A 72,089-nucleotide genomic window follows, 5' to 3' on the forward strand; every position below is an offset into this window, starting at 1 on the left:
GTATTGTTGGCGGTTTTTGGATGAATCTTTAGAGTGATTTCGAGACAGACTGGATTACTACGATTGGCTGAATTGCCAGTCACCAAGAACAAGCCGATTTTTACAAATTAGAATGCAAAAAAAAAAAAAAAAAAAAACTTTTGTCTTCTTGTTGCTTATCATGATTGTGAATGATCAATTTTGGCACATCATTTTACCACTTGACTAGCTAGCAATACCTGTAGTTAACCAGGATGTCTACAATGAATCCCCCTTTGTTTGGTGTAAATAAAATATGAAGAATCTGTTTTCTTTGAAACTAGTGTAAAGGTGATTATATGGGTGATTTTTCATGTTTGTTTCAAGGTCTTTACCATTGTTTTCGGACTATAAGGTGCACTTAAAATCATTTTATTTTCTCAAAACTCGACAGTCAACTTATAACCCGGTGCGCCAAATGTACGGAATAATTTTGGTTGTGCTTACCGGCCTTGAAGATATTTTTTTTTGGTACAAGGTGAAATGATAATCAATCAATAAAAAACAGTAGATGGCAGTCACACATAAGATACGTGTAGACTGCAATATGATGGCAGTCACACATAAGAGATGTGCGGAGACTGCAATATGACTCAAGTAAACAACACTAAAATGTTATATGTTCCATTGAAAATGTGTAACATTACACACGGCGCTCAAAAATGTATCAAAATGTTTTAGTACGACTTTGGTAAGCTATGAAGCCGCATCGCTTGAAGGATTGTACTTTGCTTCAACATACAAGTATTATTATGGTGTGTGTATAAGGTAAGACATATTATCTGGCGTTTTGTGTCGCAATATTATGCAAAAGCAACTTTTCTTACCTTCTGGTACCTGCTGATCTGTATTTGGGATTTGCATAAGTCCTGAAAATGTGCGCGCTTCCGCCTTTGTAGTCCGTACCAACGTCGTAGTCGATAAGCTTCTTCTTTTTCTCTATCTTCTTGTTATGGGGCATTCATCCTCCGCTGTTACCATTTCTAATATAAAGTAGTGTAAAGTTCTTACTTAGTGGTTAGAGTGTCCGCCCTGAGATCGGTAGGTTGGAGTTCAAATCCCAGCCGAGTCATACCAAAGACTATAAAAATGGGACCCATAACCTCCCTGCTTGGCACTCAGCAACAAAGGGTTGGAGTTGGGGGTTAAATCACCAAAATGATTCCCGGGCGCGGCGCCGCTGCTGCCCACTGCTCCCCAAGGGGATGGGTCAAATGCAGAGGACAAATTTCACCACATCTAGTGTGTGTGTGACAATCATTGGTACTTTAATCTTTAATCTTAATATCTGTCAGTAAACTTGCCATGAAAGTGCTAAAACATACCGGTGTAGTGAGTTTACATTATTCACCCAAGGAACTTTAGACATATTTCCGGCGTTGTTATTGCACTAGTGAGCCACGGATGAGGAGATGCTGCTCCGTTATTGATTTAAGTAAAGTCTGAATGTCATTAAAACAGTTAGCTCCACCTTTTGACACTTCTTCCACTCCCGTCCTTGCACGCTACACCGCTACAACAAAAATGACGGAAAAAAGACGCTGCCGAAGGTGAGCCACGTAAATAAGACCGCCCACAAAACGTTTGCATCCTGAAGCAACTGTCAGAGAGCGTCTTGAAGATTATCTGTAAAACATAATCTATGCAACATTTTGACCAAAGAACTACCATTACATGTTATGTAGACCACAAGGAAGTGTTTTCGATTTAGAAAAAATTATAATAATATGACTGTAATCCGGTGCGCCATTTGTATGAAAATAGACCTGACTATAGACCCACTCATCGGCAGTGCGCCTTATAATCCGGTGCGCCCTACGGTCCGGAAACTACGGTAATTGTATTAAAAAAAACAAATTCAGAAGGCCATAAACAGTTTTGTTATAAACCAAGTATGAACATATTGGATTGATTAATAATCCTACTTTGCGGAAATTCATTTGACGCGGTCCTGTCCAGTACCAATTAATCGCGATAAACTACGTACAACTCTACGTAACTTTGCAGCAACAGGAGCACAAATGTCATTAACCAACATAACAATCATTGCCAAGGACCGCATATGACCATTAGGGTATCACTACGTCCATATCTCAAAAAATAGCAACGACTTAGGACTGGACAGAGTTGACTGGTAACTGGAATTTATCAACACAATAAAAAATAACTTTGGACAGATTTTCTAACGTTGTGTTTGTGTAGACTTAGACTTCCTTTTTATTGTCATTCAAATTTGAACTTTACAGTACAGATAAGAACGACATTTCGTTGCAGTAGCTTGTTGTAGTGCAGGATAAAAGAGCAATAAGGTGCAGATATAAATACATAGATTACTGTACAGATAAATATATTGCACTTTTGCATATGCATCCACGTTTATGGATGTATGTTATATTGTCTTTATATTCCAGCGAGTTAATCCATTTCTGGGGGGAATTGAGGGGATTATTATGATGCGTTCAAGAGTCTTATGGCCTGAGGGAAGAAGCTGTTACAGAACCTGCAGGTTCTGCTACGAAGGCTGCAGAACCGCTTTCTAGAGACCAGCAGTGAAAACAGTCCTTGGTGGGTGTGGTAGGAGTCTCTGCAGATTTTCTGAGCCCTGGTCAGGCAGCGGCTTTTTGCGATCTATTGATTTAGTTAACAACTTCATTGTGCTCACTATGCTCAGTTACTGATGTGATGTTTCCTCATGCTTATAATACATTGTCTTTTTGCATACAAAATATTCCTAAGCAAATTGGAAACAAAGAACCAGTTAAGTGTCCTATAAAGCAGCCTTTCTCAATCCAAATATGTTCTTGAATCCGTTTTTACAGCATCCTTGATTGTCAGACTAACAAACTGTAAGCTTTTTCACTGATCCTCAAACAGGCAAAGGGCAGTAGTTACATCAAAAGTAGACAACAGTCTGTCCGACTAAAAATGTCAGCACTTGCTGTCACACACACACACACACTCACACACACAAACACGCACACACGCTGCAAAGTATTCACACAAGCATTTTGATATTCAAAGTGAGTGTTTCAAGAGACTCTGTTGTTGTTGTTATCATGATGAGGAAAGAAAAATGAGAGGAAAAAATAACACAATTGCAAAAGACCAGCTCAGTAGGGGGTAGAGTGTGTGCGTGTGTTTGTGCGTGTGTGTGTGTGTTTGTGTTTCAGGAGGATACAGCAAGGGAGCAGTGCTACTTTGTAGTGGCTGAGAAAAAGGAAGATGAATAAAGGCCTCCAGCCAGCAAGAGTCCACCACAGAAGCGGCCCCAGGAACTGTGCACACACGTCCGAATAACATACGCTTACATATTTGATAACTCGGATATAAACCTTTACAGCAGGGGTGTCCAAACTTTTTCCACTGAGGGCCGCACACGGAAAAATTCAAGCATGCGGGGGCCATTTTCATATATATTTCATTTTCAAACCATAACAAAATATATACTGTTGATTTTTTTTTTTTTTTAACAATTAGGGCTCCTGGGGCCCGTAAAGTGTCTCAGTCATTAAAATGTTAAAAACAAGTCAAATTATTATTCCCTATTATTATATATGCCTTTTCTGTCAAAGACAACTTTGTTTTTTATAGTAAAACTGAAATATGCAGTATTTCCCCCACCGCCCAACACATTCAGAAAGCAATGTTTGATGTGAAGTAATTGGAGCCCTGAAAAGATCACTAATGCATGACACCATTGATTTTATTTTCATTATTATTTTTGATTAATCACAGTGAAAAGATAAATAAAATCCCACTTAATATCTTTGGGATCCAAAAGGTACCCCACTCATAAAGTGATACATTTTTATTATTATTTGTTTTACTTTCAACACTTAAGTTACGAGATCAACTTCAGATATATCTGTCGATTTCACGTTTGAACTATTATTTTGTTTGTTTTATGCTCTTTTGCCAAAGAAAACTTGGATGTTTTTATATGGCAACCACACAATATATGCATTATTTTTCCACATAAAACATTGTAATGTGAAATATTTGAAGTAATTGGAGCCTTGAAGATGTAAATAATTAATTATTATTGATTTTTTGTCTTTTTTTTTTTTTTGAGCAATGGCAAAAAAAGGAAAATAAAGATAGACAAAAAAAATTTTTAAAAGCCTGCATGGCAGCTTTGTGTCAACATTACAACGTTTTCTAGTTCGATTTCACCTCATTCCACTTATTAAATATTTTTTCGATTTTTGCAATGGCATTTCCAGAATGTGTGGCGGGCCGCTAAACAATTAGCTGCGGGCTGCAAATGGCCCCCGGCCCGCACTTTGGACACCCCTGCTTTACAGTGTCAACTTTAGTGCTGGTTCACTTCACACAATGGAAGTCACCCTCGCAAGACTTCCAAAAGAGCACACGGATGCATACATAACCAGAATTTGTAAAAAAAAAAAAAAAAAAAAAAATTTGATTAAATTTATTTAATCACAATTAATCATGTTTCTTTCATAGTTAACTCGAAATTAATCGTGATTAATTGCATTTTAAAAAATCATCATTAATAGGCGAATCTTAGACAGATGATTTTCAGGTTTTTAAACTAGGACTGAATAATGTGTTTGCTTTAATGACATGTTTATTAAACATTATGCTTTTTTTTTTAAATGGGCATAAACCCACTTTTGATGACTTTTTTTTTTTTAAATACCTGCAGTGCATTTGTGCATTCGCGACAGAATTTCAATTACTGCTGTAGAAGCACTTTCATTCAGAGGAGAAGAACTACACTTTCGTGTTAAGATACCAGTTTTGCGCATTAATAACACAAAATGTGGATTGTTATGTTCATGGTTTGATTGTCAAAAATGCTTTTGTACATTATATGTATACTTGCACTGTGTATATAAAACTTTGGAGGGTTTTGAAGTTGTCTTAAAGGGCTTTGAAGGCTACAACGGTGACTCCAATTAGCCGCATCTTTCAAGCATTATTTTTAATCATCTTTAAAATCCTGAAAAATATTGTATTTTCCAGACCGTAGGGCGCACCGGATTATAAAGCGCACTGGCGATGAGCGGGTCTATTCGGGTCTTTTTTCATACAAAAGGTGCACAGGATTATAAGGCGCAATAAATGGGTCATATTATTATTTAAAACACTTCCTTGTGGTCTACATAACATGTGATGGTGGTTCCTTGGTCAAAATGTTGCACAGATTATATTTTACAGACCATCTTCAAAACGCTTTTTGACATTCGGCGTTTTGTGGGCGGTCATATTTACGTGGCTCACCTTCGACAGCGTCTTCTCCCCGTCATCTTTGTTGTAGCGGTGTAGCGTGCAAGAAGAAGAAGTGTCAAAATATGGAGCTAACTGTTTTAATGACATTCAGACTTTACTTAAATCAACAACGGAGCAGCATCTTCTCATCCGTGGATCACTAGTGCAACAACAACGCTGGAAATGTGTCCTGTGAAAAACCGTCCGACCGTAACTCTCTAATAACTAAAGTTCCTTGGGTGAATTATGTAAACTCACTACACCGGTAGTTTTTAGCGCTTTCATAGCGAGATATAAATTACAACTTTACACTACTTTATATTAGAAATGGCAACAGCAGACGATGAATGCCCCATAACAAGAAGATAGAGAAAAAGAAGAAGCTTATCGATTACGGCATCGGCACGGACTACAGTGGCGGACGTGCAAAAACATTTCAGGACTTATGCAGATCTCAAATACACATCAGCAGGAAAAGTTGGTTTTGCATAATATTGTGGAACAAAACGCCAGATAATATGTCTGCTAATGGGTGCCATTTTGCGGTCCTAAAACACACACCATAGTAATACTTGTATCTCTGACTATGGTAGCCTTAATGGGCCGACAATCCATCAAGCGGTGCGGCTTCAAATTCATACTAAAACAATTTGACAGATTTTTGAGTGCCGTGTGTAATGTTCTTTATTTTCAATGGAACATTTAAAATTCTGGTGTTGTTTACTGGCATCATATTGCAGTCTACACGTATCTCTTATGTGTGACTACCATCTATCGGTCACACTTATCACTACACCATGTACCAAATAAAATTGCTTGGAGGTCGGCAAGCACAACCAGAATTATTCAGTACATTAGGCGCACCGGGTTATAAGGTGCACTGTTGATTTTTGAGAAAATTAAAGGGTTTTAAGTGCGCCTTATAGTCCAAAAAATACGGTACAAAAGAGAAGTGTTTTTATCTCTCATGATTGTGAACGATAGGCAAAGTTAAAAAAAAAAGTGCAGTTCCCCTTTAACGACAAACATAAAGACAATAAAGTGACTCTCAACTTCCTGCCTAGTGTCTTTCCTTTCTGCTGAGCTTTTGTCCCATCTTACTAAAGCAGTTACAGTAACAATCTACATTTAATGTTATCCAATGCACTAAACCAGGGGTCGGCAACCCGCGGCTCCGGAGCCGCATGCGGCTCCTTGACCACTCTGATGCGGCTCAGCTACATACATGCCGACCCCCCCGATTTTCCCAGGAGATTTATGGATCTCAGTGTCCCTCATAGATTACTCCCAGGGAAAAAATAATCCTATTTACACTCTAATTACTAAATAAAGGGCGTGCCCTAATTGCACTGCAGTAATTGTCCTCTATAGCATTTACATACAGCGTGCCAGTCCAGCCACATGTTGCATGTTGTTATTACTTGCACACACAGGAGACAGCAAAGCATACTTAGTCATCAGCCACACAGCTTACACTGACGGTAGCCGTATCAAACAACTTTAACATTGTTACGTTACAAATATGCGCCACACTGTGAACCTACACCAAAAAAGAATGAAAAACACATTTCTGGAGAACATCCCACCGTAACACAACATAAACACAACACAACCATTACCCAGAATCCCATGCAGCCCTAACTCTTCCGGTCTACATTATACACCCCCGCTACCACCAAATCCCCCCCCCCAAATCAAACCCCCCCCCCCCCTCTCCGTGCGTTGGTTGAGCGGAAGAGTTAGGGTACCGTCAGTGTAAGATGTGTGGCTGCTGAGTTAGTACGCCTTGCTGTCACTTACGTGAGCAAGCTGAAATTGCATTCTACGTGTGGTCGAGCAGGTACACTGTTAGGGCAGACTGTAGAGGGCGCCAAATGCAGTGTCATCACGCTCTGATATTCGGGAGTCTCCCGGGAAAAATGAGAGGGTTGGCAAGTATGACGCTATCAAGTGCCATTCATTCAAAACTCGCGGGCTGAACTAATATCAAATTTCCACATTAAAGTGCGTGCCGGTGCGTGTGTCGGAGACCCCTGGTTAACATAGCACAAAGCGTTTAAGCTTTGTATGCGGTGTTTTTCATTTTAAATTTAAAAAATTTTTTTGTGGCTCCCATTACTTTCTTTAATTTGTGAAACTTGCCAAAATGGCTCTTTGAGTGGTAAAGGTTGCCGACCCCTGCACTAAACTGTAATCCAAACACGGAAGTGAAGCTCCACCTCTCTGCAAGCGCTCCTGTCTTGTCGGTAAAACCACTTGCCATGGCTTTGGACTTGGGCTTTCCGTTATGTACCCTTGTCTTTGTCCATTAGTGCTCGCTATTTTTTCCCAGCTTGTGGCTCAACAGTAACTGAACAGATACATTTTCCACCACTACCAAAGAGACCGAGGGTCATCCATCCATCCATCCATCCATCCATCCATTTACTACCGCTTCTCCCTTTTGAGGGTCAGACAGCAAAACATTGCGCTGTTAAAGAAAATTATAATTAACACGTAATTATTGGGTTAACTTTGACAGCCCTACAAAAAATACATTCATATATGCAAGATTGTGAAAAAGAGAGACGCAAGCTATGGCGTCACATTAGTACCAAAAATCCAAGCGCGCTGTGCCTTTCTGCGCGCGCGCTGTCTCGGTCTGTGCACTGTCATGTTTCATTTTGGTACTTTGCGGGCGGGCATGCTTAGACCGCCCCTTCTTTCTGATTGGCTTTGAAAAAAAAAAATGAAAAAAGAAAAAAGAAAAATACAACTTCAAGTAGGTTGTAAAAAAAAGGCAGATGAAGTGAAACTATAGCAATGCTTTTCTTTCCACTCTCTCATGCACACCACACAGATACTCATGTTATGAGAAGTATATTGTTTCAAAAATATTAACATTAATTGTTGATATTTTAAACATCTTTCAGATTACATTGCTCGAATTCAAAAACCACTTTACTACACAAATATTAGGCCCAATGTGCAGGATTATTCTATTAGTATTAGTTATTTTGATGTTTTATCATATCTTAGCTTATTTTTATGTTTTATCATATCTTAGCCTATTTTTATATGGTCTTATTATATTTATATTTCAGTTTTTATTGTATTTTATTTTATTTTATAGTTGTTCATATTGTAGTTTATTTTTATGTTTGATTATATCTTATCTTATTTCATATTATTTTTGGACTTTTACCTGATGTGTATTTTAATTATTTTTAATCCATTTATTTGATCATCTAGTGTTTCCTCAAAGAGCCCTCTGGATCTCCACGTCCAGAGGGTTCCTGTGATTGGCTATTGTAATTGTGTTGTTATTATTATTGTTGTTGTTGTTGTTGTTTGTTTATTTTTATGTACATGTTTGACTGTCTTCATGGGGTGTGGGTGTTATTTCTCATTTTGTTTTTAACTATGTAAAGCACTTTGAGCTGCATTTTAAATGTATGAAAAGTGCTTTATAAATAAAAATGTATTATTATTTTTTTTAGTAATAGTACCCTTACAATCACTCCAAAGCAGTTCAATAACTTACCTCTTTTTCAGCCAACATTTTTTTATCCACTTCTTCCTCCGTAAATCTTGATACATATTGACGATGACCCGCCCTGCTATACTTCTGATTGCTCAAAGCCAATCAGAAAGAAGGATTTTTGGTACTAATGTGACGCCATAGCAAGCTGTCAAACACATGTTTACAGAAGAAAAACAGAGCCATTCAAGATGCTGAATGGCTTGTAACATGGGGTGGCAGTATACTGTGCAAAGAAAGCACACATAAATCAACAATTGGTCTTAGTGGGCTAAACCCACAGCAGATTAGTGACAGTCAATATCATGTCTGCTAGAGGCTGATTCAACACACAACAAGCATCTACAGTATGTTGTTTTAAAACTGAATTATGATGCAGTATGATGCCATACAGCCTGTTAGTGTTACTTATTTCATGAGCAAAATACAAACCCCAAAACCAGTGAAGTTGGCAGGTTGTGTAAATAAATCGTAAATAAAAACAGAATACAATGATTTGCAAAACCTTTTCAACCTATATTCAATTGAATAGACTGCAAAGACAAGATACTTAACCTTCGAACTGAGAACCTTTGTTATTTTTTGCAAATATTAGCTCATTTAGAATTTGATGCTAGATATAGCATCAAATCTAGGTCTAAATATAAAAATCATAATTCAGGATGTTTTATCAAGTAAAATTAATGAGCTGCATGGACAGATCATTTCAATAGTCTTTAGAATTGTTTTCCCTAAAATCTCGTCTTTTTATCCTATATTTGTCTTTTATCTTATACCATGTATATGCATTGTTCATTGTTGTCTGCATGTGCAACTATAATTATGCACTGCAAAAAAGAGCTGACAAAATAGTTTCAGTTCAGTTTCAGTTTATTTTGTACGCATGTTCAAAATAAACTCTTGTTTAGGACTCTACTATGACTTCTCTTTGGAATTCACTAGTGTTTCTCACCTTTTTTTTCCAAAGTGCTGGCACTCACATGTTTCTTTGGCTCCTTGGTGGGTTATTTTTCAATACTCAATAAATAAAGCCCATAAACTATTATTATTATTATCATTATTTATATATTTATTTTCATTTAGGATACTTTGTTATGCACAATGTTAACCCGTACGATAACCAAGACAGCATACCAAAACATTATATAATTCTTCATATATTTTGTTTATTTACTCAATTGCAAAGCTACCAGGTGTTTGTTACGGGTAAGTACAATATTGGAGGGTCGGTTCTTATTGAAGGGTAGTTTTTCCACTTTACAGATGCCATGTCGTGGCACACAAATTAAGTCACTGTAAAGACATAAAAAATACAGTTCCTATTTGAGGTGTACATTAAATCAAGTGGACAACACGATCTGCAATTAATTGGAGTACATTATCTAATTCAGACAACATGTTTTTTTCCGTTGTATTTTGTACACTAGGGTGGTCAATGTCAGGATTGTGCTGAAAGTGCATCTTGTTGTCGTATCACAGTTGTGTGTCAGTGTTACTCCAAGGCTCATCAAACCCAGACATCCTTTCTAGATCTCTTGTGTCTCCCTCTCTAGTCACACATGAAAACCTGCTTGACTTATGCCTGTCAGATGAAAATCCTTCAATATGTGGACAAGAGCAGGGTGGAAAGTGGGGTCTTGCACAAAAGCTTGGAAGCGATATACAAACATGCGCTTGAATCTGACAGGCTATAGGCACTATTTTTTACACTTTTTCTTTTAGGCCTTAGAGCCATCGGTGGGGGTAATAGTTAATAGACCCCCCTGACAATTGTGTACATTTTTACAAATACAAAACTCCAAATCAGTGCAGTTGGCACGTTGTGTAATTCGTAAATAAAAACAGAATACCATGATTTGCAAATCATTTTCAATTTGTGTTCAACTGAATAGACTGCAAAGACAAGATATTTAATGTTCGAACTAAGAAACTTATTTTCTTTTTGCAAATAATCATGAACTTAGAATTTAATGGCAGCAACACATTGCAAAAAAGTTGGCACAGGGGCATTTTTACCACTGTGTTACATGGCCTTTCCTTTTAATAACACCCAGTAAATGTTTGGGAACTGAGGAGACCAATTTTTTAAACTTTTCAGGTGGAATTCTTTCCCATTCTTGCTTGATGTACAGCTTAAATTGTTCAACAGTCCGGGGTCTCTGTTGTGATATTTTAGGCTTCATATTGCGCCACACATTTTCAATGGGAGACAGGTCTGGACTACAGGCAGGCCAGTCTAGTACCCGCACTCTTTTACTACAAAGCCACGCTGTTGTAACACGTGGCTTGGCATTATCTTGCTGAAATAAGCAGGGGCGTCCATGATAACGTTGCTTGGATGGCAACATATGTTGTTCCAAAACCTGTTTGTACCTTTCAGCATTAATGGTGCCTTCACAGATGTGTAAGTTACCCATGCCTTGGGCACTAATACACCCCCATACCATCACAGATGCTGGCTTTTCAACTTTGGGCCTATAACAATCCGGATAGTTCTTTTCCTTTTTGTTCCAGAGGACATGACGTCCACAGTTTCCAAAAACAATTTGAAATGTGGACTCGTCAGACTAGAGAACACTTTTCCACTTTGCATCAGTCCATCTTAGATGAGCTCAGGCCCAGCGAAGCCAGCAGCGTTTCTGGGTGTTGTTGATAAATGGCTTTCGCTTTGTATAGTAGAGTTTCAACTTGCACTTACAGATGTAGCGACCAACCGTAGTTACTGACAGTGGTGATACTCTTTACACACTGATGTCGCTTTTTGATGCCTGAGGGATCGAAGGTCTGTAATATCATTGCTTACGTGCAGTGATTTCTCCAGATTCTCTGAACCTTTTGATGATATTACGGACCGTAGATGGTGAAATCCCTAAATTCCTTGCAATAACTCGTTGAGAAATGTTCTTCTTAAACTGTTCGACAATTTGCTCATGCATTTGTTCACAAAGTGGTGACACTCGCCCCATCCTTGTTTGTGAATGACTGAGCATTTCATGGAAGCTGCTTTTATACCCAATCATGGCACCCACCTGTTCCCAATTAGCCTGTTCACCTGTGGGATGTTCCAAATAAGTGTTTGATGAGCATTCCTCAACTTTCTCAGTCTTTTTTGCCACTTGTGCCAACTTTTTTGAAACATGTTGCAGGCATCAAATTCCAAATGAGCTAATAATTGCAAAAAATAACTAAGTTTTCCTGATTGAAGGTTAAGTATCTTGTCTTAGCAGTCTATACAATTGAATATAGGTGTATTTTGTTTTTGTTTACGATTTACACAACGTGCCAACTTCACGGGTTTTGTGTTTTGTACATGACCAGTCGTTAGCATGTTGTTTAAAAGAATTTTAAGAAAAAAATCCTAAATATCCTTGTGGGGTAATCATGACTCCTAAACAGGTGTGGGATCAGCACATCATAGCTTTTTTTGTGATTGTTGTGACCTAAAATACAGGATTTCCAGATTGAAATTTCAAAGAGTTGCGGCAAAATTTGTAATGTTTTAATGCCTATTTTAATTAATATGACATCTACCTGTGATTTTATTAATTTTTAATCAGTTTATTAAGTGGTTTTCGTAACCCTAACCCCAAAAAGCACAGGATTTCTATACATTTTAATATAAATATTTTTGAACAGTCCAATCCCCCAGCCGGATCTCAAGTCTTTTTTTAGATGCCCCTGAATTTGCAGTAATTCTTCCCAAAAACTATTTTTTAAATGTTTGTTGCAATAAAATTGCAAGAGAAAGTTGAAGTTGCAATACATTTTTTAAGTAATCTTAAAAAGTGAATTTTGTCCAATAAAAGAAAGTAGGGAAAAACTGTAGTTGTCATTGTTAACACCACACACACACACACACACACACACACACACACACACACACACACGCACACAGTCTCGTTCTCATTCAGTCACTAGTACATAATAGTGCAGTATATAACGGTGAAACACTGGTTTTAGCAGTAGTGTAGAAAGGATACAAACACGCACTTGTTCTTGTTGTATTTAAAATAAGATGACGTGTCGATTATCATAATCATTGTGTATGTGTCTGTACTGCATGTCTAGTTGATAGATGACAATGTTTTGTTGCCATAGTAGTAACTATTGTACATCACAATCACAGCTTTGTCGTTGACAGATGTTGAGTGCGCCTTCTCCCTGCCGGGGCGGCGACAGGGCAGTAAGGAGGCGGCGACATCATAATTTTCCCGGTACTGTGGTGACTTCCTTTGCCGCACGGAAACAACAATGCCGGAGTTTTCAGACCTTCCCACTCTGGGGCCAGTTTTAAAAAATGTTGGTTTCAGACCACCTAAAATGCCAATTGCATGGGGGTAAAAGACTAAAAGGTACATATTAGAGATGAGATAAATGCGTTAAAATGTTATATCGGAAATTATCGGTATCGTTTTTTTTATTATCGGTTTTTTGTTTTTTGTTTTTTTTATTAAATCAACATAAAAAACACAAGATACACTTACAATTAGTGCACCAACTCAAAAAACCTTCCTCCCCCATTTACACTCATTCACACTCATTCACACAAAAGGGTTGTTTCTTTCTGTCATTAATATTCTGGTTCCTACATTATATATCAATATATATCAATACAGTCTGCAAGGGATACAGTCCGTAAGCACACATGATTGTGCGTGCTGCTGGTCCACTAATAGTACTAACCTTTAACAGTTCATTTTACTAATTTTCATTAATTACTAGTTTCTATGTAACTGTTTTTATATTGTTTTACTTTCTTTTTTATTCAAGAAAACGTTTTTAATTTATTTATCTTATTTTATTTTATTAATTTTTTTTAAAAGTACCTTATCTTCACCATACCTGATTGTCCAAATTAGGCATAATAATGTGTTAATTCCACGACTGTATATATCGGTTTATATCGGTATCGGTTGATATCGGTATCGGTAATTAAAGAGTTGGACAATATCGGAATATCGGATATCGGCAAAAAGCCATTATCGGACATCCCTATTACATATCTTCATCGTTTTCACCTAAAAACGGTTATGTGGGGACAGGCCTTTATACACAAAAGCAGCTTACCAACATGGCAAAGAAAAATGGAAAAGTGGAAAATATTTTATTCGGCCACAACAAATTAAGAACATGTGTATTACTGAAAGAAAAAGACTAAAAATAAGTTTTTACATGGAAAAAAAAACTTTCACAGTTAAAAATCGTTTTTTTGCTAAAGACGAGTAAACAATACAAAATAATCTTAAAGGACACTTTGTGTACTAACTGTAAACTGCTGCTCTAATGTGTATTCATTTCTAGTATTCTCCCTTAAAAATGTGTACTGTAGTAAAAATGGCTGAAGGGTATACTCACTTTTGTGAGATACTCTCTTAAAGTTATTCTCATATTCCTATATGTAGGCAAAGTTTTTTGATTGATTGATTGAAACTTTTATTAGTAGATTGCACAGTACAGTACATATTCCGTACAATTGACCACTAAATGGTAACACCCGAATACGTTTTTCAACTTGTTTAAGTCGGGGTCCGCGTAAATCAATTCATGGTAAGTGTATTTAGTACATATATTAACCAACAGTGTGCTCTACCTGCTGGCTGTTTATTGTTTATACATGTGACCAATTCACAGTCAAACACATGTGTGCATATTTTGTAAAACAAACACCAACAAAGGATGTTATATTATCATTATTATTATTATGTGTATAATTGTTTGTCTAACATGTACGGGGAACATTTTGCAAAGTCGCGCACAATTTGCCGGAACTGGTTGAATTTGCGTGATTTGGCACCATGGCAACATTGTGAAATCCTGGAGGGACTGATAAATGATATCAAAAGTTCTGAAACTAAAGTCATCAAGGAAAACAATAAAAGCACACTTCACTGTAATGGATTGAGATCCTGCAGTGTCTGTAAGATTCAGATTCAGAATCAGAAGTACTTTGTTAATCCCCGAGGAGAAATTGAGATTTTCAGCACAATCCCATTTGAGATCAGACAAACATTACAGGTGACAGAAAAAGGATCGCTGACGGGTCTGCCAACTTCCGGCGCCCCTTACAAAAAAATGGTGAGAAACAGGTAAATGTTGGGGTCAAAGTCTGGAATCCAGGGAGAGGGTCCAGACTGAGTCCAAGGAAAAAAACCTCATAGCTATTGCACACATAAACAAGTTACATATAATCAACAAAACTTGCAACGGAGGGAGGGATTGTTGTATTTTATTTATTTTATTGTGTTTATTTAATTAGCATAAATGCAAAATGGCTCTTTCATGTGTTTGCCAACTCTATGCTAGAAACTCACTCCTGTCGAATAAGTCATCTTTGGTTTAAGGTCTTAGTCAAAAATGAAATACAGAGCCAAAGATGGGCCAATACACATTTTGAGTAGTTCAACACGTGTATTATCAGATTTGGAGTTAAAAAGTAAGTGTGGTTCATTTCAAGAGCGTTAGAACAAGCAATTTTGTAGAATAGGAATTATTTTCATTTTGAATTAGAGTGTCCATTTCTGCATTGCTAACAACATTATACAATTTGTGTCAAATTATATACTTTATCCCCGCCCCCGCAGTTTAACATTTCACTTTGTGTGCTTTTACACACAATTTTAGAACGCAGCATGAGGTGAATTACATGTTGTGAAATATATAAAATGGTAATATATAAGGCTACCATGCTCAATAATGTTAAACCTACAGAGGAGCTGTGTTATGCCTTTTTAGGCTAGTGCTAATTGTCAGATTATTTAGCAATGACTGTGAAGAGTATATCCTGGTATTTGTAATAGACTCCAAAGTGGTAAATGTCCATAGCAGTGAGAGGTAGAGCCCCCCAATGTATTGTTTTTAGTTTAAAACAATGAAAGACCCTCACCTAACCCATCAACCTTCCATAACATAACCCACATACAATATTTATTTCCGAGGTGCAGCTTTGATAAAAGGCTGCTTTGGAAGGTAGCTGTAATAAATCAAATACATGATATACACCCATGTAGACGCAGAAACATTTCAGTCTAAGGTAGGCTGACCATACGTCCTCTTTTCCCCGGACATGTCCTCTTTTGCGGGGGTGTGCGGGCTGTCCGGGCGGGGTTTCTTAAATGCCTCAAATGTCCGGCATTTTGAATTAGGGTTGCGGGTATTTTCAATGTACGTCCAGGGTTAAGTTAAGAAGGGGTTAAAAAAAAAAAAACGAAGGTGTGCGCACTAGCAACATTCGTGAGGGAGGGGCAGAGACACAGAGCGAGAGAGCTAGTGAGTGGAGAGAGACATGAGAACAAGAAATGCCGTAACGTAAATGCAACTTCACGGATGATTTGCGGGAAAAGTATTTGTGTTTTCGTCCTGGCCGTGACACATGGGAAGCAGAATGCACTGTGTGCAAAGCAGGAATGTATATATCTGTGGCAAATAAAGGGGCCAAATATCTACAAGCCCATATCGACACTACAAAGCACAAAACAGCTGTGCAGGGCGAGAGCTCGTCTGCTGTTTTTTGTTTAAATTTAATTAACTTGTTTTGAGGCATTATTTATGTTTAGATTATATACAAGAGGTTATTTTGAATATTTCTACCTCTGCACTTTTTTTTCCAAAACTGTGAACGTTGCAGAATATAAGTGTGACTTATTTTGTTATACTGTCAACCAGTGTTGGCGTTAACGCACTTTTTGTGTTTTAAAAAAATTTTTTTTACCATTTGTGTCCCACAGCTAATGTTTTAAAGGCTCACAGCACATTCTAAAAATACTATTAAAATTTAAAAAAAACATAACAAATGTGAAATAAAAAAGCTTAAAGGTGAAATGTAATTTAGAAAAAGTTGCAATGTTGACTAATAAAACAAAGCTGTTTTTTTTTTCTTTCAAACGGTCATTGCTCAAAACATAATATTGAATCAAAATCAATGTTATTATGAATTATTGACCTATCAAAGGTTCCGATTACTTCACATCAAATATTCCACTTTGAAAAATATTTTTGGTGGAAGATTTTGCATATTTTGTGTGTTTGCCATAAAAAACATAGTTTTGTTTGACAAAAAAGGGCGGAAAACAAACAAACAAACAAAAAAAACAAAAAAAACTAAAACATTTTGAAATGAGGAATAGATCTGAAGTTGATGTAGACTCCAGAGATTTAAGCGTTAAATATAAAATGTATGTATGCCCTGGCACACCATTATCATCATTTCATGACTCAAGCAAAACACTTTTTACACTTTTATACTGAAATAAATACACCTACAACTTATTAAATAAAAACATGGAAAAAACTACCAGCAGCGGTAAAGTTCAGATCCATGAAGGAAAGAAGAAAGTGAATGAATGTTTATAACTGAATACATTTATATATGTATACACATTTGTTTTCTTTTGTATTATCTTTTTTAATGAACGTTTATGACAACCTTTTTCCAAAACACAATATAGAATGTGAGATATAACAGGATAATGCATACATTAGTCATTTGTTTTCAAAACGCTTACAAAAAAGTGGGACCCCAAAAATTTACTGTGGGACCCCATTTTTATGACTTGATGGGGTCCTTGGGACCCCATTTTGAAAATTCCTAGCGCCCAACACTGCTGTAAACAGAGGAGAAAAAATGCTTTATTTAAAAAAATATATTATTTATAAAGCAAGTTCGAGTATCATTGGCAAATGTTCACCTAGTCCCGGCCTTGGCGTGCTGCCCGCTTTGGCACGCATATATGTGTCCTCTTTTTGGGATTTCAGAATATGGTCAGCCTAGTCTAAGGGGCATTGCATTTTTAGGCTAATGTATTGTTCTCCTAAACTTACAGCGACGGTACGCTAAAATCACAGTTAAATATGTTGAAAGTTAATTTAATGAAAGACATCTTTTATATGCTTTACTGTAAATACATGCAGAGCGCTAACAGGGAAGTGCGAGCATGTGTACAGTTTTGAATGTAATTAAATGAAAATATGTGTCTCTGATTTGTGGGAGGTGAATAAATTAGTTCCTTGTTTCCTTTAATCCGATTTCAATAACTTTATTCAGTACATGCTTATCACACTGTGTTTCTCCCCTAAAGAATAGCAAATACCACAAGACCCGGATCTCTGATTGTTGGAGTTACCGCTTTAAATGAATTAAATTGTACATTGTATTGTTCGTCTTTTATATGATGCTGAAGAATAATTTAAACATATTTTTTAAGAAAAAGAATTGGGTAGCTAACACATATGGGCTTAAATACTGTACTGAATATACAAACGGTCACATAAATCATATGATAAGTGGTGCTAAAACTCCTAAAACTGTCAAATCCTATTAACTTCTCATTAGTGTTTATGATTGACTGCAACTCTTTGGCAGTTTAAGGTAATTAGACAGCACTCCTCAGATTGAAGCAATTGAGGAGTCTGAGGAAATCAGAGAAGATTTAAGAAGAATAAAGGTACATTTGTACACAAGTTGTGAATATATTTTGAAACAATTTCTAAACAACTGCAGATTGCAAAACATCAATCTACTTTCTTTGCGGCCATTACATTACCGTAATTTCCGGACTATAAGCCGCTACTTTTTCCCCTCGTTCTGGTCCCTGCGGCTTATACAAGGGTGCGGCTTATTTGCGGCCTGTTCTTCTCCGACACCGACGAAGAGGATTTCGGTGGTTTTAGTACGCAGGAGGAAGACGATGACACAATGATTAAAGACTGACTTTTCATATACCGGTAGGCTGGTTATTTTGATAACGCACAGGCGAGCACTTTGTATGACTTTGCACCGTCGTATTATTTGTACTCTGCACGAATGCTGTTCGCCATGTCAAAGATGTGAAAGTTTGATTGAATGACTGAAAGATTTATTGTTAATAAATGGGTCAAAATAGTCATCTCTGTCCCGACAATCCCCTCCGTGGTAGCAGGAACCCCTATATACTACGCTAATTACACATCAAAACCCTGTGGCTTATAGTCGGGTGCGGCTTATATATGGAGCAATCTGTATTTTCCCCTAAATTTAGCTGGTGCGGCTTATAGTCAGGTGCGGCTTATAGTCCGGAAATTACGGTAATGTCTATTCCAGTGGACTTCTGGCAAGAGAAATGGTACACAAAGTACTGGTCACCAGTCAATTAAAGGGTCTACTCTATACCATGAGTGTCCACACCACGGCCTGCGGGCCAAATGCGGCCCGCCGCCATCTTCAACGCAAGACGACGGGATGACTTCAATTTCAAAAAACAACCTGGCTGCGCAATGTGTTTTCGTATTAGATTTAATTACCCGGGCAGCTATGGAAGTAGAATTGTCTCACATCAACTTATATATATTAATATGATATCAATACATATGCATATATTAATAAATATACAAATACAAATAGAAATGTGATACACAAATAAATAAATAATTTGTAAAAATATATATATATATACAAATTAAACTTATAAATATAAAAATGTGACATACAAATAAATCAAGAATTTGTATAAATAAACATGTATTTGTAAATATATTTTTGAGATTTGAATATAAATATGCTTGATTTTGTATTTTTATTTGTGTTGAATTTGCATATGTGGATCGCTTTTTTGCTTTTGTGCCGATGAGACATTCCCCCTACAAACCAGATGCACAAATAAATGTTACCAACACACTCCCCTGAACAACCAGCAGAGGGCACTACAGCCTGATAAGAGATAAGTATCTACATCGGGACAAGGTCATTAAACGGCATTGATACAATAAAATAAGCAGCTTGCACAGTCTTTCAGATTAACTGGATAAATTAGCATTAGCTAATACAATGCTAACATTAGCTAGCTCGGGCCCGTTGTGCGTTCTCTCTGTAAAGACGTGGATTGTTTATGTGCAGAGAACTCCGGGCATTTTGCATATAATACACATAATGCTCTGTGACCCAGACCGCTCTGGCTGCAGTGCCCTCTGCTGGTTGTTCAGGGGAGTGTGTAGGTCACATTTATATGTGCATCTGGTTTGTGGGAGGAATATCTCATCGACACAAAAGCAGGACAGGACAAAAAAAAAATGCTGTTATCAGGTTAAAGTGTGCAAAGATGAGTGAGGAGACTCCTGAAGAACTTTAGATTAAAAAATAAAAGCAAGGTCATTTGCATATATTGCAGCAATAAATTATCGTATCGAAGCACAACAAGTTTAAAACAACATCTAAAAGCAAATCACCTTTTTGAGGCCTTTTGCTTGCAAGAACGCTACTAGTACAACTATCTATCCATCCATCCATTTTCTACCGCTTGTCCCTTTCGGGGTCGCGGTCAACTAGTGGACAACAAACAATGCTGGCGGAGTATACCTGCCGCAGTGTTGTCAACAAAAGTACAACAAATAAGATAGGCAACGCTTTTGTAGCAAATGTGATTAAACATGATGAATCCAAATTCAAAAGGGGGATTAATCTGATTTAAACAATCAGATTAATCACACTTTTAGCTGTGATTAATCATGATTAATGACAGCAAATCAGTTGCTCACATATATTTAAATTAATAAGCGGTAGAAAATGGATGGATGGATGGATGGATACCCCAATATTTTCACACAAATAAAATGTTATTGTCAGAATGTTATATACAAATAGAGCTGGGCGATATGGACGAAAAATTATATCTCGATATATTTTTACTTAAACTTGATATTCAATATATGTCTCAATATATTTTCCGGTGAAAGTATACATATAAAGATATTCATTTTTTAGCGAGATTCACTGAAATTGAAGTGAACGACAACTGTACTGTAAACAGTCAGTGGCACTTTTATTAACCCAGTTAGTCAAGATGGGTATTAACATTCACAGAAAAGAAACTGTTTAAGTAGCACAGAATTACATAACATAAATGAAATAGAAAAATATGTTTCCTATGTAAAACAAATAACACAGCTGTGCAAATAATACAAAATGTATTAAACTCAGATAAAAAATAAATTTGCAGGCAGGCACTTTTTAATTCCCAGTCGATGTAATGGACTGTCACACACGTACGGTTCTGGTCAACGCCAAGTAAGTGACTTGACTTAATTGTGCGGCTATAATCTTCCTCACTTCGGAGTACATTTTTGGCAGCATTTCTCGTGTGAAATATGCCCAGCTTGGCAACTCAAGAACAGTTTAGATTTGGGCTTACATGGTAAATAACTCAAATGATGAGCGTGTCTAAATGTGGCCAAGTAGACGCATTGTGGGTTTCGTGGACGTGGTCTACATCGCTAAAAGAAAAATCTAAAGAACAGAATCGCTCTGCCATCTTCCACTAGTTTTTTTAATATATAAATCGCCCGCTTGAATATTCCCTCTTCTCTTCTACGACTCTCTCGTCGTCATTTGGGATGTCTGTTGTGATTCATTTGCAATCTACTAATAAAAGTTTCAATCAATCAATTTCCCTTCCTGGTTCGATGACCCGCCCTATCTTGCTTCTGATTGGCGTGTCCCTAATGTTTTGCCTTAATCTCAACCAATCGTGACTCACCATAGTAAACAACCAAACAATCATGAATGTTCTTATAATTGCACGCACGTCTGGGAAGGAGGAAGGGGAGGGGTTTAGTAGCCCATGAGAGGTAGTGGGAAGCGGGTGAGAATCGAGAAACACAAAAAATAAGCGGCGTTTGGTCATTTTAACATGAAATAAATTATTTTGATTTTTAGATTTAGATTTATTGGTCCCCGTTGGGGAAATTCATTTTCACTGCCGTACATTTAAACGATAGACATTAAACATCACAAAAACAAAAATAACAAAAATACATCATACATGACCAACACATGTATAGGCTTGTCAGACAGGTCGGCCGGGCCTGCTGTTAAGGGCGATATTACGATATTTTCTTAGTTCAGATCTTGTTTAAAAATATATCGATATATCTTACAAACTCAATATTTTGCCCAACCCTATATACAAACTTTTGTTTTAAAATGTTTTACTCAATATACCATTTTTTTTTTTTCTCCAAACTCGGTTACCGTTGTATCCAAAGTCTCTCCAGGGTGTATTTTGAAGCAAAATTTGTCACATACCAGTTGGAGTCTTCTCACTCATCTTAGCACTGACGTATGCATCGACCTGTTCACTGACTGTATAACAACCCACGACACCTTTCAGGTAACCATCCACGGTTAAAGTGCAGGAGCATGCGCGGTCCAAATAATTGCATTATCAATCTGTGTCTATACATTATTATGCAATCAATTTTTGTGATTTATCATGAGCTAACTCATTAATTTTGACAGCCCTAATTTATATACTGTATATACACATTACCGTATTTTTCGGACTATAAGGCGCACTTAAAATCCTTTAATTTTCTCAAAACTCGACAGTGCGCCTTTGTAACCCGGTGCGCCTAATTCACAGAATAATTTTGGTTGTGCTTACCAACCTCGAAACTATTTTATTTGGTACATTGTGAAATAATAAGTGTGACTAGTAGATGGCAGTCACACATAAGAGATATGTGTGGACTGCAATATGACCCAAGTAAACAACACCAAAATGTTATGTGTTCCATTGAAAATATAGGACATTACACATTACGCTCAAAAATCTATCAAAATGTTTTAGTACGACTTTAAGCTATGAATCCACACGCTAGATGGATTGTACTGTACTTCAACATACGAGTATTATTATGGTGTGTGTATAAGGTAAGACATTATCTGGCGTTTTGTTTCGCAATATTATGCAAAACAAACTTTTCTAACCTTCTGGTACCTGCTGATTTGTATTTGGGATCCTGGATGTCCTGAAAATTTGCTTGCATCCGCCTTTGTAGTCCGTACCGACAACTTAGTCGATAAGCTTCTTCTTTTTCTCTATCTTCTTGTTATGGGACATTCATCCTCCGCTGTTGCCATTTCTAATATAAAGTAGTGTAAAGTTCTTACTTATATCTGTCAGTAAACTCGCCATGAACATGCTAAAACATATCGGTATAGTGAGTTTACATTATTCACCCAAGGAACTTTAGTTATTAGAGAGTTCCGGTCTTTCACGGTACACCGTTCCAGAGTTGTTATTGCACTAGTGAGCCACGGATAAAGAGATGCTGCTCCATTAGTGATTTAAGTAAAGTCTGAATGTCATTAAAACAGTTAGCTCCATCTTTTGACACTTCTTCCACTCCCGTCCTTGCACGCTACACCGCTACAACAAAGATGACGGGGAGAAAACGCTGCCGAAGGTGAGCCACGTAAATAAGACCGCCCACAAAACTGTGCATCCTGAAGCGACTGTCAGAAAGCGGCTTGAAGATGATCTGTAAAAAATAATCTGTGCAACATTTTGACCAAAGAACCTCCATTACATGTTATGTAGACCACAAGGAAGTGTTTTCAATTTCGAAAAAAAATAAAAATATGACCCCTTTAATGCGTCCTATAATCCGGTGCCCCTTTTGTATGAAAATAGACCTGACTAGACCCGCTCATCGGCAGTGCGCCTTGTAATACGGTATGTATATACTGTCAACAGTCAACACCATGATTTGAATTATGTAATTTTCACAGTTACATCGTATGCATTGTTTATTATCAAAATCAAAGGGAACTATTTTATTAAAATTCTGAAAACCCCATCTGCTAACATTTTACCGTAATGTTAAATGTTACAATATTTAATTATAGGCTGTCTTTGATTTACTTTTTTTTTCATTGTAAATTTTAATTTTTTTTAAATAATCATTTTTTACAGAAGTTTTAATCAGATAAAAAAACGTTTTTCAATGCAGCTATATTTTTTGCAATAAAAATCTGGCGACTGGGCTTCTATCATTTACCCTCAAAAGTCAAAATGTTTTAACAGTGTTAGTTATGTATGCATGTGTGTACAGTTTATATGAAGAAGGAGTAGGTGATTGAGCAAGGTTAAGGAGAAATATGAAATGTGCCATAATGTGTGTGTGTGTGTGTGTGTGTGTGTGTGTGTGTGTGTGTGTGTGTGTGTGTGTGTGTGTGTGTGTGTGTGTGTGTGTGTGTGTGTGTGTGTGTGTGTGTGTGTGTGTGTGTGTGTGTGTGTGTGTGTGTGTGTGTGTGTGTTAGCCCATGCGTTTTCATGAATGAGTGGATATGGGGGATATCGGGTGGCTGCAGAACCATGATACGAACCGAGCTGCACAGATATCGGCGCTGACATTTCGGGCTCTGTCACCCGCCCACTGCCTCCTGGGAAAGTGACAGTGTCAGTGGCCACACGCCTACACCCCCTTCTCCCCACCTCACTTGTCAATCACAACTCTGTGCTTCCTGATGCCCTATTGGCCACAAGCTGGGCTGCCATTTTGCCACGTGGCAGTAAATGCTCCACATGACCAACCCAGGACCTAGACCCCGATGCATTGCTGATTCATATCTGGTCCCTAAAACACCCTTCATTTATTATTGCATCCCCGGCTGCCATAAAAAGGATAAAGAGTGTGTGTGTGTGCGTGTGTGTGTGTGTGTGTGTGTGTGTGTGTGTGTGTGTGTGTGTGTGTGTGTGTGTGTGTGTGTGTGTGTGTGTGTGTGTGTGTGTGTGTGTGTGTGTGTGTTCTTGTATTTCTACCCTTCTTGAGACATCAACAAGGAAAAGTACCTTCCATATGAGGACCGGTTAACAAGTTAGGACAAAAATCATGGTACCAATACGGAAAACCATTGCATCTAATAGAGAATGTCTCATTTGCACACCTGGTGGTGAAATCTATCAAAATTAGGGTGGTCCTAAAAAGGAGGGATTTTTTCAAATTAACTGTGTGTCAGTTTTTAAAAGTGATCCCCCTCTGGTCAACATACAACAACAAGTATGTGTAAAAATTTTAATTACTCCCCGTTTGGTCAACATATGTAATAATAATTGTGTGTAAGAAATTTAAATGCGCCCCCTTTGGACAAAATGAATACAAAAATATTTAAATATGTATACAGAGACATACTGTAATAACTTGAAGTAAATAAAATAAATAAAATAATAATAAACAAATAAATTAACTAAAAGCAGTCTTTTTCTCACAATGTGTCAACTTTTTTCTTATAAAATTGGGAACAATTTCACATATTATTTCCGTTTCTGTAATATTGCAATATTCTCTCGTAAAATGATTACTTTTTTATGTAAAATTATTACTTTTTTATGTAAAATTATTACTTTTTAATGCAAAATGGTGACATTTGTCTTATAAAATTCTGACTTTTATCACAATTTTGCCAATTTTGTGTTAAAATACTGACATTTTTTGAGTAAAATTCTGACTTTTGTCATAATTCTGACTTTTGTCATAATTTTGCCAAGTAAAATTGAGATTATTATTATAATATCACCAACATTTGATCTATTTCTTATAAAATTGTGACTTTTGTCGAGTAAAATTACGACTCTTTTCATAAAATTGCCCAAAGTTTAAGCTTTTCTTGTAAAATTGCGACTGATATTGAGTAAAATTCCAACTTTTATCATAATATTGCACAAATGTTCATTTTTTCATGTAAAATTTTGACTTGCGTTGAGTAAAACGACGACTTTTATTATGATACGGCCAAAATTCCGAGTTTTTATTGTGAAATTGTGACTTTTTTCTTGTGAAATTCCAACTCATTTTTCACAAGCTTTTTTATATTTGCATAGTATGTATATATTATTAAAGGCCTACTGAAATGAATTTTTTTTTATTTAAACGGGGATAGCAGATCTATTCTATGTGTCATACTTGATCATTTCGCGATATTGCCATATTTTTGCTGAAAGGATTTAGTATAGAACAACGACGATAAAGATTGCAACTTTTGGTATCTGATAAAAAAAAAGGCTTGCACCTACCGGAAGTAGCATGACGTAGTCAGTTGAACATATACGCAAAGTTCCCTATTGTTTACAATGATGGCCGCATGAAGTGAGAGAGATTCGGACCGAGAAAGCGACAATTTCCCCATTAATTTGAGCGAGGATGAAAGATTTGTGGATGAGTAAAGTGCAAGTGAAGGACTAGTGGGGAGTTGAAGCTATTCAGATAGGGAAGATGCTGTGAGAGCCGGGGGTGACCTGATATTCAGCTGGGAATGACTACAACAGTAAATAAACACAAGACATATATATACTCTATTAGCCACAACACAACCAGGCTTATATTTAATATGCCACAAATTAATCCTGCATAATAACACCTGCGTGTTTGTTATGCTAGCTCCTATCTCCTCTGCTAGCTCCTAGCTCCATAGAACACGCCAATACAATTCAAACACCTGATCAACACACACAATCACTCAGCCCAAAAGACCGTTCACCTAACCCAAGGTTCATAAAGCTTATATATTTTTAAAAAGTTACGTACGTGACGCGCACGTACGGTGCGGTACGTGTTATGCTAGCTCCTAGCTCCTATGCTAGCTCCTAGCTCCATAGAACACGCCAATACAATTCAAACACCTGATCAACACACACAATCACTCAGCCCAAAAGACCGTTCACCTAACCCAAGGTTCATAAAGCTTATATATTTTTAAAAAGTTACGTACGTGACGCGCACGTACGGTACGGTACGTGTTATGCTAGCTCCTAGCTCCTCTGCTAGCTCCTAGCTCCATAGAACACGCCAATACAATTCAAACACCTGATCAACACACACAATCACTCAGCCCAAAAGACCGTTCACCTAACCCAAGGTTCATAAAGCTTATATATTTTAAAAAAGTTACGTACATACGCAAAAAAAAGTTGCGCACATACGGTCAAGCGATCAAATGTTTAGAAGCCAAAGCTGCATACTCACAGTAGCACGTCTGCGTCTTTGTCATCCAAATCAAAGTAATCCTGGTAAGAGTCTGTGTTGTCCCAGTTCTCTACAGGCGTCTGTGTATCGAAGTCAAAAGTCCTCCTGGTTAGAGTCTCTGTTATCCGAGTTCTTCCATCTTGACTGCATCTTTCGGGAATGTAAACAAAGAAGCGCCGGCTGTGTACTGTTGTGGCTGACTACGTTCGAAAAATACGTCCATTTCGCACCGACAACTTTCTTCTTTGCTTGCTCGGCTTCCTTCTCCATAATGCAATGAACATGATTGAAACAGATTCACGAACACAGATGTCCAGAATACTGTGGAATTATGAAATGAAAACAGAGATTTTTCGTATTGGCTTCAATGTGGAAGGCATACCCGTGTTCCCCGGGCTACGTCACGCGCATACGTCATCCTCAGAGGCGTTTCGAACCGGAAGTTTAGCGGCAAATTTAAAATGTCACTTTATAAGTTAACCCGGCCGTATTGGCATGTGTTATAATGTTAAGATTTCATCATTGATATATAAACTATCAGACTGCGTGGTCGGTAGTAGTGGGTTTCAGTAGGCCTTTAATGTTGTAAATACAAATCTTTATATATCTAGAAAGGGTGGTCCTAAAGAGGTAGACATTTTTCAGAGGTCCCAAGAAGGTAACAAATACAAGAACGTGCGTGTGTGTGTGGGGGGGGTGTGCGTGTGTGTGCGTGTGTGTGTGTGTGTGTGTGTGTGCTGCAGACCAGAAGATGAACAGTGTAAAAAGAGAGTTCTGCAGCACTGAGCAGCGAGGAGAGAGAGGGGACATGCATGAAGGGAAAGAGGGGAGAAAGATAACGCTGAGATACACTCTGGCCCCTCCTCTCGCCTTCTTTCAGGGCACCTCTTGGCCTCGCCTCCCTCCCCCCGCCTCCTTACCCACCCCTGGGCCCTCTGGTGTTGCTCACTCCATTGTGTCAGCCTTCAGAAGTGCTCAGTTTGAGTGGCAGGCCGTCACAGATCAGTTCCCTGCTAAAGCGGCCCGGCAGGCCAGGGTGACGGGCCAGGAAGGGATCTAAGTGGGGTTTATCAGCGCTTCTTAACGCCTCTCCAGCTCTCTGACACAAAAGAGAGGGGGTATTAAACATCTAAAGCAAACCAAAAAGCGTGAAAGCTCCTTATAGTGCTGGCGGATTGGTGATGTGACTGGAGTCTTTAGAGAAATGGCAAAATGGGGGGGAAAAAAAGAAAAAATAAGGGGAGGATATTACAAAAAAAAGCACACAAATGTTTCTGCAGTGAAGGAACCGAGGTGAAATTCTAATGTTATTTCAGTTTTGAGTGGACATGAGAGCGGGTGGTAAAGCGACCCACACATAGAATAGGAAGCTAGAGAGCTCATCTGATTTCATGCATGGGACATATTATTGCAGAAATCAACATGACAAATACCTGTATATTGAAAAAATAACAGGGGATTATAATCTTTTTTTTTTTTTCTTTAAATGGGATTCTATCTGTTATTATTTCAATATGCTCCCACCTATAGGACACAGCCTCTATAGAGACATCTGCATGATTACTCTTTTTGTTTACATTGCTGTGCACTGGATCATGCTGTTATGCTCTGACTACCAATTATGTACAGGTATACGAGATGAAATATTAACATACATTAATATGAACATAATGTACAATTCTGACAGTGTCAATTAAAACCGAGCCGCTGACCTTGCGCATTGTGAAAGTGTTCATGATATCGAGGCAGTAGAGTTGAATACCAATCACCGAGTTGGGAAGTTCTCACCAATACGTGTTATCGCAGAAAAAAACGACTAATTGCTGGGTTGCTGACATCATCATTCACGCGTGTTTTTGCTGTTGAAACGTGAGTTAAAACCAACTGATGTTGGCGATGTCACCTCGCCTTGTGCCTAAGGTGTCAAAGGTAAAAAAATATATAGTAATTTTTAACAAGTCAAATATGCTTCAGTGCACCTATTAAAGTAACCTCACCTGGTCGTTCCGTCCTCGAGAGAGCAGCGAAAAGTAACACATCATATATTTATATCATATCACAGGCTATGTCAGGGGTAGGGATGGGAATTGGTAAGATTTTTCGGGTTCCGATTCCACTTTGATTTCTGCTTAACGATTCGGCTCCTTAGACTTAGACTTAGACAAACTTTAATGATCCACAAGGGAAATTGTTCAACACACTAGCTCAGTTACAATGATGGAAAGTGTAAGGATGGAAAGGACAATGCAGGTATAGATAGACTAAATATAGCGATATAAAATATAACATATATACGAATATATACATATGTGTACAGTATATTATATATACAGATATATTAAATTATGTCTATAACATATACGATATATAACAATTACCATGTACAATATTACAGTATATGTGACAGCAGCAGCATAAAATAGAGAGTAGATCCAGCAGAAAATAGAAAATAGACATTAAAAACAAAGAGAAGTAGCTGACATAGAAGGTGCCAGGTATTAGGCAGATATATATATATATATATATATATATATATATATATATATATATATATATATATATATATATATATATATATATATATATATATATATATATATATATATATATATATATATATATATATATATATATACATATATATGTCTTGATTGGATTATCCAAAAAAAAAATAGTGCTCGATACCGTGGTAGAGCGTAATATGTATGTGTGGGAAAAAATCACAAGACTATTTCATCTCTACAGGCCTGTTTCATGAGGGTTTCCTCAATCATTGATTGAGGAAAATCACAAATACGGAAGCAACACCACACAAAAGTTTGTAACGTAACACAATTTCCTCCTCAAAAGACCCTCAAAATCCAGTGTTTAGCGATCCAGTTATCTACAGGCCAAGCCAATATTAACCCACTCAAAAAGTGAAAAATTTAAGTAATATATATGCAATATCATTCATAAAGTTGCTTAAAGGCAAGGTGTCTATTCGCCAGTATTTGTAGTTCAACGTTGTAGTCAATAAGTTCCTGCTTTTTCTCTATCCTCTTGTTGTGGGGAAGACTTGTACATGCACATGCATACTCAACTGTTCTAACTTATATCTGTCAGTAGACTCGATATGGAAGCACTAAAAACTAGAACATGGCTGAGGGGGAGAAAACGCTGTAGAAGTGGAGGCAAAATAGAACCGCCAACAAAATGTAGAATCCTAAAGAGAAAGTCAGAAAGCGCTGGGTCAGTAAAACAAAATGATGCAAAATTTTGACCAAAGAGCCACCAACACATGTTATGTAGACCACACAGTGTTTTAAATGTAGAACATAAGTCATATTTTGACTTCTTAAAAATGTCTACAGCCAAGCTCAGACTTGGCTTGTCTCTTGGGTGATTGGATACCTCGTGAGAATCATAACTGTTTTGTTCTACCAATATGTCCACATACATTTCCGGTCAGAAATTCAGACTTTTGGAGCAAAATTAAGCTTCTTCCCAAAGACCCAACCTCAACCCTATTAAACATTTATGGAATTCTTAAAAAGTTGGGTCCATGCCAATAAACTCCACCTTTTTAAATTAATCCTACCCATTCTGCCAATAACAGTGAATAGATATTCAGCAATAATTTTTCCAGAAGATTGTTACTTTTTTAATTCACTTAATTAAGATGGCCATTCATTCCCTGACATGTTTAGGAACACATTTTCCTCAGTTTATATTTGCCTAAACTCCTCCAAACACCAGACAGTGAAAATTCCATTATTTGTCTATTTATTTATTTATTTATTTATTTAAGTTATCATAATTTGTTTTTGCATGCAGTTTTTTTGATTATGTCATATCAACAAATTAAGTTTCCCACAGTTGAATTGAAATAAGAAGCATGCAGGTTTCCACGGAAAGAGGCCAAGTCAGACGTGGGTGGATGAAATATAGCTTTGCCTTTGGCAAAATGCCAAATACTGGAGCTAACACACTTTAATTGTGCTTGGTGGTACATAAGCCACCATGAATATATCATCCACACATATAATAGAATCTTGGTTGTTTTGGTCTACAGTATAGACAGAGTGGATTCTATTAGTCTGATTGCTTCAAGTAGTCAGTCATGTAATTCCAAATAAAAAATGATGGGTATTTTTTTTTCAGTTGTTTTTTTTTTGCACTTGCATTTGCATCAATCACAAAATAATCCACACATGTCAGTGCATGCAGTAGCATTACCATAGCCGCTCACTGGTGCAGTTAACATACTGTACACAGCAAAACTCCACATTTTCAGGACATTCTTGAACATTTCATTGTAATATGTAAGTTATTTAAAAAGTGCCATATTATTTTCATTATTTTGTCTCAACAAAAATGATAATGGGCAAAAAAAAATACCTTATGAGCAATAGTCTAGTAAAAATAATATTACTATCAACAACTAAGACAGGTTAGTCTTTGAATAAATTCACATATACAGTACAATGTAATTGAATGATGCTGGTAACTTTACCATTTGTAAAGCTGTGCATGTATGTGTATAGTAAATACAAAATATGAAACTGCACGAATAAACAATTATGAATTACTTGAGATGTAAATGTTTTAAAGACCTTGCTCTATTTCTTTCACACAAGAAGTGTTCTAAATTTACTGCAAAAATGTAAAAGTTTGAATGTGAATTATTTATCATTAATAGATATGGAAAACTGAGTTTGCATGTTATCCCCGTGACTGCGTGGGTTCCCTCCGGGTACTCCGGCTTCCTCCCACTTCCAAAGACATGCACCTGGGGATAGGTTGATTGGCAACACTAAATTGGCCCTACTGTCTGAATGTGAGTTAGTTTGAATGTTGTCTGTCTATCTGTAATGGCCCTGCGATGAGGTGGCGACTTGTCCAGGGTGTACCCGGCCTTCCGCCCAAGTGCAGTTGGGATAGGCTCCAGCAACCCCGCGACCCCGAAAGGGACAAGCGTTGGAAAATGGATGGAAATAGAGATATGGAAAGCAGTTAGGATTAAGAATGAGCTTTGCTTCTTCCTAATTCCTTTTAAATATGTTGAGATGTTTAAATATACGTCATGTAGTTTGTCAGACATGTCTGAAACAAATAAATTATACCATATCATGTCATTATAAACTGGTGTAAAAAATCCCAACATTTACTACTGGGCCACTAACATTAGAATTCGTAAATACTGGCTGCAATATGTAGCATTTGATACCCCTCTGTTATGGCTGATTGTGGACACTAACTCATCCAAACCAGTATCTCTTAGGGCTCTGGTTCACTCGCCACTCTTCTACTTCTGCTTTTACGAAAAATCCAACCGTAAAAACCTCACTCAGAATTTGGGTTCAGTTCAAGCACAATTTTGGTTTACAGACTATTTCTAGTCTTGCACTCATCACTGCTAATCAAGCTTTCCCTCCCTGTCTTGTCGATAATGCCTTTTTAAGATGGTCAAGTCTGGGGATCAACAACATTAAAGATGTATACATTGACAACAGTTTGGCCTCTTTTCAGTAACTGTGTGATACATTTTCACTCCCTAATCAACACTTTTTTAGATATCTACAGATCCGCAGTTTTGTTCATAATATATTTCCCAGGTTTCCAAACTTACCAACTGACACAGTTTTAGATGCTTTTTTGACACCACTTCCGACTTTAAAAGGATCAGTGACACATATTTACAACAACATTTTTCAATTATGCCCTGAGTCTCTGAATTCAATTAAGTCACTTTGGGAGGGGGACTTGGTAATTATTATACCAAGGTCCGGCTGGCTAAGATGTATTGCAGAATATTGGTATTATGTGATCAGTGTCAACGGTCTCCAGCTAACTTAATAAATATGCTTCGCTCTGCCCATCCCTCTGCAGTTATTGGACAAAATGTTTTAATACTTGGACTTTGGTAATGGGTGAAAAGATCAAACCTAATCCTTAAAGTGGACTTTTTGGGGTAGAGCCTCGATACTCTAACTTTAGCAAATCCAACAAGAATCTTGTAGCATTCACTACTTTTTTGGCTAGAAGACTCATTGTGTTGAATTGGAAGGCAACAGCCCCTCCTTGCCACACCCGCTGGAATAAAAATTTTCTTTATTTTCCCCAACTGGAGAAAATAAGGCTGACATTGAGTGTTTTTTCTGTGAAGTTTCAGGAAGTGTGGGGTGGTTTCCTAAAATATTTAAAAGTGATTGATTTCAAATTTAACCCCGACATTTAATTCTGCAAAACAGGCACACCATTGTGTAAATTTTTCTGACAATTAAATACTTTTTTTTTTAAAACAATGAGCCCATTAGTCAGAATCACTACAATATTTAGTACATTCCTTTTCACCACAACACAACACAATTCAACCATTACATGACCATTAAATGAGAAAGTTATCTTTTTATGCCTTTTTTAGCACCACTTTAGGACCCATTTTGTTCTTTAATAATACTAGAATTTGATATTTTACTTATTAAATTGACTGCGATGAGGTGGCGACTTGTCCAGGGTGTACCCTGCCTTCTGCCCGAATGCAGCTGAGATAAGCTCCAGCACCCCCCGCGACCCCAAAAAGGGACAAGCGGTAGAAAATGGATGGATGGACTTATTAAATTGAACCCTCCAAAAAAACACTAGTTATTGGAAATATACACAGTGCATCTAAATTGACTTGACTGTCTGATCAAGTACTGGACTGGCATTCGTCAAACATAAACCGTATTTTCCGGACAATAAGGCGCACTTAAAAATCCTTTTTCTTTCTCAAAACTCGACATTGCACCTTATAACCCGGTGCGCCTAATGTACGGAATAATTCTGTTTTTTCTTACCGACCTCAAAGCAATTTTATTTGGTACATGGTGTAATGATAAGTGTGACCAGTAGATGGCAGTCAAACATAAGAAATACATGTAGACTGCACTAAGATGGCAATATGACTCAAGTAAACAACACCATCATTTTATATGTTCCATTGAAAATATAGAACAATATACACAGCGCTAAAAAAATCTATCAAAATATTTTAGTACAACTTTGGTAAGCTATGAAGCCGCACCGCTTGATGTGCTTCAACATACGAGTATTATTATGGTGTGTGTATAAGGTAAGACATATTATCTGGCGTTTTTTTTTGCAATATTATGCAAAATAAACTTTTCTTACCTTCTGGTACCTGCTGATCTGTATTTGAGATCTGCATAAATCCTGAAAAATTGCGCATGTCCGCCTTTGTAGTCCGTGGCGACACCGTAGTCGATAAGCTTCTTCTTTTTCTCTATCTTCTTGTTATGGGACATTCATCCTCCGCTGTTGCCATTTCTAATATAAAGTAGTGTAAAGTTCTTACTTTTATCTGTCAGTAAACTCGCCATGAAAGCGCTAAAACATACCGGTGTAGTGAGTTTATGTTATTCACCCAAGGAACTTTAGTTATTAGAGTTCCGCCCGGACGGTTTTTCACGGGAAACATTTCCGGTATTGTTGTTTCCGGATGAGGAGATGCTGCTCCGTTATTGATTTAAGTAAAGTCTGAATGTCATTAAAACAGTTAGCTCCATCTTTTGACACTTCTTCCACTCCCGTCCTTGCACGCTACACCACTACAACAAAGATGACGGGGAGAAGACGCTGCCGAAGATGAGCCACGTAAATAAGACCACCCACAAAACGGTGTGTTACTTGTTTGGGGGAGGGGAAAAAAGAACATTTGATGTGTTTATTGTATTTCTGGACTGTATATGTAAAGAAATCCAGTAAACAAATGTTTTAAAAAACCTTCCAACATTTTCATGATTATGTCCTCATGCGTCACTGATAATGTGTTTTCTTTAGGTTATCTTGTTCTGACATGGAAGCACTTTCTTCAACGCTGTAACAGAAGATACACATGTATTTTTTCGATTCTCCCTTGCCTCATCCTTGTTTCGTCTTGTCTCCATTTCAACTGGGTATAGTTGAGTAGTTCATCTCTTCACTCGTCACGTAACCAGCTTTTCACACTCATATCGCAGATTGCTCTTTTATATTCCGAAGAAGAAACTTGGAAATAATTTTACAGCGCGAAAATACTAGCAGCAAGCTTGTTGCTCTGTGGCAAACGGCCCAGTTTGATACGCGTGCTGGTATAATTATCTGCAGAAAAAACGATAACGAAGTGATCTAATACCACATTTTTAAGCCAATCTCGATAACGGCTGACCGGTATTATCGGCCGACATTGGATTTTAGACTATATTGACCTAAAAATCCCAATGGTGATGGATATCGTTTACATTTTTACTGATACTAATCAAATTGGTACTTCTGAAATGGTGCCAAAGCTTAAACAGTGCCAGAACCAATACTAAAACATTACACATTGTGTTTTAAAACCATTCAATTTTATTTTAAGGATTTTGTGACATGCAAATTGAACTGGATTGTGCAAAAAAAAAAAGCTATTTTACTGAAAACCTTATTTTGTCAGATGGGATTTGGTGTGCAGTGCTTTTATTATGAAGGCCAAAGATACGCTGTTGATCTTTGGGGCTCTTTTTGGCTGCTGTGTTTTGAAGAGTGACAAGACTGTGTTCAGATAAAAAAGTACCTGTGGAGTTCCTGCCTGCTACTCTTTTTTTTTTTCAAATCGAGTCTTCACAACTTTGGCGGCATCTTACAAGAGCCTCAGTCACACTTGTGTTGTGTTGTTGCAGTTAACAATTTTTTTGTGAAGCTTGTGAATCAACTCCCTCGCCTTAACCATGCAAGATTGGTGCACAATGAGGAAGTTTTGTTTTGTTGTGACAAGCACTGTCAAAATGTGTGCGTAGTGATCTGATGAATGCTGTTGGAGTGTTAGGAGCGACAATACAATTTGAGAAGAGCGACAAACTCTGTACGTCTCTGCTTGCACTAATGTGTTCAGTTAGTACCGAAATGAGGTAGTGTTAGCTATTTTAGTCTGGGTTACTACCGTACATGTTGGCACCAATGCCATTAAGGAACCAAGTGTCAGTACCCATCCCTAAACCCTAAATTATAGTCTCAAGTGTGCGTAAATGAGCAAATTAGCGAGCACAACCCATTTACCGCATTTGTCTTCATGCACAATATATGCAGAATGTCAGAATGCCTACTGGGTGGAGACTTAAATGTCAACCATATATTAGTGATATTGTAATTATAAGCGCTAACGCAGACAAATTGTTTATAGCGGCGACGTAATCACCTCCGTGTCTACTTATGTTTACATCATGGAGTGGTCTGCTGTTTCCTTGCTTCCTGTAAATTTATTCTAGATCATAAATAATACATCTTACTTGGAAAGTAGTTGGCTGAGAAAATAATCCGACAAGTTGGGACACTTTGACTGCCATTTAGGACCAGGAACTGGCTAGAATGACACGAAAAGCGGTTGTTATGAGACATTCTTCATCTAAATGGGAATATATGAACATCCCAGCAGTCGACATCCTAATGATATAGCATACCTTGCACAGTCAGTGGCGTTTTATTATGTTTGTTGGTTCTCATAAAGTCTGCAGTGAGTAAAAAATCAGTGATGAAGAAAAAAAAGCAAACGTGGTGATGCGTTTTTTTAATTAATGTGCTTGTATGATCAAAATACGTAAATATTAAATGTTATTATAAATGTGCCTGTTACTACATTACATATATACTTACATCTACATATATACACTATATTGCCAAAAGTATTTGGCCACCTGCCTTGACTCGCATATGAACTTGAAGTGCCATCCCATTCCTAACCCATAGGGTTCAATATGATGTGGGTCCACCTTTTGCAGCTATTACAGTTTCAACTTTTCTGGGAAGGCTGTCCACAAGGTTGCGGAGTGTGTTTATAGGAATTTTCGACCATTCTTCCAAAAGCACATTGGTGAGGTCACACACTGATGTTGGTCGAGAAGGCCTGGCTCTCAGTCTCCGTTCTAATTCATCCCAAAGGTGTTCTATCGGGTTCAGGTCAGGACTCTGTGCAGGCCAGACGAGTTCATCCACACCAGACTCTGTAATCGATGTCTTTATGGACCTTGCTTTGTGCACTGGTGCACAGTCATGTTGAAAGAGGAAGGGGCCCGCTCCAAACTGTTCCCACTAGGTTGGGAGCATGGAATTGTCCAAAATGTTTCTGTATACTGGAGCATTCAAAGTTCCTTTCACTGGAACTAAGGGGCCAAGCCCAACTCCTGAAAAACAACCCCACACCACAATTTCTCCTCCACCAACTTTCACACTAGGCACAATGCAGTCTGAAATGTAGCGTTCTCCTGGCAAACTCCAAACCCAGACTCGTCCATCAGATTGCCAGATGGAAAAGCGTGATTCATCACTCCAGAGAACGCGTCTCCACTGCTCTAGAGTCCAGTGGCGACCTCTTTGTACTATGCGCTTCAGCCTCCGCTGACCCCTCTCTGTCAGTTTACGTGGCCTACCACTTTGTGGCTGAGTTGCTGTTGTTCCCAAACTCTTCCATTTTCTTATAATAAAACCATTGATTGATTGATTGATTGAGACTTTTATTAGTAGGTTGCACAGTGAAGTACATATTCCGTACAATTGACCACTAAATGGTAACACCCGAATAAGTTTTTCAACTTGTTTAAGTCGGGGTCCACTTAAATTGAATAATGATACAGATATATACTATCATATATACTATCATCATAATACAGTCATCACACAAGATAATCACATTGAATTATTTACATTATTTACAATCAGGGGTGTGGAGGGAGGGGGGTGGGGGGGGAGTTGATTTTGGAATATTTAGGAGCGGGGAAATTTCATGACTGGATTTGTTGCACAGGTGGCATCCTATGACAGTTCCACGCTGGAAATCACTGAGCTCCTGAGAGCGGCCCATTCTTTCACAAATGTTTGTAGAAACAGTCTCCATGCCTAAGTGCTTGATTTTATACAACTGTGGCCGGGCCAAGTGATTAGGACACCTGATTCTGATCATTTGGATGAGTGGCCAAATAATTTTGGCAATATAGTGTACTTACATAATGTATATAAAACCCTAATAGAGGTGTTTGGGTGTTTTATTAAGGACACTATAGGCAGAATTGAACGGCTCCCATAGGCTCCATTGTTAGCGGACTTTTGATTAGATGTATTTAATATTTACAATGCATTAAAATAAATCCATCTATTGTCCAAATTCCCCAAAAAGTGCAGTTTTCCTTTAACGCTGTGATAAGATTGTTATTTAATTAATATGAAACACCTTTCCTCCTATATTTGATGTAATTACTCTTAGTAAGAACTCCATTTATCCATCTGGATGTTTTGCCCCACGTGTATCAAAGTGATGCTCACATCATCAAGAACCATTTGTCAATATAGAAAAGGGAGTGAGGAGAAATGATTTTGAAGATTACTTTTCATACGGGAAATGATGTTTTCTACCATAACAAGCTTGGACAAAAGACAGACAAAACTGTGTCTAATCATCTTCCATTTTTTGGCAAGTGTCTTGTCTAATTGGGTTATGTTTGCTATTTCTAGTGTTATAGGTAGGTGTTTGCCTGCATCACATTTTAAGGGACTTCTCCAACCATCCCTAAGATCAGCATATTTCCATGAATGCCAGCCATTCCATTCCAGTGTGTGTTGAATTTCCTTACAAGCACACCTGACACAGTGTTTCTCACCTACCGTGTAATTTGGTGTTGGGTCTGTGATATGGGACTGCTTCAGAAAGGCTTGAATGTGGCAAATGTTGTCTTTGAGAAGAATGCACGAAAACAAAGTTGGCCCAGGGGAACAAAATAGCTTTTTTGCGCTTTGACAATGTTTTTATTTTCAACAGGATTCTTGCCACACACATACAATTCAGTGTAGGTGTGGAGGGAGGGCGACCAGATCGAGACCCTGACAATCATCAAATCTTTAGAAACCTTCGGAATATGATCAAGAGGAAGATGGACAGTCACATGTCATCAAACAAAGCCGAGTTGCTTGATTTTTTGCACCATGATAGTCAAAAAGGCATCTCAGGCCAATTTGAGGATTGGGGTATGCAAATAAAAATTGAAGCTGTGATTCAGGACTTTTCCGTTAAATATAATTTTCGATAAAAATTTTTGCAAAATAGAACTCCTTAAAATTCATCATATTTTCTATTTTATTTTGACCAATTATCATTTCCTCTAAAATAATACAATAAAACATGGTAAAGTTTTTCTCCGAAATTAAAGAACCGGTGAGTTAAAAAACTGCAAATTTTACTCAAACTAAAACAATTTAAAAATACAGAAAATTATAATTTTGCAGTGGTCACAATTTTTTCCAGGGCTGTAGACACCTTTATCGTTCCTACAGTGGTGCGACACATCATTGCAAATATTTTTCTTCTTGATGAAATCAGGTTTAATTGGAAGCGCTTCATGTTTAAATGGATTATTCATTCCCTCCAGGATTTCGCAAGCTTTTTTCGGGATTGTTGCTGCCTGTGCCTGATTTTGCGGCAGAATTTTCAAAAAGTTGCGGTAGAAGTTGTAATGTTTTAAAGCAGGGGTGCTCACACTTTTTCTGCAGGCGAGCTACTTTTCAATTGATCAAGTTGTGGGGATCTACCTCATTCATATATATAATATATATTTACTTATTTATGAAATATATGTTTTGTTAACAAGTTAAAGGTGTTTAATGATAATGCAAGCATGTTTAACACATATAGTTAATATTGTTAATAAATTAAAGGTGTTTAATGATAATACAAGAATGTTTAATACATATAGTTAATATTGTTAACATGTTACAGGTGTTTAAAGATAATGCACGCATGTTTAACACATATACTTAATATTGTTAACAAGTTAAAGGTGTTTAATGATAATACAAGCATGTTTAACACATATAGTTAATATTATTAACAAGTTAAAGGTGTTTAAAGATAATACAAGCATGTTTAACACATAGTTAATATTGTTCACAAGTTAAAGGTGTTTAATGATAATACATGCATGTTTAACACATATAGATTCCTTTCTTTCATGAAGACAAGAATATAAGTTGGTGTATTACCTGATTCTGATGACTTGCTTTGATTGGAATCAGACAGTGGTGGTGATAACGTCCGCATTTTCAAATGGAGGAGAAAAAAAGCCCTCCTTTCTGTCCAATACCACATGAAAGTGGTTGGTTTTTGTCATCTTATTTGTCCAGCTTCCATACTCCTTTGTATACACTTTACAGGAAATACATTGGCGGCAAACTCCATAGCTTGCTAGCTTGTGCACGCCAGCTTTCTGAGACTCTTAGCGCAGGCAGGATGAAGCAGAGCTTTTATTGTGGAGGCAGGAACTGTGCAGTCGGTCTTTGGAGTTTTGACGACAGGTACGGCGCCAGAGTATGTTGAAATAAAAAGTGTTTCTCGCCTTCCTGTCTGTAATTTTTTCTTAATAATGAGCTGGCAGCAGCCAGCGTCATCTCAGAAGACCCTCGGGTGCCGTGAATGTCAATCAAGTGACGAAAGTGACGTCATAGTGAAGATTTATGATTGCTCATTTTTAGGACTATTTTTTTAATGCCTGGCTGGCGAACGACTGACACAACCTCCGCGATCGACCGGTAGATCGCGATCGAGGTAATGAGCACCCCTGTTTTAAAGCTTATCTTTTTCATTACCATTATCTCACCTTGTGATTTCATGGATTTGTAATTATCATTTGAATGTTTGTCTTTTTAATCCTAGCCCAAAAGCCTTGTTTGCAATTTGAATTGAAAGTTTTTGAACATTGAAAGCAATGTATCATTCCCCACAGGATCTTGCGGGCCTTTTTTCGGATGCCTGAATCTACAGAAGTTCTTCCTAAAAATTGCAATGGAAAGTGCAGGTTATTTGTAGGTGTCTGTTGGAATAATATTGTAGTACATTTCCCTCTGTAATGAACATTTTCTGAACAAGAAGTAATTAATGAACAAATCTGCTCATGTCTGCTGAACAAGTCTGCTCTGTTGTCCACAAGTTGCAGATATTCGTGTGCACATTCGTGCAAATTTTACGGTTTAAAGTCAATTGTAAATCATTTTTTTATGTTCCAGCTCATTGCACGTAATTTACCTATACGTTCGGAAAGAATTTTGGGGAACTGTAATGGTGGAAAATGAGTGAATGATCAGTAATAAATGAATGAACGAATGAATCTCAAAGGCAATTCAATTTCAAAAAATCTCATGTCAATGTCGTGAAAATGGGGTGATGCAAGAAGACATTTATTTGGTTACACAGTCGCCCTCTGTTTGAGTGCTGCTGGGACAAATAGGATTGGCAAAAATAGAGAATATTTGCCAAAATATGCACAGAAATTGCAGGGTTTGGACAAAATTGCAAGGCTTCATATACAGTAATTTGCGATAGCAACATTGCAAAATCCTTAAGGGACTGATTTTTCAATTACAGACTCTGCATCTGATTGTACAAAAATATTTGTCTCTTTAGTTTTCTATCCTTTTCTTACTGCTGTGTTGAATGTGTGTTTGCATGCATGACAGCCTTGTATTTTGGTGTGTGATGCACCAAAGGGAGAGGCTAGAGGTCTGGTGCACCCTAGAGAAAGCACAGGGCCAAAGCTTTCGACCCTTCTCCTCCTATTTCTCCTCTCTCACTCTTTGCTGTCATAGGATGTCTCAGTGGGTGACGGTTTCCCTGGTAACATAAGCCCGACAAGAAGCTGCATTGTGTACTGCTAGCATGAAGCAGAAAGGTTGGCTGAAGGTGGCAAGACAAGGGGCACAAAGGGATCTGCAGGAGAAGTAAATAACTTTTACTACCTTCCTTGCTAATCAACTAGACACTGATTAAAACGGCAGCACAGGCCCAATGATGTTTTATTTGCATATACATGCTGTGTTAAATCAGAATCAAAGTGAGGGTGTGAGTTCACCTTAAGGTCATGCAAATGTATCACACAGTCATGTCTAAGTAGCTGATGACACTGATTTGCTAGAGTTGCAAATCTACTTCCCGCTGTGTTACACAAACAATTCCAATCAGGTCGTAAAAAGACAGTGATTTCTTTGGCTTGATCAACTCTGTAGACCCAAACATTTGGAGGGAATCATATTCAGCAACACTGGTTATTTATTAGCACGGTTAAAAGACACAGCTCTTGCCAGTATTCTCTCTATGAAGCGCATTATTTGTCTGTTAGCATGGTTTTTCCGAAGTTTTATTATGTATTAGCTGTGTCTTCAACAAGGGATTTTCACAATCGAATCTGATTCGTTAGATTTTGCCCATCGTCGACGATAAGTCGAATTCATGGCGTTTTTGTTTTTTTAAGAGATGGTGATATGTAGTAGTGTATACTGACTGGTCACTGGGTGTCAGTAACGTCGCATGGATGTGCTGGACACTTATATGTGAATTGTTCCAAGTTAATTAAAGGTCTTACATTAAAGCGAATAAAACAAAGATATCATTTGCGACTTTTTCCACCTAAAAAATGCTAAACCACAGTTTGTAAGGTCTGCTCTGGCACCAAGAGGACATCAAACTTGACTAAATAGAGGAAGTAAAAGTAATAACAGAGTTTCTGTATATGAACCGGCGGAAGGATAATTACCATTTTCAAGAGGAGAGCTACACCTCCGGGGTGAGGTGGTCTGTCCAATTTCTGGCGATCTGTCCCATCGGGGTCGACTGCGGGATTCGACCAGCCAGAGGCGCGCAATGGCACGGTGAGCTCTACATCTGACAGCAGCGTGTCCTGACGAGCCTCAATCACATCTCTAATGTAGAAACATTCTCCCAACACTATTAGTGAAATATTCTTGTGTGCAGATAAAAATATTTTATATAATAAGAAATGTGGTAAGTAGGGTTGTACGGTATACCAGTATTAGTATAGCACCGCGATACAAATGAATTATTTTCGGTACTATACTGCCTCTAATAGGTACTGGTCCCACACTCGCGCCGTCGTCACATCGAGTCATTGCTGATTTTACGAGCAGAGGAGCATGTTCGGCGGCGCACACACATGGAGTACTTACAAGCAGACAATGTATATAGACAGAAAAGGGAGAACGGAAACATTTTGGCTTAAAAACTAAAGATAAAGGTGAAGTTATAACACTGAAGAAAAAGGTGCTTTATGACATGGCTAGCAGCTAACACCCATCCGCCGTCGGCAGTGTTTTAGCTACTTCTAAATCACTAATCCTCGGCTCCATGGCGACAAATAAAGAATGTTTCTTACAAGTATCATCCCTGCAGGATGAGGAATAGCTAAACATGCTTCACTACACACTGTAGCTCACCGGCATCAAAATGTAAACAAACGTCATTGGTGGATCTACACCTAACATCCACTGTAAAGATATGAAGTACAGGTGCGTATCTAGTCGATACAACTATGATTAAGTCAATATTTTTCGGCATCACAACAACTTTGGTTTTTAAAAAATTTGTATTATGTTTATAAACTCAGGAAATATGTCCCTGGACACATGAGGATTTTATATATGACCAATGTATGATCCTGTAACTACTTGGTATCGGATTGATACCCAAATTTGTGGTATCATCCAAAACTAATGTAAAGTATCAACCAACAGAAGAATAAGTGATTATTACATTTTAACAGAAGTGTAGATATAACATGTTAAAAGAGAAAGTAAGCAGATATTAACAGTAAATGAACAAGTAGATGAATAATTAATTTTCTACCACTTGTCCTTAATAATTTGGACAAAATAATAGAATGGAAAATGACACAATATGTTACTGCATACGTCAGCAGCTAAATTAGGAGCCTGTGTTTGCTTACTTACTAATAAAAGACAAGCTGTCTTGTATGTTCACTATTTTATTTAAAAAAAAACTTTCAATAAGAAACACATGTTTAATGTACTGTAAGATTTGTTGTTAAAATAAAGCCAATAATGCAATTATTGTATCTAAATAATTTTGGTACCGGTACCAAAATATTGGTATCGGGACAACACTACATCAGACGATTTGACTGCCAGGTTGATAGTTGAATCAGACTGCTCTGAATTGAATCGGGAAATCTTCTATTAAAAGACAGGCCTAGTCCAGGTCCCAAAAATTAGAGTAACTAATATGACATTTGTAAAAATATGACAAAACATACTTAGTTTGGATGACAACTACAACGTGATTTCAGGGTATGCCCTCTGCCTATCTTTTTATATATGGCTTCTGTAAAAAGGGGGGCTAAAATCAAACAGTGCGCAGTTTATCTAACCTTATCCTGGGCCTTTCATTTCCAAGCCTTATAAACTCAATCGTAGTGACCGCCTGGGAGTGTTAGCGCTAACTAAGTGAAATCTACTCGACTGCAATTGTATACAAGGTGCACGTTTGTGTGTGTGTGTGTGTGTGTGTGTGTGTGTGTGTGTGTGTGTGTGTGTGTGTGTGTGTGTGTGTACGCGCTGATTCTATCTTCCTTCACTTTCATTCACTCTATTCTGTGTCCCTGAGGTGCATCAGGGCTGGGACTGCAGAGTAAATTGTCCCAAATTGAGTTCCTTCTTGCTGGCAGATACAGGCCACATCACGACCATTTAGAGCGAGACAGAGGAAGGAAGAGCGAGGGAGAGAGAGAGGCAGAAAGAGAGAGAAAACAATCAAGGCACACATCACTTTCTAAATTCTCACACTAATTTTACTCTTTACCTTTTTCTTCTGACTTGACTCCCTGTCTCTCTATTTTTTTCTCCACCGCAAATTTCCCCGATGCCTCTCTTTCTTCAAGGAGCACATTATTCTGTCGCTTCTCCTATTTTGTGTCATTCCCTCAGTGTCTCCTTGTGTCTTTGTCTGCTATGAATTGATGGTTCCTTGACTTTTTCCCTTTGTTTATTCTCAACCATGGTGCTTTTTCCTCTTCCTTTTTCAACATCCTCCATTGATCCCAGTTACCTCCCTGAAGGATTTCTACTTCTATTCAGTGTCTGTCTTTATCCCTATTTCTACCCTAACTGTTTGTTCCTGCTTTTACTGCGCTCATCCTGCCATCCATGGCGACATTGTGACATGGTAACTATCAGCACAGACCCCATGTGTGGTGAAGCCTCACTCCTACAATAATCACACAGAAAGTTTCTAATGCTGGAAGTCCAGCTGAGCAGCGTTGAGCACATGCTACTCCCCTGATGCTGATGTACTCCATTAAACTCAGCAGGGAGGCTGCAGGCTGGCTGGGGCCACGGGTGGAAAAACAGGAAGAAAATGGGGATGCTAGTTTGTTTTTGGGAGTAGGTACTGGGGATGGAGCACTGACTTGAAATGCATATGGAAATTGGATAAGGGCATGATTCCAACCCACCTACAGAAGCTGTCAAACCATGGCAGTGAAATACTGTTGACTTAAAAATAAAGTGGTAAAATTTTGTGTGACATTCAAATATTGTAAATACAAGAGATGGAACGATTAATTAAAAAATCTAATACTGAAATTGCATGTGTTGCTCAGATTATACACTATATTGCCAAAGGTATTTGGCCACCCATCCAAATGATCAGAATCAAATGTCCTAATCACTTGGCCCGGCCACAGGTGTATAAAATCAAGCACTTAGGCATGGAGACTGTTTCTACAAACATAGGACAATTCCATGCTCCCAACCTTGTGGGAACAGTTTGGAGCGGGCCCCTTCCTCTTCCAACATGACTGTGCACCAGTGCACAAAGTAAGGTCCATAAAGACATGGATGACAGAGTCTGGTGTGGATGAACTTGACCGGCCTGCACAGAGTCCTGACTTGAACCCGATAAAACACCTTTGGGATGAATTAGAATGGAGACTGAGAGCTAGGCCTTTTCGACCAACATCAGTGTGTGACCTCACCAATGCGCTTTTGGAAGAATGGTCAAAAATTCCTATAAACACACTCCGCAACTTTGTTGACAGCCTTCCCAGAAGAGTTGAGGCTGTAATAGCTGCAAAATGTGGACCGACATTATATTGAACCCTATGGGTTAGGAATGGGATGGCACTTCCAGTTCATATGTGAGTCAAGGGAGGCGGCCAAATACTTTTGGCAATATAGTGTATGTAATACGTTTGGTGTTTGTATATGTAGGTCTGAACTTATGTGTTTACATGGTGAGGCAACGTAAGGCCCTATGACTTCCACGTTAATGGAATCACTGATAGACTTACAGAATTGGCAAATGAACATGGAATCTGTTAAACCCAATACCCAATATTTTGAATGAAAAGTGAAATGTAATAACCATAAAGGATGTGCACTATTGTTACATTATCCATCAATCACTTGGTTTATTCCCATTAGCCAATAATGTAATTAGTCAAAGATTAAAGTCGATCCAGCAAATGTAAACTTGGACGTTCCACAGAAGTGTGAAAACCGAGAAAACAAAGTATGTAACCTGACTAATGCATGCATGTAAATGTTTTAACTCTCACCAAGCAATACTGATGTTGGTTTGTATGACCAACTAACACAGTATATAACTGCAGTGGTACAATTAGGAAGCAACCAAAAATAAACACAAATGTTATGCCCCAGCCGAGAAGGGTGACAACAAAACAATATGAGGCCAATCAGCGGACCACTGGTATGCCTCTTTCATTACTAATAAAAGGCACTTTGAAAAGGTAATCTAATTCACCAGCTGCAATTAAGGCAGGAGTGCCTTGTCACTATAAATTATCTGCTCTTTCACTCATGTTCTCCAATGTGGACGCTGAGCCGAGCTTACACAGTCAAAGAAATCCACCCCCATTGGGTACCCATTCACTTAGAACACTAATCATGTCAAATCAGCGTTTGATTGTTTGTGTGAAGTATTTTTTGGAACACAGACACTTTATGGACGCTTCATATACATCGGCAAGTCCTATAGCTTGTTGCAGCGAAACAACGAGCGGTGACGATCCTCACCGATTTAATCAGTGTATACCCACTATGTTTACACATGTTTATGGCCCATTTAACATCATACACTGACCACATGGATTTCAACATGCCCTTTGCAAAAATAGGGATAGGCTCCAGCTTCAAGCAACCCTGAATGTGATAAGCAGTACAAAATGAGTTAATGGATGGATAGACTCCAACATCACCTCATAAATACAACACAGCACATGACACAATATTCTCAAGAAAGGCCCCTGAAAAGCCCAAATTCAACTAAAGTACTCATATGCTTTTCAAAAATGGATGACACTATCAGCATTCAATCAATTGCTACAGAGACAGACTACACCAAACAAAATACATCATTACAAGATTTTGTCAAATCCGAGTGTTGCTTTGACATAACATTAAAATGACGAAAAGCGTCAAATGAGTCACATTTTGATGTTATGGAAAGATTGCTGTGTGACAAATGGATTAGGGATAAAAACTAGGGATGTCCGATAATGGCTTTTTGCCGATATCCGATATTCTGATATTGTCCAACTCTTTAATTACCGATACCGATATCAACCGATACCGATATCAACCGATATATGCAGTCGTGGAATCAACACATTATTATGCCTAATTTGGACAACCATGTATGGTGAAGATAAGGTCCTTTTTTTAAAAAAATAAAATAAAATAATATAACTAAATTAAAAACATTTTCTTGAATAAAAAAGAAAGTAAAACAATATAAAAACAGTTACATAGAAACTAGTAATTAATGAAAATGAGTAAAATTAACTGTTAAAGGTTAGTACTATTAGTGGACCAGCAGCACGCACAATCATGTGTGCTTACAGACTGTATCCTTTGCAGACTGTATTGATATATATTGATATATAATGTAGGAACCAGAATATTGATAACAGAAAGAAATGGGGGGAGGGAGGTTTTTTGGGTTGGTGCACTAATTGTAAGTGTATCTTGTGTTTTTTATGTTGATTTAATAAAAAAAATATATATATTAAAAAAAAACGATACAGATAATAAAAAAAACGATACCGATAATTTCCGATATTACATTTTAACGCATTTATCGGCCGATAATATCGGCCTGCCGATATTATCGGCCGATAAATGCGTTAAAATCCCTAATAAAAATCCCTAATAAAAACAGTTAGGAGCGGTGTATTAGTCGAGTGAGGCAGCTGGGTCTAAAAACAGTACCTGGTGTACATACCAAAGAGACTGAGGCCTCTATCACCACAACTAAGGAGATGCAGAGCGGAGATAAAACTGGAGGCTTTAGTGATCCCAAGCTATCAATAAAATCTTTTGTAGTTGTTCACTATCTGTTTTGCTTAGATGTGTAAATGCATCCCTGTTTACAGAGACTTACTGAGTGAATGATAGGACTTGTTACTTGGAGGTAGGTCAACGTGGTTGCACACATCTCAGGAGGGATTTTGGTACACTCCTCCTTACGGACACTCTCCGAATCCTGAATGTTTCAAGGCTAGAAGAAACATCCGTGACCCAGCTTCAGTGTTCAGGCCATACTTGCCAACCTTGAGACCTCCGAATTCGGGAGATTGGGGGGGTTTGAGGTGTGGATGTGCGGGGTTGAGTTGGGCGGGGTTGGGGGTGGGTTTGAGGTGTGGGTGGGCGGGGTTGGGGGGGCGGACTTTGGTGGTAGCGGGGGTGAATATTGTAGCCCGGAAGAGTTAGGGCTGCAAGGGATTCTGGGTATTTTTTCTGTTGTGTTTATGTTGTGTTACGGTGCGGATGTTCTCCCGAAATGTGTTTGTCATTCTTGTGTGGTGTGGGTTCACAGTGTGGCGCATATTTGTAACAGTGTTAAAGTTGTTTATACGGCTACCCTCAGTGTGACCTGTATGGCTGTTGATCAAGTATGTCTTGCAGTCACTTACGTGTGTCTGCAGAAGCCGCATACAACATGTGATTAGGCCGCTAAGCTGTTAGTATGGTGAAAAAGCGGAGGCGACGACAGGTTGTAGAAGACGCTAAAGGCAGTGCCATCACGGCACGCTCTTAATACTGTTGTCCAGGCGAAAATCGGGAGAAATTCGGGAGAATGGTTGTCCCGGGACATTTTCGGGAGGGGCACTAAAATTCGGGAGTCCCCCGGACAAATCGGGAGGGTTGACAAGTATGGTTCAGGCTAATGACAGAATTATTAGGAACTCACATGGCTGCAGTTTTAGTGACCCCAAGATGCAGGAACCAGCAGACGGAGAACAGGTAAGATGAGTTTTACTTTAATCAAAACAGAAATAAAGCAGTCTTGCATGTAAGAGTTCACAACATAAGTCAATCTTCGAGCCCTGAGGAGTGCTCGAGACAGGCATAAATAGAGACATGCTGATTGGCAGTAGGTGTGGACCGGCTGCCAATCAACAGCAGGTGAGGGAAGAACCACAGTGCTCAACAGGACAAACAGGAAATGGAAACAAAATAAGAGTACTGATGGGAAGTAAATACAAAACAAGGAAACAAACAGAAATTAAGTGACAGATCGTCACAAGAAGCTGACCCCCCGCGACCCCGAAGGGAATAAGCGGTAGAAAATGGATGGATGGGGCACTATAAGTTGACTCAACTCAGTCAAAGCAGCAAGATGACCTTACTGAGTTAAGTAGAGTCAACATTTTTTACAGTGTAGCAGAAGGTTTCAACTTCCACATGTGACAGTGGGGATGGTGTTATCTGTGTCATAGTCTCGGCCTCCGAACACATCTAGTGGGTTTGATGTCAAAGAACTTAATTTTGGCCCTTATCTGACCACATTACAATCTCTCAAGCCTACTTTGAGTCATGCAGGTGTTCATTGGCAGACTTAGTGGGCACTGCAGGATCTAATCCCAATACAGTAAATAGTTTTGTCTTGGTGACTGTCGTCCAGGCTTTGTTGAGATCATTAACAAGGTCTTAGCTTGTCATTCTGGGCTGAACATATGGTGAAATCTAGCTTGGCGCTTCAGAGCAAGATTGCCTGTTATCTTCTGAATGTTGGTTTCCATCTCACCAAGTATCTTGCTGAGAAGCGTATTTATAGTTCCATTCCAATGGGATTGTGGAGTTGTTTGAATGGGAACATATGACTGTAATGAGTTGAGATTAGGGCTACTTTGCTAGAGGGGTAGGAGTTACTTGTGTACTTCATGGCTACATTACTGGTCTGTGCACAAGTCAATATGCTTGCTGGTTGGTAGGGATTAAATATGTCCCGATCCCGATCATGGGAACGGATTGGGGGTCGATATTTGCCTTTTTTTAACTGATGGGTGATCAACTGATGAGCTACCGCGCCCAGCTGATCTTTACCACAGCTGTGTCCCAGTGTTTACATGGCTGAAGATTGTACTCACATGAAAGATTCCTTCAAAAGGGATGCACAATCAGGGAGACACAATTACATTTCCACATTTATTGTTACACACATACATGAGTTGCATTAATTCTAGAACACCTGCAAGGGACTATACACAGTGTGAAGACATCTCATGACTGCGGCGGAAAATAAATCAAGTGTCTTCCATGTACCATTATCACTGCAGGACTAGTGGAAAATTCAAGCAAATGTAAGCAAGGAAAATGCTCAGCATGCTACACACACACACACACACCAAAAAGGAGGACACAAAAAGCTAACTGCTAAAGCTTCAATGTAAAGTAAGGGTGAAACTATCGATACCTAGTATAATGATTTTTATTTTCTTTTGTTCTTATCAATAGAAAAAAAAATTGGGGTAGTTTTTGTTATTGTTTACAAACTAAGGGAGTAAGTCTCTGGATATAGGAAAGCTTTAAGGGCCAAAACCTAAATGATTTAAATGGGGGCCAACAGTAGTTTTTGTTTTTGTTTAGTAACTGTGCACTACCCAAAAGCCACTAAATTTTGATTTCAAAAGTCCACAAATTCAACACATCACCTGATTTACAACAACACTGGCAAATTCAACATTTGATAAGATAAGCTTTATAAAATGTACATATAAAATGTTGATCGGGACATCCTTATAGGGATGAAATACTCATCAAGTACTTTAATCTATCCATCCATCCATCCATCCATCCATTTTCTACCACTTGTCCCTTTCGCGGCCTCGGGGGTGCTGGAGCCTATCCCAGTTGCACAAGGGCGAAAGGCAGGGTACATGCTGGACATGTCGCCACCTCATCACAGGGCCAACAGACAACCATTCACACTCACATTCACACACTTGGGCCATTCCCCTCAATATATACAGTACATGCAGTTACCTTTATTTAATGTCTTTTATGTGCCAATGTCTCTCTTTTATCTATCTCTCGCTAACAATAAACCTACCATTTAAATATCGGATTGTTTACATCTTTGTAAGGCATACTTATTCCCCTGACTTAATGATATTATACACCATAGCCCCTTTTCGCTTGAGATAGCTGTTCTAAACATATAAGTAAATTATGCACAGAACACTATTTCCCTGATGGACACATTTGTTTGGTAACAGAAAAAGATGTAATTAATCAGCAAGTTTTTAGGTAAATGTGTTTAAATGGACCATACCTTTATACAGGTGGGGTAAAAAACAAGACAATGGATTTTTTTTTGCCTTTCGGTTCGGGATCCTTTTGGGGCTGTGCGACAAGGGGTGGCACTTTCGTGACTTCTGCTGTGCTTTTTTGTGGGCTTCCGGATCTGTCTCCAAGGAGCCTTTTGGCTCTGGGGACCAGCTGCTGGGTCTCTGCCACACCAGAGTCCGTTTGGGGACACCGGAGGAGAGGAGATGCGGATGAAGAGACAGGGCTGCGGTGCTGGCGCTGGGACTGACGGGATTCACGGTGTCTTGGCTGAATGAGCGTGTATCGGGCGCCTCAGTCTCTTTGGACACATCTTCGCTCATCCATGCGGACTGGACACTGGCGGAGAGTTGGTGGGCGGCCAAGGGTGGAGTCGGCTCTCTTGGTTGCTTTGTTGGGTCTGCTCCTGTCTCTGGTCATGCTCCCCCCACCCTAGCGGACGATGACGTGGAACACCGCAGAGGCCACCACAGTGTGTGTGTGGGTGTTGAAATGATGTTTTTGTTTGGTTGCTTGTCTATGCATGGTGCAATCGTGTGTGCGCAATGTATATTATTGGTTGATTATTATTTTTATTTTTGTTGTTGTTTTACTTTTGTGGCTGTGTGTAGAAGTGGCACTGCTAGAGTGAACACAAATGTCCTTTGTGTTCTTTGATGTTTCCCTCCTATACACATGTTTATGTGTGCTATGGCTATGAGGTTTTTTTCCCCTTGGCCTCAGTCTGGAGGGGCCCAGGCTTAGGACCCATTTACACTAAGCCGCATAAGGTTATCCAGGGTAAATCCCACCCAACCTTATCCGTGTCCACACACAACAATGCCACTGTTTAAGACCCCCTCCCCCCTCCGTCCGCCGGCGCAACGCGACCTAATACGCATGCGCGGAAAATGCGCACTTCTAGTGTTGCTTTGTGTGCAAGTTCTTAAATTTAACTTATTTGAACAATATCCAGTGTTGTGGTATTTCAATTAACTGGAATCCAGTTTGCTGTACGGGCTCTATTGTAGTGAATCACACCTGAGCCATCATAAATTAATCAACCCTTTATTAGACAAGTAAACGATGTGATAAAGAACATTTTACATCAATCAAACTAGAGATCTGGTCAGGACACTCCTCACTTTTTTGCCTTCACCTTCATTGTCCATTCGTTTTTGGTGACTTTATATACTCTGGACCTAGATGTTGAGTCCGCAACATACATGGCAGACAATAACTAATACAGTCTGCTTTGCCAGTCCAAACGCATTCGCTGCTTTCCATAGTTTTCCCTCGACGGCCAGGTAATACAAAGCACATGCTACCTTTTTTATCACATCCACGGGAGACCGCATTCTCGTTGACTCTTCTTCGACAAATGGACAAAGTTTTTCGGTAAGTAGAATCACAGCTGACCTGGACATTCGAAAGTTCTCTTGCCGTCTGAGAAGTGTTGTATCCGAAATAGCTGCAATCGCTTTCTCTTTCATGTGTGATTTCCACAAGCGTCTGTACAGACGGAAGGAGAAACACGGGCATGTCTGGATGACTCGCCTCCATATTTCCAGTGGATAGGTCCAAGTTACGAAACCGCTTTATTATGAAGCTGGCTGTGGCGCGTTCTTTCTATCGTCACTTCCTGTGTGGGCCGTGGTCTTCCTGGCGTCACTTCCTCTCCGAACTCAGTTTGTAAACGATCAATGAGTCCATACAAAGCTGAGAGCCGGAGATTCAAGGCGCACTTACCCGTGTAAACAATTGTCCGAGGAGGGGGACCTTAAACGATGGTTTAGTGTGGCTGAAACAGGGCTTAGGCTCAAAAATTATTCGTTTAAGGGGTTAAACGACTTAGTGTAGAGATGGCCTTAGACTGAATTTTTTTTTTTCTCTCAAATCCCCCCCCCAGCGTTTACCTGTTTCTCACCTTTTTTGTAAGGGGCGCCGGAAGTTGGCAGACCCGTAACTGATCCTGTTCTGTCTCTCTGTAATTTTTGTCTGCTCTTGAATGGGATTGTGCTGAAAATCTTAATTTCCCCTCCGGGATTAATAAAGTATTTCTGATTCTGATTCTGATTCCGAAGACAACAACATTGTGTATTTTTAACTTCCGTAATGAAACAAACCTAATGTCAACCAAGTTGTCCAAAAACTAAAGCAATATGTCAAAATGTCAGTTTTTGTGCTGCTACTTATAGTATCTTCCAGTGTTTATCATCTGCAGTTATCTGCTTTGACTGTCTTTCTTTCTCCCCCCTCTCTCTCTCTCTCGCTTTATTTCAATATTGAACAGTGTTTTATCAGAGGCTAGATTCCCGCGTGCTAAGGCGCTCTCAGTAATTTTCCTACAAAGTGCTTCAATCCATCACACGGCCAACATGTGGCCTTTGGAGCTATATATCATCTTCGGCAGAGGGAGGGTTTGAGGGGCAGGTCTTGGTATTCTCCTCCTCGCCTCCCCTCCCCCTCTCCATCCAACACTTTTTTCCGCCTTCATTTCCCACCAGAGTTTCCCACCTGGGACGCAGACCGTATCTTCCCCACAGTCAAGTCCTCCCTCTCCAAGATTCCTTCATTTACAAATGAGAGTGAGGTATGAGTCAGGCATGCAGGGAAGCGTGGGGGAAGGGAGCCAGCAGTGGAGGACAGTAAGCAAAGAGAGAGAGAGCGCAAATATGAAAGAGATGGAGATAGGCGAGAGTGAATGAGTTGTGCAATGCTGAGAGAGGGAGGGACAGAGAGAGAGAGGGGGGGAACGAGATAAGGAAAATGGAGAAAAGCTCAATGGAATGAATTAAATTGGGGGACAAAAGTGGGTGATAGGAAGACAGCGTGTGTGTGTGTGTGTGTGTGTGTGTGTGTGTGTGTGTGTGTGTGTGTGTGTGTGTGTGTGTGTGTGTGTGTGTGTGTGTGTGTGTGTGTGTGTGTGTGTGCATACTTTATTCACAAGCCGAATGCGTCTTACATGAGGAAATAGAAATCGAAAAAAGGGGTATGCGAGGTGAGGGGGCAGAGAAATGAGCTGTATTTCCCAGAATGCATCTGGTACAGGGTCACCCTCGATGCTGCCCCTGGCCAACACCTGCCTTCATTTCACAGCCTCTGCTCTCTTTGAGCCGAGGAGTCAGACTGAACTCAGGGCCCTCTAACTAATGGAATGGACCCACGATCAACCATTAGAGGATTGCTGTCCCTTTTTGTGCTTAGGGGTTCTGATTTTTTTCCATATCTGATGTGCACACCACACACACACACACACACACACAGACACACACAAACGCAATATATACAGTATACAGTATATTTTCCGGGCTATAGAGCGCACCAATATTTAAGCAGTGTTTTTCAACCTTTTTTGAGCCAAGGCACATTTTTTGCGTTGAAAAAATCTGGAAGCACACCTCCAGCAGAAATCATTAAAAAAACGACACTCAGTTGACAGTAAAAAGTCGTTGTCGCGATTGTTGGATATAAATTTAAACCATAACCAACCATGCATCACTATAGCTCTTGTCTCAAAGTAGGTGTACAGTCATGACCTGTCACATCACGCCGTGACTTATTTTGAAGTTTTTGGTGTTTTCCTGTGTGTGTGTTTTAGTTCTTGTCTTGGGCTCCTATTTTGGTGGCTTTTTCTCTTGTTTAGGTATTTTCCTGTAGCAGTTTAATGTCTTCCTTTGAGCGATATTTCCCGCTTCTACTTTGTTTTAGCAATCAAGAATATTTCAGTTGTTTTTATCGTTCTTTGTGGGGACATTAGTGATTGTTATGTCATGTTCGGATGTACTTTGTGGATGCCGTCTTTGCTCCACAATAAGTCTTTGCTGTCGTCCAGCATTCTGTTTTTGTTTACTTTGTAACAAGTTCAGTTTTAGTTTCGTTCTGCACAGCCTTCCCTAAGCTTCAATGCCTTTTCTTAGGGGCACTCACCTTTTGTTTATTTTTGGTTTAAGCATTAGATATCTTTTTACCTGCACGCTGCCTCTCACTGTTTCCGACATCTACAAAGCAATTAGCTACCGGCTGACACCTACTGATATGGAAGAGTATTACACGGTTACTCTGCCGAGCTCTAGACAGCACCGACACTCAACAACACCACATAATTTTCAGACTATAATTACTGGTATGCAGAAATTATTTTTAGCCCAAATAGGTGAAATTAGATACTCTTCCACGGCACACCGCAATAAAAGTTCACCTCCAGGCAGCTACAACCCTAAACTAACACCCTCCCCGGATTGCTAATAATCAAATGTAAACAATCAAATGCACATAGTTTTTCTTTTTCTTATGCCTTCTGATCTCTCTCTCTCTCTCTCTCTCTCTCGCTCTCTCTCTCTCTCTATGTCCACTACTTGATGTCCATATCCCCCCCGCGCCCCCTCCACACCCCTGATTGTAAATAATGTAAATAATTCAATGTGATTATCTTGTGTGATGACTGTATTATGATGATAGTATATATGATAGTATATATCTGTATCATGAATCAATTTAAGTGGACCCCGACTTAAACAAGTTGAAAAACTTATTCGGGTATTACCATTTAGTGGTCAATTGTACGGAATATGTACTTCACTGTGCAACCTACTAATAAAAGTCTCAATCAATCAAACAAACCAGACTGTATCACACGGCACACTAGTGTGCCGCGGCACAGTGGTTGAAAAACACTGCACTAGAAGACATAAATATTTTTACATATATTTGCCGCACTGGACTAAAAGTCGCAGATAAATATCGATACGAAAGATTTTGTAAATGTTTATTTACATACCCTAATTGTTTCTGAACTGTGCCTGTCAGACGGCAGTAAAATGGCTGATCAAACAAACAGAAGTCATTGTCATGGACCCACTAGCTGTGGAGGCTAGTTCTCTAATCAGCTAAACAGACTCAATAACTCCACAGTGACTTTTGGTGAATTTACAAAATGTCAACAATTAAAAATAATGCCTTTTTAAGTTAATAATACTGACAAAGAAAACGTTTTAGCATATTCGCTAATGCTAACGACGCTGGCTTGATTACATTACGATAGCTCATACAATTAGACCTATGCATTAAAACACATCACACATTGGACGGTTTTAGTAAGTATGAATTGTTTTAGTTATATTGTAAAACTTACAAACGTTACTTGGAGTGATGAATGAAGAATAGTTTTGAGCAGAAACGCAATGGACGAATACTTCCATCCATCCATTTCTACCGCTTGTCCCTTACGGGGTCGTGGGGGGGTGCTGGAGCCTATCTCAGCTGCATTCGGGCGGAAGGCGGGGTACACCCTGGACAAGTCGCCACCTCATCGCAGGGAACGAAACAGGAAGTACGTTTTCAACCTGCAGAACTTGTGACCGAACTCGTCTAAAAGATGGTGCCATAACACCAACAATAACACACCTTTTCAGTGTCTCTGTTTTATGAAAACTATTTGTTGACTGCAAATTATAATGGCCTTTAGTGAAGAAAAGTAATGAAATTAGCCGCACCGTTTAATAAGCCGCAGGGTCCAAAGCGTGGGGAAAAAAGTAGCGTCTTATTGTCCAGAAAATACAGTACCTTAAATACTGCTTTTGCTAGAGTAAGGGTAGACTTACTTTAGCATATTTATTTGCCAAAGGATGCACAATATTCTAACGTATGAGAAGAAGTTTTTCTGAATATCTTATCAGACAGCATAGCCCCTGCTGTCACTGAATGCAAGACATTAGTGTGATTTCATTTAGCTGCTAAATCCAGAACGCCACGTCAATTACATTTGCTTTACTCAGATGGAAAACACACCTCTAGTGTACTTACGGAGTGGAAGGGAAGGGGACGGGGGGTTGCTTTCATGGAGCGGATTGGAGATTGGATCGCTCGATGAGCTGATAGCAAGACACTGAGCCAAGCTGTGCAGCAGTAATGATATGCTAATGATATGGTAATGATATGGTAATCTGTCAGCAGTATTCCTCCTCACAGGAGCAAAGGGGAATCTGAGGGCCTTTCACCATTGGTTGAAGAGCGGGGACTTTGTGATGTCAGAGTTCAAGACAAAACAACGTTGCACATGCATGCCTACACACACGTTTGCGAGCACTTCTGGTAGAATTGCTCACTAACAAACAAAAAAAGCAATGACACACCTACACCTAATCTGACTCAAACTGTATTTGAAAAGTAAGCCAAAAAAAATCACATCAATAAGTTGTAAACAAATATTTAAAAATAAAAGTATTTTGAGTGATTCAGCATTTTCAAAATCCTTATTTTTCAGGTTGTCATATGCTGTAAAATCTCCGACATAGACACCAGATTGTTGTCATTGTCTTCCACATCTTGCACCTGTCATGGCTGTCATCACCTGCTTAGTCAGAGAACCTTTCTTAGTCCCTCATAATGATTCCACTTAAGCCATTCCGTAACATATGGCCGTGTAACAGAGTTATGGCAGTGTGATGTCATTGCTGAAAAGCGCCCTTTTCAGGCGTGTGAATGTAACGGCAGATTTGCAATACAGCTGTTGTAGACTGTGTATTATGTCATTTTTCATTGGCAATGAGGAGTGAACTTTTACCTCGAGTTTGGTTCTTCACCCATATCATTGAACCGCTGACCGGTGTTATGATCCGCCGCCGGGATCAAGTTCAGTTTGGTTTTTGGACTCCCTCAGTTCCCGTTTTTGTGCACCCCTGGGTTTGTTTTCTGTTTCCATGGGTGCTTATTGTTTCCACCTGTCTCTGATTGGTGTTCGGGAAGCTCACCTGTTCCCCGAGCACTAATCAGTAGCACTATTTAATACTGCCTTTTCCGGTCAGTCAGTCTGGTTTCCTAATTTGCTACACGCAACAGTTGACGACTTTTGATTCCTGCTACCTGTATACTAGCTTCCACGCTAGGCTCTGTTTGTTGCTAGCTTCCACGCTAGCCCCTTTGGTTTTTGCCTTCCGTGCTTTGAGCACGTTTTTGTTTGTTCCCGTCTGATTTATTTCTTAAATAAATAATTTCCTACTTGCACGCTGTGTCCGTAGTCCGTCTGCATCCTGGGAGAACAAACCCCGCATCACCATGCGACCCGGTCATCACAACCGGGGTCCTCTGAGACATTCATAATGGCTGTGGGTCTATCTGATGGCGGGGGTTCATTTTTATCTGGGGGACCGACAATACATCCATCCATCCATTATCTACCGTTTGTCCCTATTGTGTCCAAAAAAAATTATATATTTTTTTTATTATTGTCTTTTTATTTAATTTTAGTTTTTAAGTGTTTTGTTGAGTGCCAAATCAAAAACATGTGATCCCCATTTCACTCAGCATTACCACAAGATCATAATCCCGCCCCCAAGCAGATGTTACGCTTATTAGATGATTTCATTTCAGTGTTTTAAGCAAATACATTAGAGCAAATTGTGAGCCACCAGCTCTTGCACTACACTAGTATGTCATATATACTTTGATTTATACCAAGGGTCTCCAACCAGTCGCTCGCCAACTGATTTTGAGTAGCTCACCAAAGGGTGAAATAATATTTGCTTAAATCCTCAATATCTTTAGAACTGTTCAATTCAGACAACATGCCTCTATTTAATGACAAATTACCACAAAGTAGCACAAAGACGATAACGACACTCTTTGGGTAGATACTGTATCTGTTGCCAGACATGTAATGCCAAAACCCATCTTTTTTAACTGCGTTTTAATCTTTAAAGTACCAGTAGAACGGCGTGGCAAAGCCTTGCCAGCAATTTGAGGGTTACTGGTTCAATCCCCACCTTCTACCATCCTAGTCACGTCTGTTGTGTCCTTGAGCAAGACACTTCACCTTTGCTCCTGATGGGTCCTGGTTAGCGCCGTGCAAGGCAGCTCCCGCCATCAGTGCGTGAATGTGTGTGTGAATGGGTAAATGTGGAAATAGTGTCAAAGCGCTTTGAGTTCCTTAAAAAAAAAGGTAGAAAAGCGCTATACAAGTATAACCCATAGAATGGAAAAACAAGTTGCCTCTATATTGAAGCTATTACCATATATATCTGATTTATGACATCAAAAAATAAATACATATTATCAAAATAGTATCAATCTCACAAAGATTACCAAGCCATTTTGAGAGATAATGAGGAAGCCAGTCGCATGATAGCGTGACATAGCAGGAGTAACCACAGACCCCTTCCCCATCAACAACAATGCTAATCAAGCAGACTTTGTGAGAGCCAACAACGATTACATAGGGAAAAATCATGATTCAAAACTTTACATTTTTGAGCCTGAACACAAACAGGATGAGCAATAAGTGTTAGAAAGCTGACTGCTACCCGGATGCAGCTTTATTGTGACACTAGCATCCACAGCATTGCTAGGTGCTAAACTTACAAACTAACCATATTAAACCATAATAAAACAAACACTGTAAAATGTCCACTCTCTCTGGGGTGCTGACCGACAGGACGCTCACATAATTCCGTTTGGATGAAGATTAAATCTGAATCCTCACAAAGGGTTAAAAAAAAAGTTGCTGCAACACCTCTTTTGCCACCTTTGGGACATGAAAGTCGACCGACCTGTCGGTTCATGGCCACATGTGTCTACTACCAGGTGAGAGCTGCATGAATTATAATCTAGAATTTAGCAAGTTTGAGACAAAGCAAAAGCAGCCGCCGGTTTATAGTGTGTCAACAATAGCAACGTAAGCTTGCATTAGCTCATTGCTATCAATGCCCCGCTAAAATAGTCCGTCTGCGTTGGCGGTTATAATAACAATATCACTCATATTTAGCTAATTTTCTGGTCACGACATGTAAATTGAGTATTATTGGTGGTTTCTGGATGTTCTTAGACAGAGTATAATGAGCGCAACAGAGGACCCTTGATTTGTTGACTCAATTGTTAGCTATTTATTTACAATTTGAAATGCATAAAAAAGCCAAGGATATGTTTTTCTTTACTTACATAAGGATTGTGAATGATAAACAGCACATCGCTTTCAATTGTTTGCGTATTTCCAGTATGACTGATCTAATAACATGGTAGGCGCTACTACAATCTCCGAAAATAGCCGAAGGTATTTGGAGTGGAATATTCAAAATGGCTGACTAAATGTGTGGCATTTTGTGATGTTCACACAGTGTTTTCACATACTTTGTGGATTGTAAATACATTTGGATATGGTTTAGTGCAGGGGTCGGCAACCCAAAGTGTTGAAAGAGCCATATTGGACCAAAAATACAAAAACAAATCTGTCTGGAGCCGCAAAAAATTAAAAGCCATATTACATGTGTCATGGGATATACATTTAATTAAGAGGACTTAAAGGAAACTAAATGAGCTCAAATATAGCTACAAATGAGGCATAATGATGCAATATGTACATATCGCTAGCCTAAATAGCATGTTAGCATCGATTAGCTTGCAGTCATGCAGTGACCAAATATGTCTGATTAGCACTCCACACAACTCAATAACATCAACAAAACTCACCTTTGTGCATTCATGCACAACGTTAAAAGTGTGGTCGACAAAATGAGACAGAAAAAAGTGGCATAAAACACGTCCTAGAAAGTCGGAGAAAGTTATACATGTAAACAAACTATACGGTGAGTTCAAGAACCGCCAAAATTAGTAGGACAAAACGGCGCTCGCCAAATACTCGAATCAGTGAAGCATGTTTAATATAAGCAGTGTGATTTATAACAATTAGGGAGGTTTGTGTCATGTTTGTCCTCCTACAGAAACCATACTAAACAAAAAAATAGATTTTTTCCCCCTCATCTTTTTCCATTCTTCATACATTTTTGAAAAATCTCCAGAGAGCCACTAGGGCGGCGCTAAAGAGCCGCATGCGGCTCTAGAGCCGCGGGTTGCCGACCCCCGGTTTAGTGGATACAATGAAACACACACAAAAAAAAAAGTCAACTTGTTTCTCCACTCTACTGGTACTTTAATACTTTTATTTTTTTCAATGCCTAGTTGTTTTATGTTTTTTAGTAAATTACTTCAATATTAGTGTTTATTGCTTTTTGTATATTCTATAGTTTTTTTCTTTAATTTCTTATTGTAAGGTGTGCGAGTTTTTCTTTTTAAGTGCTTCAGAACAAAATATGTTATTAATATTAATATTATTATTATATTATAAGAAATGTCTGCATATGTCATATTATTCTTAAATTTTTTGTTATATAACATATTGTGTTGAAGTTTGGGGAAATGTTTATAAAACACACATAGACCCAATAATTAAACTTCAAAAAAGGCTAATTAGAATAATACACAAAGTGTGCAACTATGAACCTACCAATCCATTATTCATAAGTTCTAATGTGTTAAAATTTTCAGATATTGTGTTTTTAAAAACAATGGAAATTGTGTTTTGAGTAAAGAACAACATCCTTCCAGCCTGTATTCTTAGGTTAATTAAATTAAGAGGAGAAAACTATAATTTACGGGGATATTGATTTTTTAAATATGTAAAGTAAGAACAAATATAGAATACAAATGTATTTCAGTTTTAGGAGTTAATTGGTCGAGCAAGCTCAGTGATGAGTTGAGGACATGTTAGTTCTTTGTTAAGATTTAAGAAAGCCTTGAAAGGTGAAATAATGGAAAATTATAAAATATAGCAACGATTACTTTCATCCCATTGATTGTTTAAACGTTGATGTTCCAGGCAATCTAATTTTCAGTGAATGTATATAGGATAGGCAAATATAAGCCTTGGCTTCAGCGTATTCCTTTTTCGGTCATTCTTTTTCTTTTTGTGTGTGTATGTGTATGATTGTTAATATGTATAATCTGTGCTGTTAAATTGATCACACACAATGGTTGATTATCTGACCGAAATAAACTCATTTAATTTAATTTCACTATTAAAAAAACTAAATCATTAATTTTTGCATACTGAAATATGAGATGCAGTTGAACAAACATTTTCAATAGACAATGTGAGTTTTGGATACCAACATTCTGTACATGCTCTGACAAAACAAGCATACATTCCCTTCGCCTAGGTTGAAATAGCTATGAAAATAAACGTTACAAAATTTAGTAACTTTTTGTAAAAAGGTCGGAAACCCCTGCTCCATCCACAAGGCACAAATGGCAAGTTGACACAATTAGAGGTTCAACTTAACAAAGGGAAGTGAATGTCACTGTTAGGGAAATCAGCAGATTGAGCACAAGGGAGAAACTGTATATGTGAGTTATTTGAGATGTTACTAGGATAAGACCTGATTGACTAACTTACAGGCATTGTAATGCAATGACATTGCATTGATCTAATAAAAGAACAAAAAATATTACGACTAAAATTGCAAAACCAGTAGAGAAACTATCAATGCTATTTTGGAGGGGTGGCACTGTCTGTGACTATGAATAAATACTGTTTATGTGAATGTGTTTAGTTTGTTTACAAAATATTCCTTACATGTTCTGAAGGGATTCAGGGGCACAGCATGATGCAGGGGGATGTTTGTGTACATACATTAGGGACAATGTGAGAGGAAGACAGAGACAGGGATGCACTGTCCAATACACTCCTGGTAAAGGTCAAAGAGATGTTTTATTCATGATTCAGGCAGCAGAAGCAGCAACAGTGCCAGGGCCAAGGTTAAAATGAGCTTGCATCCTAATTCCCCAGAGCCAATGCTCCACACAGCCTCACACACGAGTCCAGCATACACAACCCACATATGTATCAATAATGACAACACATACACCCACATCCAGTATCATTTATCAATAACACTAAATCACAATTGCTCATGGTCTGCCATGAGCAAGAATATATATACTGTATATGCCCTAAATGCACCACATTTTGAACTTGACATAACACATACTATAAAGAACCACACCAGACAAAATGCAAGCTTTGAAAATCAATTCAAAAAAGTTCTATTTGAAGAGATCAACATGGGTTTTATTGTTTCATCTCTCTATACTGGAAGTGATTTCTCTCCATTTGTACAGTTAACAAAATATCTAGTGGTGTTGTAAAATATATTTAAATGGCTTTAGTTATCTGTACATTTTTAATAGAAAGTCTATGTAAGTACTAGATTTTAATTGAGAACGTATACACTATTATATTCATGTTAACAATGAGCTACACTGGTACTTAAGAGTGCCCCAACTTAAGATTGTTTTGAGATAAAAGCTGTCTCTTGGCTAATTTTTATACTTTAAGTTGTAAGCAAAGATTTGAGTTGGCGTAGCAAATGTCACAGTGAACCCCGCAAGATCTGCCTTAGCTTATAGTCAGAGATGGACATAATTTCCAAGCTTGGGAAGGAAAAAAGTGGCTGTGAAGGACAATTTAATTGGCTATTTAGCTATAATCCGGTACAGAACATATCTGTCTTTGAGCTTAATGTCTCTGTGCATTGTCCCTTCAAATAAACACTAAACGAAACTAATACTGAGAATAAGAAATTGATGTTATTCATTGAATGAAGAAAGAAATCATCAAAAACATGACAGAGCTTATCGCCAACTTGACAAAGCAATTTGAGCGTATCACTGCCAGAGTGCACGATACTGAAGCAGATTGAGTGTAACATTAGCAAAGGGTGCTAAAATAATTTCTAAACAGTGGACATTCATTCATGAACATATGGAGAAGCTGCTGATGGTGTGTTTGACAAAGAAGCAGCTGAAAGGAGATTTGATAAAAGTCCACTATTGAAGGTAAATGTACATTATTATGAAATTACTTCATAAAACTATCGTAGTTGTAGTCTATTGAATTTTTGTATACAATACTTCTGATCTGAAAGAGGGTTGTTGATTTTTTTTAGTCATGTTACATGTTAAAATTGTGCGGTTTCGAGCACTAGTTCAATTGATTTCAATTCATTTCCATGGGAAATGTTGATTTCAGATACAAGTGCAATGTTTTGAGACAACAGCTCTGTCACAGAACCAGTTAAGCTTGGAAGTTGAGGACTGCTGTGTGTGGTTTTGGTCAATTTTAAGCAAAAACTCCATCATATGAACTGTAACTGTAATCTTCAATTACTGAGTACATTTGAGTCCAAAAGTTTGAACCCGCACATCCACATAGAGACGGAGCACAATACAATCATATTTCTCAGGACTTGGTGGGAGACAGTTTGGAACTGACTGTGACAGAGACATTTTTAGTACATTTAAGCGTATCAATCAATCAATCAACCAAAATGTATTTATATAGCCTGTAAACACAAGTGACATCTCCTGATTTGAACCCACATCCGGGCAAGGAAAAACTCCAAAAAGGTAAGTACGTAGTTTCCTTATTTTCCCCAGATGCTTTACTAAATAGGGCATTTTCTTTGATGATTGTTTTACTGACAATACCAAACAGTATGTTTACATGTGGACATCATTTGGGTTACTGCCATAGTTTGTTTCCTTAGTGTTTTCACACTTGTCTGCTAAGTCTTAGTTTACATGCACCGTGTCTAATTCGATTGTTGGCTAAACTCTACTAGTGGGCGATGTTTGTCATTTCAGCTCATTTAGCCGTCTTCTGCTGCTATGCTGTATGCTATGTCATAAAGACTCCAAGAGTTGCCAATTCGATCTTATATGATTGGTTGGAAGAAGTATACCAAGGCAGAATTACGTCAAGAAAGTATGGAAAAGGGCTGTCCAAACTGTTTTCAGCAAAGGCCGCATACAGAAAAATTTAAGGATGCATTGTACATGAAAGATACTAAAAACAATACAATATATGTCATTACATGCTCAATTATCCAAACCAACATTAAAATCTTAGCTCTGTGTTAGGTAACAAAGCAACTTTGATTAATTCATGATTATTTTATGATGATTCTATTTTTATTAGGGCTGTCAAAAAAGGTTAACTCGTGATTAATCACAAAAAATGTCACATTAATCATGATATACAATTTATTTCAACTGTACATGGTTCTTTACATTAACTGCGGTTGTTTACAGTATACGGTCAGTGATAAGTTCAGCGCATACGTCTGTGAAAAGAGGAGTGAGGAGACTCACTCATTGGCAAATTTCACCTCAAAATATGCCCTGATGGGACTTTAGCTAAAACTGTTACCAAGTTTTGAGCAAATAAATGATGTGCATTTGAGTAAAACATTAAAAAAAATGTTCTACGTATGACATCCTGACAATAAAATTGCATTTTTGTCCATATAATGAGCTATTTTTTAAATTTTATTTAAATTATCCAATGGAAAATAGAAACTGGAGATTGTGATGTATCATTCATGTTGTAACTGTATGCATGTTCAAAATAAACTTAAACCATAAACCAGTATTAGCCTGTCAATAATTATGATTATTGCCAATTCAAAAGTATGATTATTCTAATAAAAAAAAATCAGTGATGTGACAGCACTCCTTTTTATTAATGCTGTTTATTCGTCATCTTGTACTTTAATACATCTGTAAAGCACTTTGAATTGCCTCGCGTTTGTATTGTGCTCTAGAATAAACTTAACTTGGCTAATCTAACCTCCATGAGATGTTTTTTTTAACTAATATTAATAATGTACCACCAACACATATTTTGATGGCTTTAGTACACCCAAAAACTTACCATTTCTTGCAAGAAATTTCTAGACATGTTCATCATGACGGGACACATGGAAATCATATATGAAGCACAGGTCATCGACCATTTTGGTTTTCAGGTCACATTTTTGGAGGAATTGGGCCAGTTAAATGTTTTCTTAGCTTTTTTTTTGTGTGTGTGTAATGTTGTAATCCGGGATGTGTCTATTTAGTCTTCAGAATGCGTCGCACAGAGCTCTGGCCCGTGGGCCACACTTTAGACTCCTCTGGTATAGAACAATCTACGAGTTGCCAGGAGCTAACTCAGTCTAAGTAAATTAGGTGCAACAAAAAAAAAAATAACAAAAAAAGGCAACTAAGGTAAGGAGTCATGGAAAATAAAAAAGGGCAGGCTAAGTAAGTGGCAGGAAGACATCTATGGATTTTGTTCATGTTTTTTCTACTAAGTTCTTCCACAGTTGATAACTGTTGGTAAAAACTTGAGGGTGCCTCTTGGCCATACCTTTATTACCATGAGAGGTTTTCTGTTGGCTTTACCTCAGGACTCTGGGTTAGTCTCATCATTAGGTTATCATTTTAGCATTTTCAAGTTCTAAGAATCGCTTTTCCCGTGTTGCTGTGTGACAGGAGGCATTGTCCTGCAAATGTATTTCTGATTATATGATAAACGCAGGTAAGGACCAATATGTTATTCTTCGTATTCACTCTGCCAACTCTTGCAAATATCCCAAAAACCGTAACACTTCCTCCTCTACCTTTTCATTGACCTCTTCACACATTGGGTTCAGTCTTTCGGCTGTTTGACAACAAACATAATAATGTTTCCCATCTCACCAAAATAAATTTAACAACAATTTAGACATGCATGTTATTCATAGGCAGGAGTGGATATTAATAGATGCTGTATGATAACATGTTTGCTATAGGAAGATTAAAAAGAGTACATTAAAAAATAATTAAAATACTTGTCACTGAGTAGGTTTGGGCCATTATTCATTATTGTCAAAAAGCATGTCCGAGTCTAAGAAATATATGGAAATTATAAGGATATTAAGCCGTTTATTTTGTAAAGTAAACATATTTTCAACAGAATCATAGCCTTATTTCATAACCACTTTTACCAGCAGAACTGCACATCACCCAATGTTTTAAATAAAACGGACACACATGCTCGGGCCATACGGCTTCTGTAAACTTATAAATATGGACACGTCATACGTGGTACAGTCATAGATATCATAAATGGCATAAATAGAAATAATGAAGGGAATAAGCGGTAGAAAATGGATGGATGGGTGGATAAACAAAGAATCAGCTGTCTTTGATCATCCATGCGTTATTGATATATGATATTATCTACAAATGGTATCACAATTAAAAACTCTGAAAGCAACTGTAGGCATTACAAACTAAATGTTCATATTTAGAAGGGATAATATGGACTTAAAACATGCACTTACCTCTAGCTATTCATCAAAGGATGCTTCATCCATTTTCACAACAAGCATGAGATTCGGTCCAAGATGCCCCTTTGTGGCCATCAGGTTGCACTGCAAGACAAACAGCAAGAAATAATGTACTGTATTTACACCCATATAAGAAAAAAAGAGTGTGCAAGTCTAATCTAAAATGAATAAAAAATATTAGAGGATGTATGCATTAATCTTGAGAATTAATCCATAACTCAATTACATAGTCTTGCAAAACTTTGGGCCTACTTTTAAAGTTGAAAGAAACACCATGGTATAAAAATAACATAAGTGAAACCCACACACAGCTGATAAAAACTTTGGTTAGACATTATTCAGATATGATTGTTAGTATTAATTAGGGTTGTCAACATTAACATGTTAAGACATGTGATTAGTCACAAAAAGATTACCGCATTAATCATGTACAAAGCGGATTAATCACAAGATGTATTTTGACTGCAGTGCTCCTTTACCTTAACCGTGAGTGGTTTTCCGAAAGGTGACGTGGGTTGTTATATGGTCAGTGATCAGGTCAAGTCCATCCATCTATCAATTTTCTACCGCTTGTCCCTTTCGCTGCACACGGGCGGAAGGCGGGGTACACCCTGGACAAGTCGCCACCTCATCACAGGGCTAACAAAGATAGACAGACAACATTCACACTCACATTCACATACTAGGGCCAATTTAGTGTTGCCAATCAACCTATCTCCAGGTGCATGTCTTTGGAGGTGCAGGAAGCCGGAGTACCCGGAGGGAACCAATGCAGTCACGGGGAGAACGTGCAAACTTCACACAGAAAGACCCCGAGCCCAGGATCAATGTCATTAATGGAAATTTCTCTTCAAAATAAAATAATAATAATGATGAATAAGATTTATATAGCAATCAAAGGCTTCACAGAGAAATGAGAACCCATCATTCGTTCAATCCACATTCACACTGGATGGTGGTAAGCCACATTTGTAGCCACAGCATGTCCAAAACAAAACTTTTACCAAATTTTGAGCAAATAAATGACTTGCGTTAAAGTAAAACATTTAAAAAATGTTTCTATAAGACATTATGGCAATAACATTGCATTTTTGTCCAAATATTGGGGTCTTTTATGAAGTTAATTTCAATTATGCAAACAAAAAAAATTTACTGTGATTAATCAAAATTCAAATGTGGGATTAATCTGATTTTAAAAATAGTGCTGGACATCACTAGTATAAATATTCTTTCCATCCATCCATTTTCTACCGCTTATCCCTTTTGGGGTCGCGGGGGGTGCTGGAGCCTATCTCAGCTACAATCGGGCAGAAGGCGGGGTACACCCTGGACAAGTCGCCACCTCATCGCAAGGCCAACACAGATAGACAGACAACATTCACACTCACATTCACACACTGGGGCCAATTTAGTGTTGCCAATCAACCTATCCCCAGGTGCATGTCTTTGGAGGTGGGAGGAAGCCGGAGTACCCGGAGGGAACCCACGCAGTCACGGGGAGAACATGCAAACTCCACACAGAAAGATCCCGAGCCCGGGATTGAACCCAGGACTACTCAGGACCTTCGTATTGTGAGGCAGACGCACTAACCCCTCTGTCACCGTGCTGCCCAAAAAATTCTGAATAAAATAGATCATATAGCAAACATTGAGTTTTAATAATAATGTGTTTTACTTTTACTTTAGCCTTGCTTTGGCACAAAAACGTTGGGGTTGGATTGTGGGATGTCCAAATACCTGATGAAAAGGTAGAACATGCAAACTGCACACACACACACACACACACACACACGCACACGCACACACACACACACACACGCACACACACACACACACACACGCACACACACACACACACACAGGGATGCATCAGCACACATTAAAGCTCAGAACTTTCTTTCTGCGCTTATGAGTATTTACAAGAGTTATTCACAGTCAACTTACGATTCACATCATAAAAAACTTATGAAAGAAAGCATATACAATTTTACCATAGCGCTAACAACACCATTGAACTCTAGTAATGAGTCCACCCAGTATCAGTTCGCAACTAAACATTGGCAACTGTAAAACAACTTGCCTACATCCGCCTCCTCTTTTCTTTTGCATAAAATCCACAGTGGGTGCTACATACAGCATGAGAACCACCCACCTGTAGCAAGAGAAAGTCGAAAGTCCAGGAGATATCATTCACCCAGTCCGATAAAAGCCAGAAGTCTGGCATCAAAGGCCCCAAGCGAGACGACGCACTCTCTCCAGTTCCCAACCCACATGTTTAATCTCCTGGCCTTGATGCAAATGCTTCTGAGAGCAGCTACAGTAGTTCAACTTACTTCAACTTGTCAACTTACTTCGCCCATAACGCAAAACAGGCCTGCACATCCTATTTACCTGCAGTTCTCTCATTGTCACGGCACAAAACCTTGAGACTCCCATAGTGCATTAGATTCACCGACACAAATGGGTAAGATACAGCACTGTTTCTTCCACTTAGGGGCATAACATCAGATTCTGGGGCCCCATACACAAGACTCATAAAGGGCTCCCCCACCCCACATTAAATGTAGCGTCACCACCCCATACACACACTCTTGGTATGTTTATATGCACAAAAAAACAATATATTCCATGGAATTATTTGAAACAGTTTTTTTAAAATCCATTACAACAACCTTTATTAGGTTTTTGACTTTTTAAAGAGTGAATTAACATCCGTCCATCCATTTTTTACCACATGTTGCTCTTGGGTTTGATCAAGAATATATAAAGATAAACCTCCTCATTCATTTGGTCGTGAAAAACTTCTTTTTTTTTTACAGAAAAGTGCCAAGAAATTCAATATAACGTAACCAGAATCTGAATTTAAATAGTCATACAACCTATAACCTTATTATTGACTTAAATATGATTATAAATATGTCAATGTTAACTTAACTTCTGATTGTAAAGGAGAGATTAGCTGATACATATAGGCTTATCATCAGTGGATAATACAAATCATAATAATACATCATTATTATTATTAATATATTATATATTATATTATTAGTGAATGTTGTTGACTGTCTATCTGTGTTGGCCCTGCGATGAGGTGACGACTTGTCCAAGGTGTACCCCGCCTTCCGCCCGAATGCAGCTGAGATAGGCTCCAGCACACCCTGCGACCCCGAAAGGGACAAGCGGTAGAAAATGGATGGATGGATAGTGCAGCTCCTTAAGTCAAGTCTCCCCCTATCTTTAAAAACATGGTGACACCTCTGTTTCCAACTATAATCGTGGGTCTTTGAACACACTACAGTTACGGGCAATGAGATGCAAAAGTGAAACTTAACTTTCTCCCATGCTGCCACAGATATATTTATCATATTTTACTATGGGTAGTTAAACTATCGCATTAATCATAAACACACTTAGATTAATCATGCAATTGATTTTGACTGCACAAGTTTTTTTTCTGTTAACCTTAAGCAATAATACATCGGTACAAAAATGAGTGAGGGGAATTCAACTGGTGTGCTGGCTGGTTAATTTCAATCCAAAATACAGCCTGAAGGAACTTTAGATAAAACTGTTACCAAGTTTTGTGCAAATGAATGACATGCATTCAAGTAGAACATTTTAAAACGTTCCTGAATGACATTCTGACAATAAAATAGCATATGTGTACAAAATTGGGGTTTTTTCTTAAGCAAATTGCAAAATGTGATTAATGTAATTTTGAAAAAAAAAACATTTGACAGCCCTAATTTTTACCTATCTTCTATCACCGTTCCTTGTTCCAACATGCTGGAGCTGTGTGTGAATGTTTAAAGGGGAGTTTTGATGACTTTATGACATCTCGGTTTGAGTGAAATGTTGAATGTTAGAAAGTTAGGCTTGCCTTTATCCAAATGAAATGGACCGTATTGAGGTTTTTTTTGTGAGAGTGTGTGTGTGTGTGTGTGTGTGTGTGTGTGTGTGTGTGTGTGTGTGTGTGTGTGTGTGTGTGTGTGTGTGTGTGTGTGTGTGTGTGTGTGTGTATGTATGTGTGTGTAGTCAGTCGTAGACATTTTAAATTTGATTCAAGCAACCTTATTATCAAACTTACACTGCTATATTAATCATATATTAACATTTATAAATTAATTTGTATTACTTACATATTTTAATGAAATACATTTTGTTTTCAAACTTTACAAAAGACAAGGAGATCCCAAGCTTGGGGCCCCAGTATAACATTCCCATTCACCCCCCGCCTTTGATGCCCTCGCTTCTACTTCAAGTCAAAATCAGGTGCATTCCTCCTGCAGTGTTTTAGAACAGCGTACAGATGTTTAAAGTCCACAGCACCTTTCAGCTTCAATCTGCAGCCTCTGATTGAAATTGATTACCTAACTCAAGGCTTGAGCCCCAGCCAATTCCACTGAGGTGCAGGCCCAGCAGCGTACACCCACCCAGAGAGGAGGAGAGCACAGGCAGAGACAAAGTAGACGAGGAGAGAACGGGGTGGGGGAGAAAGACCAGGAGGGTGCATTGAACAGTGCGCCTTAGTGTCTACTGGGACACTGATAAAATACCTGGACATTTTTATAGACAAACTACTTATTTCTATCCTCATATCACTTGGGAAGACTGATAACTTTATATTCCTCTCAGGCAGAGAAAGAAGGGGCGGGGTGTTGCTTTCAGTAGTTTAATTGATCAAACTGTAGCCACAAGGGTTTTTTTCTGGAGATAAAAGGGACTACCACTCTCCCCGTACAATACAAAGATCTTTTAGAAAGCAGACCTAGTGAAAAAAGGGGGAAAAAAGTAACTCATTATGCAAAGTCATTACTGGCCTCCGACTATTCTGCTTAAAGAGATGGAAGTTAAATTGTATCGTGAGGATTTTTAGAGGTCACACGGCGTCAGCCATTCATATAAAAGCGTTTTAAAAGAGAATTGCTGGAGAACATAAATAAAAGCCATTTTGGTGTCAAACAAAAATACTGGGATTAAGTAAATTGTGTTTAAACATTGCAGTGGACGCTGAAACATTTACTTCGCAATAGAGTGGTACCTCAACTTAAAGGCCTACTGAAATGAATTGTTTTTATTTAAACGGGGATAGCAGATCTATTCTATGTGTCATACTTGATCATTTCGCGATATTGCCATATTTTTGC

This window comes from Entelurus aequoreus, linkage group LG11, assembly GCF_033978785.1.
Source record: "Entelurus aequoreus isolate RoL-2023_Sb linkage group LG11, RoL_Eaeq_v1.1, whole genome shotgun sequence".
Classification (NCBI taxonomy): Eukaryota; Metazoa; Chordata; class Actinopteri; order Syngnathiformes; family Syngnathidae; genus Entelurus; species Entelurus aequoreus.